This window comes from Polypterus senegalus, chromosome 13 (assembly GCF_016835505.1).
Source record: "Polypterus senegalus isolate Bchr_013 chromosome 13, ASM1683550v1, whole genome shotgun sequence".
In the NCBI taxonomy this organism is placed as follows: domain Eukaryota; kingdom Metazoa; phylum Chordata; class Cladistia; order Polypteriformes; family Polypteridae; genus Polypterus; species Polypterus senegalus.
This window is the reverse complement of record NC_053166.1, coordinates 53908428-53980516: the sequence shown is the minus strand read 5'-3', so window position 1 is coordinate 53980516 and position 72089 is coordinate 53908428. Positions and strand designations below refer to the sequence as shown.

Genomic DNA, 72089 nt, shown 5'->3' with positions numbered 1-72089 from the left:
GAGATAACATAGTATATCTCCCCAACACTGCAGAACCTCCAAAGCCCGGTACTCCATTATAAACAAATTAAATGCTTTCACCAGGATAGATTTACCTGAATTACATAGTATAATCTCTCAACTGAAACCCTCCACCTGCGTCCTTGACCCAATACCAACCAGGTTTTTCAAAGAAATATCAGACGTGCTAATTGACAATATTCTGGACATAGTTAATTAGTCGTTAGATACGGGGGTCTTTCCAGACTGTCTTAAGACTGCTGTAGTTAAACCCCTGCTCAAGAAAAATAATCTTGACCCTCTGCCTTTGAAAATTTTAGACCCATCTCTAACCTGCCCTTCTTAAGTAAAATTCTAGAGAAGGCAGTCATTTGCAGTTAAATGACCACCTCAATAATAATATGCAATTCTTGATACATTTCAGTCAGGCTTCAGAACAAATCACAGTACAGAAACTGCACTCGTTAAAGTAGTAAATGACTTGCGGGTAAATGCAGACAGAGGCCATTTATCTGTTCTCATCCTCTTAGATCTGAGTGCTGCATTTGACACCATTGATCATAATATTCTTAGAAATCGCCTTAGTCAATGGGTGGGCCTCTCTGGCAGTGTCTTAAATTGGTTTGAATCCTACCTGGCAGGAGAAAATTCTTTGTGAGTTGTGGTAATCAAATCTCAAAGACACATGATATCCGATATGGTGTTCCACAAGGCTCTATCCTGGGTCCGCTGCTCTTCTCAATCTACATGCTTCCGTTAGGTCAGATTATCTCAGGTTACAACGTGAGCTACCACAGCTATGCTGATGACACACAGCTGTACTTATCAATAGCACCTGATGACTCCGACTCTTTCGATACACTAACACAATGTCTTACTGGTATTTCTGAATGGATGAATAGTAATTTTCTCAAACTAAATAAAGAGAAAACTGAAATTTTAGTAATTGGCAATAATGGATTCAATGAGGTTATCAGAAATAAACTTGATGCACTAGGATTAAAAGTTAAGACGGAAGTAAAAATTTAGGGTAACCGTTGACTGTAATCTGAATTTTAAATCGCATATTCATCAGACCACTAGGACAGCATTTTTTCACTTAAGAAACATAGCAAAAGTTAGACCTCTTATATCATTGAAAGATGCTGAGAAATTAATTCACGCTTTTGTTTTCAGTAGACTAGATTACTGTAACGCACTCCTCTCAGGACTACCCACAAAAGACATAAATCATTTGCAACGAGTGCAGAATGCAGCTGCTAGAATCCTAACTGGGAAAAGAAAATCCGAACACATTTCTCCAGTTTTGATGTCACTACACTGGTTACCTGTGTCATTCAGGATTGACTTTAAAATACTGCTTATGGTTTATAAAGCCTTAAATAATCTCGCCCATCTTATATATCGGAATGCCTGACACCTTATATTCCAAATCGTAACCTTAGATCTTCAAATGAGTGTCTCCTTAGAATTCCAAAAGCTAAACTTAAAAGAAGTGGTGAGGCGCCTTCTGCTGTTATGCACCTAAAATCTGGAATAGCCTGCCAATAGGAATTCGCCAGGCAAATACAGTAGAGCACTTTAAAACACTGCTGAAAACACATTACTTTAACATGGCCTTTTTATAACTTCACTTTAACTTAATACTGATACTCTGTATGTTCAATTCTTCATAATAACTATTCATAGTGGCTCTAAAATCCATACTGACCCCAACTCTCTCTTCTGTTTCTTTTTCCGTTTCTTTGTGGTGGCGGCCTGCGCCACCACCACCTACTCAAAGCATCATGATGCACCAACATTGATGGACTGAAAGCCAGAAGTCTACGTGACCATCATCATCAGGTCCTTCCATGAAAACCCTAAATACAAAGAGGACTGTTTGACTTATGTTAGGTAGATTGCCCAGAGGGGACTGGGCGGTCTCTTGGTCTGGAACCCCTACAGATTTTATTTTTTTCTCCAGCCTTTGGAGTTTTTTTGTTTTTCTGTCCACCCTGGCCATCGGACCTTACTTATTCTATGTTAATTAATGTTGACTTATGTTTATTTTTTATTGTGTCTTCTATTTTTCTATTCATTTTGTAAAGCACTTTGAGCTACATTTTTTTGTATGAATATGTGCTATATAAATAAATGTTGATTGATTGATTGATGTGTGTAATTAACAGTGTTCATTATTAAAACGAAATTAACAATTTATCTGTAAAATGTAACATACATACTTTATTGCATTTCATCATGAAAGTGATATCAAGTATAAATCTTAGGATTCTAAATGTGCAGAGAGTTGGAATATCATACATTTAATGTGTTCTATGTGTCGATCTATTGCTGTCAGGTCAGGAGGAAGCCCCAGAAAAAAAAAAAAAAAGACGGCACAGAAGACGGTATGCGAGACTTTTAAAATGTATCGTGTCATTACAATTGGGAATATGCGACGTTTGAATATAAAAGCACCACAAATGCATCTATATGTTGGCATTTTGCTTCACTACATCGAACTATTCATCAAATATCGAAGTGCGCACATCAATCTCGTAGGATTCGCATGTAGATAGTAACCAGAGACTCTGACGTCACACTCCAACTTTTATCACACTGCGCCCCTCAACTTTTTGCTGGTACTGCAACTCGCGTACGCATTGCGTTAATTTGAGGACCTGCTCAAAAGGCACGTCAAATGAACACTGGGAACGCATGGCAGCCATGATGCGTGTGCGTACGCATTCTGAGCGTGAAGTATAAACGAGTGATAAGTCTGCACATGCATGCATAAATTGATCAAATAAAAAAGGGCTCTAAAAAGACAAAAAAGAACTTGCTTGTCTCGAGATGCTCCTAGGGCAAGAACAATTGGGTCTGCAATCTCCAGCATAGATTGTAAAATTGATGCCACAACAATGAAGAGAATGATACTGAGGAGGAAGGCGCGGTGGATAACCTGCAGCTCAATCAGACCTGTCTGAACAGCCAAAACCAGGAGTGTGATGCCTTCAGTCATACCTCTGTGAAAAAAGTGAAGATAGTAATAAAAACAGGAAAAACAAACTCAAATATTATTTCCAAGACTTGTTACATAAAGGGAATAGAAACATAAAATGTCCAGGAAAAACAGTGATAGTTTACTCAGGTCTCAATCTACAAGTCAGATATCGAGTCAAATGCATGACTCTTCAGTAATGAAGTGGGAGGAGAGGCAGATCTTCAATTCAAAAGCTCAATCCCATGTGAACAAACACACTTCCTATTCATGTAATAACTCGGATGTTTGTATTTACAATGTATTATGTGAAAAATGCATGCAAGTACTCCTTACTGTACATCTGATTGCAAACTGTGACTTTGCACATGCCTAACAGAGTAAGTACTATAGAGTATACACTGTAGATGTTCACAGGGTAAATCAGTCCTTACGAGCATCTATTTTTGTTACAGTTTTTATGAATGCATACAAGTGACCTGAGAGCTTCAACAAAAGAAGAATCAGTTTAATGTATCCACATTACTACTTATCAATGGATATTATGGATTTGGTGCAGAGCTGAAGAAAAATCATTTGTTTTAATAGAGTAACTTTGTCCTAAGAGGGGATTTTGGTTTTTTTTTTAAAACAGAGAGACCAAGATATCCCATTAAAACAAACCAAACAGAGATTTGGACGTGAAACATAACTTTGTACAAATAAATAAAATACAACAACATGGAACAGAATACTTACTATATATTGTCAGATAATGCACATTACATATAAAAATTAAATCAACATTAGGACATTATATCAATAATTGACAAGAATGTTAACAGTTTAATAAAAATCCACAGGCTTATCTTAAGTAAAACATATTTAGAAGATTGTCCCAGCTGTTGTTAAAAGAATATTTGGACCAGTTGACCTTTCTCTTTAGCAACTCGAACCTGTGACCTGATGACAATAACTGAATGTACTGGTGGAGTTCTATCTGGGAATACACTCGTCTTTCTACAGCACTGGCTTGTTAAACTGGTCTTTTAAATTTCACTCTTAGAATGTTATTTTACTGATCCGTTTCACCAATTGATTTATGCCATTATTGTTACTAACATTTTCAACCCAAGACAACAGAATGAAAGTTAAAACAGACTCAGTACAAGATTAATTAAAAAAAAAAAAAAAAACAATGTGGAGATTCAAGCTAAAAAGACAGCTTCTGTATTTGAATTAGAAGTCAGTTATCAGTTATAAATATTTTGGGGTCATCTGGTGTTTAAAATGGTTTCTTTGGCACAAATTGTGTTTCTTCACAAACCTAACCTAGTCATCTTTAACATTCCTCTTTCAGAATCACAGAAGCAAAGTGAAGCAGCGTCTTATTTTGTACAAATGTTCAAATTAGCTGGGCCGTTACTGCTCCTCTGTTTTTTGTTGTACAAAATGTCAATACATTTTCTTCATAGAAGAACAAATCTGGGACTGGTGCTATTTTTTCCCCCCAAAAGACAGGTATGCTTTATTTAGCACTTGCTTCTCTCTTTTTGGCAATCCTACAGTCTCACAAGCATTACTCATTACAATTTCTGAGTTGCAAGCTATGCAGAATAATGGACACCAGCTCAATTTTGTGTTTTTCTTCTCATTTACAGCAAAATATATCAGAATTAACTAGTCTTTTACATATTCTATAGTTGAGGTATATTTGTACTTTAGCAGATTAACTTTTTTAGGAAAAGTAAGAAAAAAAATCTGTAGATTTAAACTACATTTTTAATGCAGACAAAGTAATTAAAGCATCTGTCATAATGGAGCATGCTTTCAGATACAATGCTTGTGCCAAGACTGTTATCAGTTGCAAATATTTTGGGGTAATCTGGTGTTTAAAATGATGGTTTCTTTTACACAAATTGTTTCTTCTTAAGTGACTTATTATTTCTTTGGACTTTGTGATGTTAGGTTGTAGACCTTTCAGTTATCCAATATTAAATCCAGCTATTTCTTTAAGGATAGTGAGGGATTTACTTAAAGAACATGCTACAATGGTGTTGGATCAGAAAAGCACTTATTTTCTGACTTACTGTAAATAAACATCTATTTACATAAATACCTATTTTGACAAGTTCAAATCCCAATAAAATGAGCAAGACCCTTCAAAGGTGACCTTTACTCAGCTCTCTTCAACAAACCTGCTGGCTTCATATATCATATTACAAAGCTTCTACCTAATTTTCATATTAGAGATAGTTATTGCAACCAGGAGTGAAAAGTTTAATTTAGGTCCCACAACCCAAAAACAAAGAAGCTAAAGTTTTGCTACAAAGATCAAGACCACTTGCTTACCGGTGCATTGCGTTGTCATTCATGAAGGCTCGATAGCCTTGAAGGTAAAACTTGCAAAGGGTCAGGACTCCAAGGGCCACAAAGGACACTGTAAACACTAGCCCCAGAAGAGAATATGGGGTGCTGCAACACTCTGCAATGCTACAAGCAAAGTATACCCAAACAAATCATCAGGGAAAACTGGTGGTTACAGAGTTATTATTTAAAAAAAAAAAAAAAAAAAAAGCACTACATAGACATCTGGATACTCAAGGGAACTTAAGAAGAGCACAAAGTAGCTGAGCATATGCAAGTGAAAATATGTAAACTCAATCACTATAAAAAAAAAAATAAAAAAATGTGGCACCAACACCTCTGATTGGTTAATATCAAACTTCCTGATGCAAGTAACTACCCTTCCATTTATAATACCCACTTTTTCCTGGTCAGGTCCACAAGAAATCAGCACCTAGCCTAGCACCAAGAATGCCTTCAATACAATTCCATTCCATTGAAGACAATGCTCAAAGAAAATTGTGGGATCATCAAAACTAATTCTATATCTTTGTGCTCAAGAAAAAAAATGGATTGTGAATCTGCAGGCACAGAGAACAGAAGGCAGTGTGGTATCCTGAACCACCACACTCTTCAACCTTTACTCCTAACTCCCTTTAAATTAGCTTTTTGAATGATAAAAGTAACACAAAAAAGGCAGAAACTGCATTTAGACTACATACCTTGTAAGGAAAAGGAAGAGTAGCCTCTCACGGGAAGTGGGCTGGTCTCGAGTGCTGAAGTAAGAGTAAATCTGCAGTGCAAACAGGACTAACCAGAACACCATAAATAAGACAGGAACTACTAGCTGATTCCAGAGAGACATGCCTAGTGCCAGCAGACCATAGACTTCTACTACCTGGTAGAAAAGCAAAAAAATAAAATAAATAAAGACTCTGACAAAAAAAACTACCTTTCAACATGCAAAACACACTAAAATTTCTTTTTAATAAGGCTTACATAAAACTGTATTGTAACATTCAAATCATACATCAACCACTAAGTCTTGCCCAAGATGGTCATGTTAACTGCTTTAAAGATTGTATTGAATTTGAAGAAGGCCTTCAGAGAATAAACCAGTTTGCCACCTTTAACAAAGGAACTTTGTTACGGGCAAACTTTTGGACTGTCAAAGCTCTAACAAGGCATATACCAAAAACATGCTAAAAATTACACAGTAATAATTGTTTTTAATAGCTGCTGTTTTTATTGTTCTTGCGTTGACTGAAAACAGTGTCATTTACAGTATATCACTACAGCTTTGCATTTTACTCTGATTACGTGGTAAGACTATCTCATAAGTAACAGAAAGAAAAATACCAAATTGAAAACCCTGAAAAAACCATTTGCATGCTTGCATTAATGAATCAAAAGTGTTGGTGTTTTGTTCATTAAATTGTCAAAAATTTCAAAATGAAATTTTAAAACATTAATCACCCTTCTTAAAACGTGCCATGCTGCTAACAAAGCCAATTCTTTCCATTCTCTGCTAGTGTCTTTATAAGACACCTCATGAATTGTTGGCTACTTCCGTGCTAAATATTATTCTAGACTGAATTGTGCCACCCTTCTGGTCCTAAAAATATCAAACGTGCCTGAATAAACGGTGCATATACCAAGGCTAATGAATCAACTTACCTGGACCAACTCTCTATAAGCAGTTTTAGCAAGATTATAGGGCACAAGCAGATTGGAAGCAAGGAAGTAGAGTACTTCAAGGCCAGTAAAGATCATCGCAAAACGGTTGATGAAAACAATGGTTTCTAGAGGGACCAGGCAAAGACGTGCCACAAGGGGGAGGAGATGGGCAGAGAACAGCCAAATCTGCTTGGTCTGCATGACACAAGAGCAAAGGGTGCAGACTACCAATTGACCTGAAATAAAATCAGAAACAAAACCAAAGATTTATGAATATTTTATAAAAAGGAACTCAAGTAAATCTCGCAATCATTTCAGTGTTATTTTCAGAGATCAGCTGTGGGAAACTACAAGTAATACATGGCACTGGACAAGGTGTGTGTTTATTTTAAGGTGTGTTTTGTAGGTGTGTACTGATTGCAAATACTGCTATGTACATGTATAAGTTTACCTTTGCAAAGTATTTTTAACTAATGAGCACTTTATATAAATACAAATACATACAATGATTGTTGCCCAAACAATAAAGGAGCTTTTATTTCAGTATTAATGCATTTTGAACTAATTAAGTAGCAAGTAGAGCGTAATAATTACAATTTAACATTGATAACTGTGTCTTAGAAAAATTATACAGTAGAACTTTGGTTTGCGAGCATAATATCAAAGCAATTTTTCCCATAAGAAATAATGGAAACTCAGATGATTTGTTCCACAACCCAAAACTATTCATATAAAAATGGTTAATACAAAATATAAAAGTACAAATACATAAACGAAATGAACCTGCACTTTACCTCTGAAAAGAATCATGGCTGGTGTGAGTGAGTTTCTAAACTCTTGAGATTCCACCCAATGGGACGACAGGCGGAAGAGCGTCCTGAAGCAACCGCAGGCTCCAAACGCTGTAGCAGCTCACCGTAAAAGCGAATCCGAAAAGATTGTGGACATGCTGTAAGCGCCTGCTGTTGATGGGTAATACAGGAACATTATAAATGCGCAGGGCACAGCATTACTTGGCCCCGACCCTGCCTGATTGCTGTGTCTGTGTATAGTTAAGAGGCAGATCCCGCTACAATAAATAACCATGCTGTTCCTGTTTCAAGCTGAATAAAGATGGTGTCACTAAAGTACTGAGACTCAGCTTTGTGTTTTGGGGGGCAAGACCGGGACTCACACGTTACAACACACACACGTGGTCACCATGCTATAGTAAACAGTTTATGCTCATACGGATGCTGACTATATGAGTGAGGCAAGCCGACTGAGACGGAGAATGGGAGACGATTACCCACAATCTCGCATCGAAAGAGAGAAGAACCATCAGCTCAGCTGTGATCACGTGGCGCTTTGCAGACAAAGTGTACAAGTACTACTCGTACTGCAAGACATCGCTCGTTTATCAACTCAAAATTTATTAAAAATTTTAGCTCATCTTGCAAAACACTCACAAACCAAGTTACTCGCAATCCAAGGTTCCACTGTACTTCACAATGTCAAACTAGAAGTTTGAGATATTAACTTATGTATATCTGTAAGACAGACAGACACTAATTAGGCCAGAAAATTCCACAACATGTATCAACTATAATAATCAATCTTTAGTAAAAATGCAACTGTCCATTTTCTGCACTTGATCTTTCCTGGTTAGCATCACAGCTTACTTCGACTATATTAAGCACATTACAAAAAAATTATTTTTTCTCCATTAAGAACAGGGGTGTCCAACGCTGATCCTGGCAGGTCACAATGGCTGCAGGTTTTCATTCAAACCATTTTCTTAAATATAAGCCAGTTTTAGTTACTAATTGCCTTTTTTTTTGCCTTAATTTTAATCAACTTGCCACTTAACACTGCAACCTCTTAACTGCTTTTTTTCCTTGATTAGCAGGCAAACAATAATGAAATGCACAATGAGTCAACACATGGCCAGCTAACCACTGTCCGTCACACACAATCTAAAACTAAATAAATAAAGGTGAAGGCCTCAGTAATGTTTATGTGCCCAGGGGCCTCATGTATAAACAGTGCATATGCCCATTTCGAGATGTGTAAAAACTAAACTTGGCATAAAGCCATATTTTCACGGCAGCTTCACACCATGCACACACATTTTTTCTGTTTGGTTTTGCAAACAGGCAGCACCCAGCGTCAAACTGTTTCTGTGTCGTTTCCCTTCACATTGCGATTGCAATGGCACCAGACAAGTTATAAAGCATTTCCACTTGATTAATGTGCTGTTCCATAGTCCACAGAAAGTGTGTCGCATTGCACAAGCATGAAGTGTAGTGCATAATGTGGCACACAATTGTGGCTTCATCATACCTGAAGAGATGCAGTATGATGAACCTGACATACCAAATGAACAACCATATCGAACAGCATTACAACTTCGTTTGTATGTAATTGGCAGAATGTAACAACAGGTAATCAGATGTAGAGTTTATTTTTTAACTAATTCATTTAATTTGTGGTCAATATCACATAGTACAGTCCTTATACGCCTTAGTTCATTGGCCACATCTCTTACAGCATCCACTGTTGCATTTCATGAATCCAGAACAATCCGTTGGCACACAGCCAGATGGTCACCCAGCAGTTTCTGAGGCAGAAGTGTGTGTGCAGCCAGCATCTGAAGATGTGCTGGGCACAGCAACACCATCACTGCCTGGAGTCATGTCTTCAGCAAGGGGGACAGCTTTTGTAATGTTTTCTGAAACAGAATAAACTGATGGTGGGCTGCGACTCACCTTTTTCCTTGCCTCCACTTTGCATTCGCACATGCTTTTGTCATTGTCTTAGAACAAAACACTGAATGGAAGGGGTTATTTACATTGATCTGTATATGCAAATATGTAAAATTCTGTAAGGAGTCATGATGGGGCTGTAGGTACGTGCCCTTGCATTAAATTTCATGTTGATTGGTATTTATAAAGGAAAAGTGCATGGAACTATGCTTATACACAGTTCTATACATGCATATTTTTTGTGTGTATGTACATTTCCAGTTTTGTCCATATGCCATGTTTTAGTGTGAATTCTACGCACTGCAGATAAAAGAAAATCAACAATATCTGAAATTTCTGTTGTGTCAGAATAAGAGCACCAGAAAACCATGGAGTTAAATCACAGGTTTAATTAAAAAAAAAAAAAAAATCAGCTTCTAATTAAGAAACTGGTTGAAATTGAAGGCCGTGTCTTAGCTGGTCATCTGTCGGCTCACTTAACATCTTATTTTTGTCTGGCCGCCATTTAAGGCAAAAAAGCAGTATAATACCACTATATATAAATACTTGCAAATATGAATTTTTCTGAGGACACTTGCAACTAAGAGTTTCAATGTACTATATACACTATGTAGACAAGATAATAAACTTAAAACTTAATCTAACAAAATACATACCAATTAGTGCTGTAGTAAAACGATTCATTGAAAGAGGTTCCAAGTAGAGGGGTCCATCGTATCCAGACTCTAGTTCACTCCTCACGTAATCTCTAAAAAAAAATCAATCAAACAATAGCTAGTGACACTTGCCACTACATTTCCAAAAGACGGTTTGACATGTAAACATTTAATCAAAAAGGCCCAGTCCTTTTACCAGCACAAATCTACCAAGTCCTCTTTAACATTCCTCTTTCAGAATCACAGAAGCAAAGTGAAGCAGCATCTTATTTTGGACAAATTTTCAAATTAGCATGGCCGTTATTGCTCCTCTGTTTTTTGTTGTACGAAATGTCAATACATTTTCTTCCTAGATCATCATAAATCTGGAACTGGTGCTATTTTTTCCCCCCAAAAGACAGGTATGCTTTATTTAGCACTTGCATATCTCCTTTTGGCAATCCTGCAGTCTGACAAGCATTACTCATTACAATTACTGAGTTGCAAGCTATGCAGAATAATGGACACCTGCTCAATTTTGTGTTTTTCTTCTCATTCACTGCAAGATATAACAGAATTAACAAATCTTTTACATAATGTATATTTGAGGCATATTTGTACTTTAGCAGACTAACTTTTTTAGGAAAGTGATAAAAAAAATCTGTACTTTTAAACTACATTTTTAATGTACACAAAGTAAGTAAAGTATCGGTTATAATGGAGCAGGCATTCAGATACAACATTTTTGCCAAGACTGTTTGGGATATCAAATGATGCCAACCTCTGCCAGCTCTGCAGCGTTACTAGCAGTTTTGCCTTATAAATTGGCCCACAAAAAAAAAAAAATAAAATAAGAGCAGCAACACTTTTACGTTAAGCGTATGCTGCAGAAAATTCAGTATGCATATTTGTGATAAAAATAGTCTTGACTTACATTAGTGAGCGAACATCTCAGTTTTTGCTAGCCTTTAACATTTTTGTATTTAAATAGGCAAGGCCTTTTTTTTTTATATCTGCACTCCCAAACCCAAATCACAGCATATTACAGACCAAATTCCAGTACTGGTGTGTCAGGGCATGTTTGAATAATGGGATTAATCCATTCTTGTGAAACTGCAGGAACTGCAAGTGACTGTATGTGATATTTGGATTATGCTGCTTTTTCACTGCAACAAGGAAAGCAGTAAATTGTTTTGTTCCCCTAAAAGGTGCTGGAAGCAAAATTTCAAAATGGTCAAATTCTGTTACTGGAATAAGACACCATAAGATACATGCTCCCTACTAATTTTTCAGTAAGTAAAATCTTTTACTCCTTCACTCTTATGTAACAAGACTTTAACAAAGGCTTCTTTTGGTCTTTGTAACACTTACAAAGCATCAGTAGCTAGTTTATTCATCTCTATAAAGTGTGGTATATGGACGTGATGGTAAAATTACTTGTTAATATCACTGATTCACAGGTCTTATAATAAACACGCAATATCAAGAGTAATGTGTCTCAATGTGAAGACAAACGCCATTGTTTTACTACCCTGATTCTACTTCCCTTCATTTCCATTTGCGTCCTTAAGCATGCAGTTCACTGTTTAACAAACAGAGACTTGTTCATCAACTTTTATTAATGCTTTTGAAACGTAGCTTAGATCCACACATACCCTTGTCTTGTCAAGACTAAACAGATTCAGTTCTCTTAGCCTGTATTTGAGCAGGATATCTTTTTTATTTGCCAGTGGTGCACTGCTCTGCACAGTTTCTAGTGCTGCCGTGTCATTTTTGAAAGGGTGCAATGTCCTTTAATTTTAATTGAATAATTTTTCACTCATTTCTTTTTAAATTGCTTTTCTTAAACTGTCCAAAAGATGACGGTGTTATAATTTTCAAAGAAAAATGACATCAATTATCATCGAAGGAAAAAAAAAAAATACACACACAATCCTCAGCTTTTTTTGAACCAAAATACAGGACTAAATTGTGAACGACATCTTATGTACTGCTAAAGGTATTAGTACTATTAGCATTTCATTTTTTTCAGACCATTTTTAAATTTTGCCACAAAGGATTTGTTTTGACTAGTTTCAAATGCAGAAGGCATAAAACAGAATTGACAGATATTGTGCTTTACTCAAATATGTAATAAGAAAAATAAAACTAAAAATAAAACCACAGAAAAATCCTTTATATTTTATAATCCCCTAGTTACAGAATTATTACTTTTCACTTACATTTCTCAAACAAACAATAATATTGGGATGATATCTGCTAAATATTGAAAGGTAAAACTATAATAACGAAAGTGAGTGACCTTGAATCTGAAAAAAAAATCTGTAAAGCTACATGAGATTCCTGAAGCAATCAAACACCAATAAAAGAAAACAGCAATGCATGCCTCCGACACAACTACTTACCTGGAAATCTGGTGTCCGGCATACAGAAGCAAAGCTGTGAGAAAGTACAAGTAAAGCTGAACCAGATGCTGCCTGGGCAAAGTTAGGAGAACGACACTTAATATATAACCTGGAAAACAATGAGAAAAATACATGTAAAATATACACTACAGTGCAGAACACTTGCTTTCATCATTTCTCAAGTATTACAAATGCATCCTGTGGGGTGTCCCCGATATGCAGTGTTGTGTATATACCAAAAGTGGCACAACAAAAGGATGACCAGAGAACTACCCACAGGTTCATGGGAGCCCATGGCTCACTGATGAGTGAGTGGAGTGAAGGCTGACCAATCTGGTCCCAGCCCACAGAAGAGCGACTATAGCACAACTTGCTGAAAAAATGAATGCTTGCCATGGAAGATAGGTGTCAGAATACAGTGAATCACAGCTTGCATTGTACCACGTGGCATAGTTGCACAACGGACAAAGTGCCCATGATGACCCCAGTCCGCCATATAAGTACCAACAACAGACACGTGAGCGTCAGAACGGGAGTATGGAACAATGGCCTGATCTGATGAATCACGATTTCTTACAGATCATGTGGATAACCAAGTGCGTATGTGTTGTTTACCTTGGTAAGAGATGGTAGCCAGATGCACTATAGGATGAAGACAAGCCAGTGAAGGCATTAACCTTGGGTCCTGTCATTTATGTGGCTGTTACTTTGACACATACCACCAACCTAAAGATTGTTGCGGCTCACTACTCAAAACGTAGAGCGTCCAGCCTCAAACCCAGAACCTTTGGGTTATAAGGCAGCAGTGCTTACCTCTGCACCACTCAAGAATACATATCAACTTCCTGTAAATTGACATTTGAGCTTGGGTTTTAAACTCATTGACAGCAACATGAAAATCTTTTTTTTTTCCTTTGGTTATATTCTTGAATAAAAGATGTTTGGATTAAAGTCTTTACACATTATACTCTTCACTTCATTATTAGTAAAACATGGAAAAAGTTTCAGTTTCAGCTACCGTAGATCCCGTTATATAAGCCGAGAATTTTGTCCTAGATTTTTGGCTTGGAGTTTGGGGGTCGGTTTATACGACGAGTATCGTTTCAGATTCAAGATTTCCAGCGCAATGCTGGTTTTGCCGATGAATACGGAAGTAAATAATGACGAAACCACAGAGCCATCTTTCAGATGAAGAAGTAACTTTGCATGCCGGTACTTTAAATTAAATAAAGAATTTATTCAAAAAAGTGTTTTAGTTGTTGATTTTATTAATAAAATTTATAATAAATTATCGGGAAGTTTAAAATGAAAATTTTTGTTTTGATTTACAATCATTATCTTGCGTTACGAAACAGATGCGGTCATGTGTATCCGCTTGCGCGATTGTAAACAAACAACCGAGAGCGTTAGTAGTGTCAGTCGGAGCCTAGATACATGTGTTTGTGGATGTAATTTCCGTCATTGCAGTGATTTACCTATATATATATATATATATATATAAATTTTATATAAATAAAATTCATTATGACCATGCAAGCAAGACACATAATTGCTAAGGAAGGAAGAGAAGGTAAAAGTAAGCGATCGCAATCGAAACGAAGATGGACATTGTGTGGAAATATCTCCTCCCTTCCTGCAGCCCAAAGATGTCAAATTAAATGGTGAGTACAGTATGAAATTGTTTCTAGAATAGAATGCCTTTTATTGTCACTATACGCATCTACAATGAGATTAAAAGCAGCTCCTTCAGTGCAGAAAAAAGTTCTGTATAGGGCTTGTATGGTTGTTTTTTAGCTTTAGCATAACGCCGGATCTGCGGCCCCACTTCTGCTTTCTTTCCCTCCTCCGTCTGTGTCGTCTCCTAAACCTGACAACAATCCACGGAGAGCCCGCTGGTCTCGCTATGTTGTCTGGGATGTTGTGCGTGTGATGAAAAACACTCGAAACAGATGTCTGGCTCTGGACACCGATGTCTATAAGGTTCTGAATGGTGTAGCTGATGTTCGCCAAACCGATCGTGCACAAACAAGGACAAAAAAAAAAGTACAAAAACAACAAAAAAGTGCACTGAAAAGGAGAGTCCTGAGCCGCTGCGACCATGCGTGGCGCCATGCTCCTAGCTTAATCGAAGTAAGCTAGGCACTTTTTATAACTTTTTGGTTAGTACATTAGAAAAATTCTTGGTGTTTTGGTAAATTATGCACATTATATTATATATCAAAAATGCCGGCAGTCTCAAATTCTCGCCGATAAACATTATAAATATACCAAGAGACACTTTTAAGGAAATTTAGAAAATTTTGCTTGGAGAAGGGGGTCGGCTTAAATACCGGTCATCGGCAAATACATGTAATTTAGTAGGTAGAGAAGGGGTTCGGCTAATATACCGGGTCGGCCTGTATTTCGGGATCTACGGTATGTGTTCAGCAGTTCCAGTCATCCTACACTTACACAGATCGTTGTAGACACGGAACACACAAGAAATGTATGTATTCCAAATAATGATACATTATTTACCCTATACAGTACAACTCCAGGCAACCCACTCAGCTCCGTCAGTGTGGGGAATGGGATAGCAGGCTGCTTGCGTTGATTGACACATTCGCAAAACAAAAGATGCTGACGGAGAGGTGCAAAGGAATTTAAGGTGGCGCAGAATTACGAGTTTTTTCGTGGACTTCAGGTATTCTAGTGTTAAAATACTTTCATTCTTACATCATGATTATACATTTTGACACAATAATAGTATATTACATATCTCATGAAATGATTGCAAGGCCTTGCGTCAATGTTGGTTTATTCTTTAAAGCAAAAGCAGTGCACTGGGGGTGGATGCTTGCTCCACTGTAAATTTGTTAAAAAGAAGATGCATGCATTAATGAACATAAATCGGCATGTAGTATTGTATGGATCTTTCAGTCTCTCTGTACTGAAAACTCTCAAAGGAGAAAGGAGTGTGACAAGTCTTATTTTTTTTATTTAACTCAGCAATATTCCAATTAAAAACATGACTAATGTTACCTGAAACAGAAATATATATTTATAAATATATATTTATTTGCTTTTTAAGCACCATTCATAAGTTAAATTATTTCAACCATGCAAGTTCAAATGTGATAAAAAAAAAAAAAGAAAGAAATAAAAAGGCAAAACGGAAAATATTAGCTGTAGACTACGCTGCATACAAATTAAACGGATACTCTTAAAAACGCACATGTTTGTCAACTGTAACCCAGTAACCTGGGCCTACAAACCTGAGTTGATAAGTCAGAAGAAACTCCTAAGGTCAACATGATTTATTGTGCCGACCTATTTAATTTGCTGACAAACTTATATGAATTACTGTTTAAACTAGTAGCATTTCCATCAGGTCCAGACATTTGCTCCTGACATTATTTCATTGTGTTACATTAATACAAAAGTTCAGGGGATAGATCAATTCATTTTTAACCACCTTTATTCATTAAGTTGAGTGACAGGCCAGAGCCTGTCCATCTCCCAGACTGATTTCAAGGTAACAGCTATTTCTGAAAAGGATACCAGCCCATCACAAGGCACATATTACATCAATTTAGTGTCTGCATTTAAGTCTTTAGACATGGAAAAAACAGCAGAGTACCCGGAAAAAGGCAAGCAGACAAAGAGACACTTTGTGCCAACTCCAGGGGTCTCACTTATAAAACCTTGCATGGAATGGAGTATGAAAATAGGCTTACATAAAAAAAAAAATCCCTTTATAAACCAAAATCACCTTAATAAAAGTGTGTATGTGAATGCATCTCAAACCCCACCCAGATGCCATCGTGAAACAACTATACATGAACTATCCTATGAATTATTGTTAGAACAGTGGTGAACAATGCTGCACATTCTTTCTGTGACATGCTAACACTGAAGACTTTCAGCCAACAAATTATTCAGCAGAACTATATCCAGAAATGCGACTGGGGCTCTTTAATACCAACAGCAATACACCTGCATAATGCCTTGCTGTGATTGTGTCTTCCAAGTGTGAAGTTTTCTTTCTTTTTACTCATTCTGGTGTATGTTTAGCCTATAGTGTGTGTAAAGATTTTGTAAAAAGCCAAATGTCCCAAGAGGACAAATACACTTCTGTCTATTTTATCTATCAACCGTGTAAATGTGTAATTATTAAATAGCAGGTTTTGATTGGCTGATAGGGCAGCATCCCACCCGAAACATCACGCTATGCTCAGCAACGGAGTACCTCAAAAGCATGCACAGCATTGTAGCACCTCTCATCTGCAGTCTGGTGCTTAAGGAAAGCATAAGTCACCAGTGTCTGAGGAGGAACCCACTACCACATGTAATGACAAAACTGCTGTTATTGTGCAGGCCATATAAAAATAACTGAGGGTTCAACAAGATATTTCGCCAAAATGCCAGTCATCCTGTATAGTACCATGACATCTGACAAAGTTACTTTGCCTCAAAATGAAAAAAATCATGGGGTGACCCATGAAACCAAATTAGTCTCAACCTGGCATCACAGATTACTTCTGCGTGAATGGAATGTCACTACTTACAGTTAGCAAAAGCAGTTTCATTCTTGCTAGGCACCCTTATTGTAATATGAGTGCAGTAAAGTGCTCTGACTATGTTAGGAAAACCGGACAATGCTGGAAATTATCTTTACACAGTATTAAATATTTTAATAGAAATCACTGGACATGTTTAGTACACATAACAAAGGTGGTTACGATGAGTGCTGACTATATACTGCATGTGTACTTTCCCCAGACAGTTTCTTTCCATACCAAAATGAATGCTCTTTTAAGCACAAATATCTGTGGCTCATCATTTAACTGTTCCTAGAGAAGTAGCTTTTCTTTCAGTCTTGGGATGAGCCAAGAAAGCCACCACACACCCTAAAGGCAGCAAAATTTCAGTTCAACCATTTTTTTTTCTCTCAATTTTAAGAAATATTTCCAAACAGTAACTGAAAGACTTGGCTACTCATGTACACTGCTATATTACATGATCAAATGCCAGTGAATGAAATAGCTTAAAAGATATTTTCAAACTCCCATCTAAAAACAATCTTATAGAACAAAAATGAACTATTTAAAAAACAAAGTTACAAAAAAAAAAAAAAGCTATATCAATATACATCAAATGAAAAAGGCATCTTTCTCAGACTTTAAAGTTGTCTGTGTTTGATTTTAAAATTTGCAAAGACTCTGAATATTCTGCATAATCAAAATCAATATTTTTACATTCATGTTTGTCCATCTGTACATGCAATATCCAATAAACTAATTTCAATTGCTCTTTTTTGTTGGGTAGATGAACTATTATTGCACACACTTAGAATTTTATTTGCTTTACATTTAAAAAGATAAATATTTCACGAATGGCAGAATTTACAACTATAAAGTCAAGCCTTGGCTGTGACTCTATCCATGAACACTGACACACCAAGATGGCATTGTGTTTCAATTGACAGTTTTTATAAGCTCGCTTCTGATTTTTAAACTGACTTGGCTAAACAGAAAGCTGGCAACCTTTTGACTACTATGTACAATATGAAAACAACAAAAGAGCCACGATGTAGAGATAATTACACCAATGCTAGTAATGGTTTTGTACTCCTCCTACTCCACCCACAGATAACATACAAACTAAAGGAAACACCTGTGTGAATATTTGTGTGTTGCAGGGCCAGCAGAAGCTGCTAAAACAGCTTTAACAGGTCTGGTTTACATTTTTCTGATGTCTGCAGCTAATTTAGAGGGGTAAATTTTGATTATCTTGTTAGAAAAAGCTGCCTTGGAATATCTGATCTTCATAACACAGAGAACATCCAAGAATACAACCCTCCAAAGTAGTAGTACAGTAGTTATTTAACCTCTGTGCCAGTGTAAGCTAATAGGATTCTCGAAAACAATCAAATTTCTGCACTTCTGACTACTTTATTATACCAAGCTTGCGTAATGGTACAATGGATGCTGTGTGTTTTAGGAAAAACAGCACCAATAATTGAGGGAAGAGTGAATATCTCTTCTGCAAAACCACTTTGTGTAGCTCTTTTGAAATCTTAAATTTTAATAAAATGCACAGTATACTGTAAATTAACTCCCATATACATTCAGCAACTACAGCAAACTACAACTATAATCAAATGCTAAAAATACACTTTAGGCTATGGCACAGGGAAACAGGAAATTTTGGAACTAGGTGCTGGCGACTCTGGGGAGTCAGCAGTTGTTTGGAACCAATACGTCCTTTTTAGAACCCCTTTCCATTAGTTATAATGGAGCAATGCAGTGGTGCCCAATGAGCATTCGCTGTGAAAGCCTTTTATAAGAATGGTGATGGTGTGACTGCTACGCAAAGGGAAATTAGGCATCACTACCAGTTAGGATGTCATAATCATGTCTCGTCTGCTCATGCGATTACAACATTGATGCGTTATTTCGAAGAAATTGGTTCAGCCTTAAAAAAGAAGTCCCCAGCCACTTCTCATACTGCCTGACAATTGATGGCAGCTATTCAACGATTGTTTGGAAGGAGTGTCATTTCACGCAACGGTGACATTCCATGGCCTCTGAGATCCCCAGATCTCACTGTTTGTGATTTTTTTCTGTGGTGATATCTTAAAAGCCAAGTGTACCGCGCATGTCCTGCAACCATAGCTGAACTGAAAAGAAGGATTGATGAGGAAATCGCTGGCATTCTTCTTGACATGTGACATCGAGTAATGCAGAATTTCCACAACAGGCTGTCAGAATATGTACGAAGAAATGGACAACACCTTCATGATGTTTTCTTCAAAACATAAAATGAATATTGAATGAATATTGATTACCATCATTAATTGCATATCCTGTACAATTAATTTCATCATTAAATGCATTTTATAATGTGTTTATTCATACATTGAATGTCAATTGAAAATTTCCCGTTTCCCTGCACCATCCCTGTATATCGGAGACAGTTTCCTTGTAATTTAGGATACATTCATTAAATTCCCACAGATATAAAAACACATTTCTAAATATTCTACAGTCATATGAAAAAGTCTGGGAACCCCTCTCGGCCTGCATAATACTTTACTTTCAAAAAAAAAAAAGATAACAGTGGTATGTCTTTCATTTCCTAGGAGCATCTGAGTACCAGGGTGTTTGCCGAACAAAGACTTTTAGTAAAGCAGTATTTAGTTGTATGAAAATAAATCAAATGTGAAAAACTGGCTGTGCAAAAATTTGGGTCCCCTTGTAATTTTGCTGATTTGAATGCATGTAACTGCTCAATACTGATTACTTGCAACACCAAATTGGTTGGATTAGCTTGTTAAGCCTTGAACGTCAGAGACAGGTGTGTCCAATCATGAGAAAAGGTATTTGAGGTGGTCAATTGCAAGTTGTGCTTCCCTTTCCCTTGGGATCCTCAAAGCAACTCTCAAAAGATCTGAAAACAAAGATTGTTCAATTTCATGGTTTAGGGGAAGGCTACAAAAAGCTATCTCAGAGGTTTAAACTGTCAGTTTCAACTGTAAGGAATGTAATCAGGAAATGGAAGGCCACAGACACAGTTGCTGTTAAACCAAGCAGGTCTAGCAGGCCAAGAAAAATAAAGGAGCGGCATATGTGCAGGATTGTGAGAATGGTTACAGACAACCCACAGATCACCTCCAAAGACCTGCAAGATACATCGTTCTACAACTAAACACAATTTGCACAAAGAACATCTGTATGGCAGGGTGATGAGAAGGAAGCCCTTTCCACACTCACGCCACAAACAGAGTTGCTTGTCGTATGCAAATGCTCATTTAGACAAGCCAGATTCATTTTCGAACAGAGTGCTTTGGACTGAGGAGTCAAAAATTTAGTTATTTGGCCATAATAAAAAGTGCTTTGCATGGCAGAAGAACAACACCGCATTCCGAGAAAAACACCTGCTACCTTCTGTCAAATTTGGTGAAGGTTCCATCATGCTGTGGGGCCCTTGTTAAAGTTGAGGGTCAGATGAATTCAACCCAGTATCAATAAATTCTTCAGGATAATGTTCAAGCAACAGTCACAAAGTTGAAGTTACGCAGGGGTTGGATATTCCAACAAGACCCAAAACACAGTTCGAAATCTACAAAGGCATTCATGCGGAGGGAGAAGTACAATGTTCTGGAATGACCGTCACAGTCCCCTGACTTGAATATCATCAAAAATCTATGGGATGATTTAAAGCAGGCTGTCAATGCTCGGCAGCCATCAAATTGAACTGAAGAGATTTTGTATGAAAGAATAGTCAAAAATACCTCAATCCAGAATCCAGTGACTCATCAAATGACTGTATATAAACATCAATGTGACTAGATAGATAGATAGATAGATAGATACAATGGGAAATTCACATAATCCAGCAGCAGTATACTGATACGAAGAAACAATATTAAATTAAATGGTAATAAAAATGAAAAATGAAATATAAACCACAGTGATGCAATTACAAGAAACTGACAAAAGACATAAACCATATACAAAAGAAATGCAATATTTTAATGGCTATGCCCAAAAAAAAAAAAGGATTGCATCAGGTACAACATTAAAGATACTCCGAAAATATCTACAGTAGTTGACTCATAATGGTAAAGGTTGTGGACTATAGACTTCAAACCCTGAGGTCAGTTTAACCTGCCTGTGCGCCAACTGGAAAAACAAAACAAATGTAACCAATTGTATCTCAAAAGGTTACTTTGGATGAAGGTGTCAGTCAAATAATAAACAAAAAATACAATGTAAATGGAGGAAATAACACATTCAGGCATTGCTGCAATCTGTTTAATTCATGCAGAAAAAGCCGCAATCAAAAGACTGGCCTGTATATTACAGAAACAATAAGCAAGTAAAAGCTGTGATCAAAATTTGAGGCCAAAACTTTACAAACAACACAAATCCATTGCCTTGGCGGATATGAGAATAAAAGACAAAAAAGTACAAACTCATGCACGTGCAGGAGCATTCTTAAATAAGACACACCAAGTTTAATGCAAGTGAACAGACCAAAAGATATTCAAGTAATGGCTTTCGTAAGAGTGTTTTTCAAGGTTAGTGGTACAAAGTCTGAAAACTGGATGAACTCTAAAACAAATGATCTACCCTTCGTCAAAGCAAGGGAAAAATTGTGTTCACCTTTCCACAATAGTTAAAGATATAGTAGGACATGACAAAATTATAAACATGCTGAATATTTGTGGTAATAATTACCAGAAAAAATGCACCAAAAAAAAAAAATCTGTATACTAAACCACAAAGCATCTCCACTTACCCACATAGTGCATATTAAGGGCCAAATACTTGTATTGGAACAGGGGGTTGTTATTGAGGCTGCTTCTCTGGATCTGCTGGAAGAAGGAGCTAACATCCCACCGATACAAAACATCCAGTAACATGATGCTTGGCACTCGCAGACCCACATTTAAAACTGCTTCCAACTTTTCCTTTACTGCCATTTTCCGTTCTCACAATTCTTACAGCACACTAGGAAGGGAAAAAAAAAAACAAATTATACAGACCCATCATTAAAGTCTGTAAGGCACAGCTTTCTTTCCTTAAAATAACTAAAAATACAGTCGCTGAAGCTTCTGCTCAGTAAACTCACCGTATCTTGCAGACTTCATCATTTTCTCTTTGAAGAAAACATTTACTTCTCAAGTAAAGTACGAACCCAAACAATTCCACATACAGATAACACAGGTTGACAACAGTCTGAAACTCCACACTCCTTACAGAAAACTGAAAACCTACTGCAAGAAAAATGCACATTTGGAAGAGTAGCAACCTAAATGAAGAGTCTTGTGCATGTGTACATGCAACTGCCCCCATTCTGACTTTCCTACATCTCACCTTATAAAGATGGGGGAACTTTGTAACAGAGGTTAGCTACATACTTAAAACTGTCCAGTACCAGCATTTTACTGTCCTAATTTGGTTTATACATTATGTAATGCAAAGGCTGCTATAGATATTTAATCTGTTTCTTCAAGTGGTGTATAAATGTTGCTCAGAATAAATACTTCAATACAATTTCTTTTTATTTTCAGCATTTAAACAGACTAAATGAACCCACTCTCTCGTTAATCACTGATCCAAAGATAAATGCATTTCATTGAAGTAGTATAAGTGCAGAGCTATCAGGTTGTAGTAAGAAGTCTTGCACAGTAGCCGCCGCTACAACAATTTGATAAAAATCAGAATGCATACACATGTATGAATAAGCAAAGGTTCACTTTCAAAAGCAGGTTTAATTTAACGCAGAAATATGTGTACAATCAAATCCTTTTGTTACTGGATTAACACTAGGACCCTAAACTGAGAACCCTTGCTATAAATTAAGCCCAAAAGTCATATCTGCAAAATGTTCTATCAGTTCCAAGTTATTATTTGGGGGAGAGAGAGCAGATAGAATTTGGGGACTGTAGTGAAGGATCGATCACTTATTTAAGACAATGTTTTATCTCAACAACTTGGGTGGACAGAAATGGTTACTGAGAGGATATGGATATTAGATCATCCTGAGATTACATCTTTGGTATCTTTTCACTTTAAAGAGAAAAACTAAAAAGTATTAATTTGCAACTGGCAAACTACAATAAAGTTACTCACACATTATGTCAAACTACAACAAATGTATTGTTACATTATTACTTTAAATTAAGATAAAGAGAAAAGGTGGACAGTACATAACTTTTCTTTTAAATTATGTTCCGGCATGTATTTGTTTACTACTTACTACTATTGTATTTGCAGTTTGTTTATTTTTTTAAGCGGTTATAAAATCAACAGCCGCCTCTTTATGTGAAATATTTATATTTATACAAAAATTCAAAAGCATGACACGTTTTGCTATACATTGAAGTACACATGGGAAGTTCCAAGAAAGACTATGGTAAGACATTGTGAACATTTCGCCAGCATCTATTCCGGCAGACAGAAAACTAGCAGCAATGTGTCTCAAAATCTTCAAAATACAAACAGGACCGGCCACCAGCATAGTGCGACATGATCAATCTTCAGAGATCGCCCTGGAGACAACGCATAATAAATGCCTGCTATCATTTCAGTTCCGTTAGATGGGAGCGATGACTTTATTAACACTGTCAATCACAAATTCAAACAGCTGCCAGGAAAAAAAATTAAAAAGGCGCATAAAGTGAGACCTCAGTCAGCAGCTGCCCACATAAAATGCGTAAAAAAAGTTCAAATTACATAAATAACTCTGTTATCTCTGTAGATATTTAGAAGAAGAAATCAGAGGAAAAGGATGCAAAATTCGCTCCCAGCTAGGACTGGGCTTTTCAAAACAATTCACCACTAAGAATGTATACAAGATCATAATTGTATTTTCTCTGTATTTATTAAGATGCCTGCATAAGTGGCACTTCGCCCTCGGTCCCCTTATGATGAGAGAATTTCTAAAACTCAACCTAAAACAAGCAAGACCAGATATTTCCTGACAAGTCAAAAGAGAGCTGTTTTAATAATGAATGGTCTGCACCTGGAAACAGAGAACTGGAGACCAAGACCAACTTGAAACTGGTTGGAATGAAAGACAGCAACCAGTTCTCAATCCCCATCGCCTCAGCTTGTGTGCTCGTCTCCCCTACCTTCCGCATATTTCCGTGAAATGAGACAGCCTTCCTGTGAACTATAATAACCCCGGAGTCGGCGCGGGGAGGGTACAGCAACTCTTCCACCATCACAATACCAGGGCTGCAGAGAAGCGGGCTAACTGTAAAAACTCCCACAGTCTTTGCACCGGGACGTGATACAAGCTGTACGAGCGGCCTATACCCAATATCCAACCCCAAATCCCACAGCCAAATCCCAGCAAACGGGCTCACAGTCGCATCTTCCTTTTCCGTAAAACGTTTCAAAACGAAGACACCTACGGGATAACTTCACTTCACTTCGTTTTCTAGAGATTCACAGAGCTTCCCCATTTGGACATCCTCCATGTTATCAACAGTCTATCCGTCTCCAACAACTGTACGTTCTTTCCGGCTCAACGAGGGGACGACGTTCCCAGTCCACATCAGATCGCAGCCATTACAGAGAGCGCCTTAGCATCCCGTATGTATGCGCTTGCGTGCAAGCTTGGCCGTAATATCTCATCAAAATGCGCAGGTAAAAGCAAGCTGGCGCACTGCACCAGAGGATAGCGGTATCCCAATACTGCTTACAATCGTTACATCTGTATGGAATACATTAATAAATCTGGCCACAGAAACATTTTGCAGAATTTTTAAAGTGTCTCAGAATCGCATAAGTGAGAGAAACTAGTGAAGCACGATATGAAATATAACGAGATAAATCGTGAAAGGTATCCGGTAGCACGGTACTCACACTCAGACGAGATTCAAAGTTGGTTAAAACTTTAGGAAAATGTCAGAGAATCAAACATAATAAACCGCAGGAAGTGTAAAAAGTTTGAAAAACATAGTAAGTGTCGGGAACGGTTAAATAATTGTCAAAAGATTTTTTTAAATATTAGACGAATTGGCTTCTAGCATTTCCCCTTGGCGGAGGGGATGATTTGATATTTAATATTACAATATTTCTCGTCCATGCCTTTTAAAAAGCGTTTAGAATAAGAAGAATCCTTGCTTTATTAGTGTGCTTTATTTGAATGTATACACAATGCCACATCAACTGACCCCCAGGGGTTCACCCTCTTATGAGATATGAGGGTCGTTACGTTATTCCTTTTTCACAGGACTTTGTGAAAATGAGAATCGGTATATAGGCACGTGGAGTGTCGTTTGATGTTATTTCGGGGTTGCTGATTACGAATATGATAAAAATTGTAATATATGATTCCTTTACCGGTGATCCTAGCTCTCTCTAAGAGCCACTACCAGAAGGTTAAAAATGGTACATTTCAAATATAAGTATGTGGGGTATCGTTTAATGTCAGATTACGAATATTATGTTCTTTTTGATTTTTGATCCTTACCTAGGGATCTAGCCCATTATGGACTTATATCAGAGGATCTAAAAATGAAACATTTCTATTAAAATCGTGAATGTTTATTTTTAAACATTTAAACTGATTCATATAATTTAATTTTTTTTTTCCTGTTGGGAAGCCGATGCTAACCAAGAGAACTCATTCTGAAGAATGCACGCTGGTCTGGAGGTAATCGTTGGTCTCCGTCAGTGCTTCTTATTAGTCAAGCAATTGGGGTTCAGGAAGAGGGGTGGAGAAACATTTCAGTAATTGCTTGTAATATGCCAAAAAACACTATGCAAAATTGCGAAAGTAATATGACACACAGTAAGCAGTCAAACTCCTGGCACCCAGCATCAGGCAGAATTGGCACAGATGGAAAAGTGTATTAAAGTTTTCAATGAGCTGTGGGATTCTCCAGCTTAGTCCCAGTCATCTGTGGGGAATTTACATTTAAATTAAATTGGTTGAGGCAAAATGCCTTGGGATACTGGAGTACATTAATGCTTTCTAGGAAAAGTGTCTTCCTTTCCTATCAATGATTTTACTGCTTTTCATTTTCTAACTTTCTCACTAGAACTGGAAGGACACTGGCACAGCTTGGAAGACACCAGTGCGTACAACACATTTCTGGGTAGATAAGCCATGTGGTCCTGGCTCTCAGCTACAGTAGATAAATAGCTTTAAGGAGCTCAGGCCCACACAGAGGCTATGCCAGATGGCCAGTTTGGGTCTTTCTGTCTGTTGGCATGAGGTCCAGCCCACTATATACGTCTTTCATTATGCATAGTATAATATGATGGTTCCTACCTTGCACTCATTGCTGCTGGAATGGATCTTAACTGTAACCCTGAGTGAGTTTAGTAGGTAAGCAAATACAGTAAATGAATGGATACCTTAATTATACTACAGCTTAAGTATTGTATCGTCATACTCTTAATGTAACACCCACTCTGCAGAGTATTTCATTACAGCAGTGCGTTTGGCTACGTAAGGAAACAAGTAAAAGAAAACAATACTTGTTTCCCCAATTAGCCTCATTCTCCTGACAATCAATTTACCAGTCCACAATAAACATTTAAATTCTTATTTCATTGTGTGCACAGTTAAGAAAATGTCAAACAACCGATTTTGATCTCATGTTTTAATATTAATAGAATGATATGTGGCTAAGCAAGTTATGATGGTGTATTCAGTAAATGCTGCTATAAAAATAAAGATATATTTATTACTATTCATGTACCACAGTGGGAAGTTTTCTGTTTGCCCTTGATGTTGTAGGGACAGGCTTGGCTCTTTACAACCACGAAAAAGCAGCCTCAGAAAATTCATAGGTGAAACATTGTTAATCACATCCTATTATGGAATGGCATCCCTTCTAAAGTTAGTTCCTGTCTTGCAGCACTAAGCCCATGCTATCAGCAAGTCTCTAATAGAGAAAGTGGTTTCAGAAAAGGGGTGGACAAAAAACTGTTAACTGCACACTCTGTGATGGAATGATAAAGCATCCAGGGTCAAGCACTTGCCACTCACTCTGTGCTGCCAGAAGAAGTCCCTGCAATCAGCACCTGTGTTTGAAAAAGCTGGTTCTGATGATTGATGGGCTTAAAATTGTTAATCCCACCTTGTGATGAACTGGCATCCCAAGAGGTCTTTCCCCATCACTGTACTCCTAGGGTAAACTCCCACTATCCTCAACACTGCAACTGAAAAAAGATGCAGAAAATAGACTGCAGAATGACTGTTACATTATTCTCTAACAAAGCAATGCCCTGAAATAAATTGCCTGCAAGAGTCTGTATAAGCAATGGATATCAAGCCATTTCAAAAAAGTGTAACATGAAGAGAATGTGTTTAGATTGCGTTTGGTGGGTGAGCAAAGGGAGCTGTACTGTACTTATGCATTCTTACTACCTGATAAGGTTAACTCCCTCCTGCCACTAACTATACTGAAGCTCTTCTCAGGGTTTTTTTTCCACAAAGTGGTATGGAAATAGAAGTGAGGCGTACATCAGGAAAAAATATTTGTGTTTTTTTGTTAAAGTGAAGTTGTGCATTTTAATACAGTTATTATAATTGTGATACCAGACAGTGATGATTTGCTGCGTTTTGGTTGTACAGTTAGGATGGCACGGTGGCGCAGTGGGTAGCGCTGCTGCCTCACAGTTAGGAGAACTAGGTTCACTTCCCGGGTCCTCCCTGCATGGAGTTTGCATGTTCTCCCCGTGTCTGTGTGGGTTTCCTCCCACAGTCCAAAGACATGCAGGTTAGGTGCTTTGGTGATTCTAAATTGTCCCTATTTTGTGCTTGGTGTGTGCGTGCCCTGAGGTGGGCTGGCACCCTGCCCGGGGTTTGTTTCCTGCCTTGTGCCCTGTGTTAGCTGGGATTGGCTCCAGCAGACCCCCGTGACGCTGTAGTTAGGATATATCGGGTTGGATAATGGTTGGACAGTTAAGTATGAATTTTATGACAAAACATGTAACAATACTACTACCATCTTCATTCACATCTAAAAAGACAAAACAGTGATTTGGATGGCAGAATTTACTATCAGTCTTCAATAAGCTTTATGGATATAAAGGAAACAGAGTTCATATTATAATTCAGAGTCAAAACTAATGCATCACAATAAACTGGCCAACCATGTAAAACAGCTCCGCTCGTACTTTTGAATTGAAGACAGGACGTCTAGCCAATGAATTAGGAGGAGAGATGGATCTTCAGTTCAAAAGTTCAATTCCTGTACATGTACCACTCTGATTTTTCTAAAATATTTTAACAATATTTTATCAAAAATACATGAGTTTTGCACATTTTGTGCATATGACTGGATGACTTCACATGTGGATTATTTGACACGAGTAACACTGAAATTTTATCATGAATGTTTTTATTTTGTTTGCTGTTGTCAATTGTTGGTCTCCATTTTATCAGAAACTGTTATCCATGAAAATACAACATTACATTGTATCTACTATCACTACAAACAACATGATTTTAAGTACCATCCATAAAAAATATTTTTGGGTGAAGTATTTCTTTAACCAGTTCTGAATGATATGATTTTTTATGCCATGAAACTTTGAATACAGTATATAAAGGATAGATGGAAGTTTGTTTAGTTTTACAGCTGGTGCAAAATCATATTAGATAGATAGATAGATAGATAGATAGATAGATAGATAGATAGATAGATAGATAGATAGATAGATAGTGTCACACATGTGTGCCTGATGATCACCCTCTAGGCTCAAACAAGGTATGCAATACCCCTCTGGGGCAAAAGGGGGTGCAAGTGCAAACAATACCATCTCGCCCCTAAGCCACACCCACTCTCAGGTAATCTCCGCCTCTTCTGCTGCAGGTTTGAAGGAGCCTCAGTACCCTTTGCTGAGACATTTCTTTTTAATAATTCATTGGCTAAATTTTCTCCCTGATAGTGTGTCAAAAAGAGGATGCACAGCATTGTCTTCATAAGGGCCATCAGTTTGTCTTCATTCTCAAAACAAATCCTTCCAGAAGATGCCCACTGATGTGTTAAAGGGAGTTATCTGGATCAAGAAACGTCAAGAACAACTTTACTTGAGTATACTCATTTGTCTTTGCCATGTTGCTCTTTGAACTTGTCAGTGGTCATCCTCGACCCATATAGGATGATAATCTCTATACCTTGTGCTATGCATCATAAGAAAATGCACGATTCCTACTAGCACTTAACTGGTTTTCCCAAACGTTTAGGTGTCCTTATTGAAGAAAGGATTCAGCTACATGCAGATTCCAGTTACAGTAAGTCTCAGTTAGTGATTCCACCCCGAACTGCCTGCTTATGACTGGGAGAGTATGTGCTGTAATTTGACAGGCCAGCAGGACTCTGATCATGTCTGACTTTGCCTTCTGACTTTGAACTGTGGACCCCCTGGAGGTTTCTTTTCTCTAGAGATGCTGTAGACTGGAGGTTTCATTTTACCTTTCCTCTGTTGTCAACTGGTCATATCTCAATAATAATATTAATGGACATACTGTATATTGTGTTGTCAGTAAAAACTTGGGATGATTACAGGATGGATAGTTGGGGCACCAGCTGGGTTATCCACATTTAAACAGCAATATAGATAACTTATTAAGTAAACAGAAAAATGTGCCAACAGCAACTACCAGCAAAGCTGCCTGGAAAGGCTTGTCTACTAATTGAATTAAGGAGATCCATCTCTGCTTTTGGTTCAGATCCAACTGATCACCCACTTCCAATTGGAGTGTCAGAATATATAGCTCTGGCCCTGGCAGCAGCAGGGACATCATGGCTAAAACTTCTTGCTTCAGTGTTGTATAGTCTTTGGCAGTTACAAATAACGCCATGATCAGGGCCCCACAAATCATGAGGCCATCTGTGGTGAGTGGCAATTCTCTGAAAAATCAAGAGAAATGCCTCAATATCATCTTGGCGTCTTAATGGGGTCAGTAGTTGAGAGGGATCTTATGCTCATTCAGCATGAAGAACTTCTGTGGAAATGTGATGCACTTCCGCATTGGTCAATCGTCCTTTGTGTCACCAATTGCAGCTGCCTAATCTGATCAGCTAGTCACTTCATGACCATTTTAAGTTCCACCTGGTCTGCCATACTGATGTAATCCTGCTGACTATACTAACATGTCAGCTTTACTAATTTGGGATAATCACAGGAGGGATAGTTGGGGCACCACCCGGGTGATTGTGACTTAATCAGCAACGTAAATAACTTATAATCCATCCATCCATCCATTTTCCAACCCGTTGAATCCAAAAACAGGGAGTCTACTGGAGCCAATCCCAGGAACCAATCCCGGGCAGGGCGCCAACCCACACACTAGGGACAATTTTAGAATCGCCAATCCACCTAACCTGCATGTCTTTGGACCGTGGGAGGAAACCGGAGTACCTGGAGGAAACCCACAAAGACCCGGGGAGAACATGCAAACTCCACACAGGGAGGACCCAGGAAGCGAACCCAGGTCTCCTGACTGTGAGGCAGCAGTGCTACCACTGCGCCACCGTGCCGCCATAACTTATAATGTAAATAGTAAAACGTGCCAACAGTAACTGCAGGAAAAGCTGCCTGGCCAGCATGTCTATGAATAGAATACAGGAGCACTGTCTCTGTTCTTGGTTCAGATCCAACTGATCACCCACCTCTGGCGGAGCATCAGAATATATAGAGGGGCTGGACATCATGGGAAGAGCAGAGGCATGGTGTTCTGGTGTAAAAAATCTTCACATTTTCAACTGCAAACTAAATTTTAATAATTTTGCTCAAACAAAACAAGATGAACTGATTTTACAGGATGTGCAGGCATTGCAAGCATCCTTTTGTGTTGAAGTAGTAATTCATGCATTTGTTCAGCACATTCCACAGAACCTGTTATAATTCATTTATAACCTGTGAATGGATGGATGCTGTAGGACTAGCAATTAAAAAATAAGTTTACAGCTTGGGAAAGAAAGGAACAAACACTATGTTCAGAGTCATTCATCATCAGGACAGGATGACCAATCAAATGTGTGCAATGTCACAAGTCCCAAAACCCCATGGCTCATCTGATGGACCAAGGAGAAGGACAAGAAGTAAGTCAGATCAAGAGACATGAAATCATCTGATCTGGGTGTCAGAAAATGTAACTATGAACAACACTGATCATGAAACGAAAAGCTGCCCAGAACATTCACTCCTTGACATTTCTGATTTTTAGTAAGCTTTTCTAAGACTGTTTAAATTGAGACTTTGCTATCTATTTTATTTTATATTATATTTCTTCTATTTGGTATTGTTATACATTAATAAATGCCATGTTGCTTTTATATTTTCTATACTTTCTCTTTTGTCTATAGTGATTGAAATAATAAATTGGTACCAAGTGTGAATATCATGCTACTCCTTTTCACAGGGTTTATTAAGGCTATTGAGGTTGTTCCTCAATAACTAGAACAACTACAGCAAAGGCAAAGCATAGTTTGGTTAGTAAGTAGCATATAACTAAAAGAGTTGTGCTTTTCTGTATGTTGCGATGACACCTGCATTTTGTTAAAGCTGGTGATAGTGAATCCCTATATTAAGAATTGTATGCAGAACACTGCAGAGTGACTGGCCTTTGGCACCACTTGATACTTTGTCTGGATAGGTTTGCTAAGTGTATGTGTGTATACATCTGTGTGTGTATTAATCTTCAAGGGCGAGAGTAGAGGAACCCAATATAGGTTCCTGGTAAGTCTCACAAATTTCACGATAATACATATGGTCATTCCTCAGTGGGGCACTGTGGAAAAAGGAGAAGAGATTGTTAGGTACCATCGCCCCCTCTCTGTCTTTTTATACAAATCTGTACCTTTACTCATTTAAATTATGTAATTCTGTTAAAATTTGTAAATAAATTTAAACTATGAACTTATTATAATGCTCTGAGCCTGCACTCAATGAATAATGCTATACCAAAAATAAACTGAATTGATAGAACTATTATGAAATTGGAGAGAGAGCTGCACACCCCATTTTTAGGAAGGTGTAGATTTTCCTCATTTAACCACAGTTCGCTTTCAAGTTCAGGTCCAATCCTGCCACTTTGAAACTCTTAATTTCCCCTTTAGGTCCGCTTACTGTTATTCAGTTTAAAAAGGATGTCATTCAGCATCTGCAAGCTTGGCAGTGTCTGCAAAGATGTCACTCTGTCTTGATTAACACAATTTTAACTTCAACTTTAATTGGATGAAATTCAGAAAACATGCTGAATATTGGCCCACAGATTTCAACTGATGGTGGACCTTAGTTCAGCTCAACAGCTCGGTCCATTTTGTACATTCTTCCCCCTTGTGGAATACAGAAACAAGAGAGGAATTGAGGTGGGAAATGGGGGGGATTGGTGGTTGCAGATGGATTTCTACTTCAGCAGGTCTCATACACATCTCATGTCTAGCATTTTAGTGGAGAAGCTCTTGTGTGTGTCATTGAAGGATGAGACCTGCATGTTGGGTGCCAGTCCATGGCAGTGCCTCTTAATGCCAATTTAGAGTCACCAGTTAAGCTACCCTGCACATCCTTGGGATGTAGGAGGAAAAACTAGAAAAAGTGCATGGGCAAAGGGCAAACAAGCAAGCTCAAGTCAGACAGGACCAGGTAAATAAAACATTAGTTTATTCATTTAGAAAATTTTCAGAATGCAAATTGATGGAATATCAGATGTTTGCCACCATCAATCAGATGCATAGGATGTGACAAATCATTTTTAATTTTCAACCAACATATTTATTGTAGCTTTCTTACAGTAAGTCGCAAAAACTTTGGAATGAATCATTTCCAGGAGTACTAGGATGAAGCTCTATGGCGAGTCTTCCTCATATGGATTTATTAGATAATTTGATTAACTGTTTATGACTATATTCTGCAAATCTCCGTAGAATATCCTCTAAAAGAAACCAGAGAAGCAAAATCTACAGGATTACTACAGTTTATGTATTTTAATGTTTTACTTCGTGCTGTGTATTTGGGGATGAATTGCTTAGAAAAGCCAGCATTGAGGGACAGTGTGTGTGTGTGTGTGTGGAGGGGGGGGTGCAGGGGGGTCAAATGGATTTCCACTTCAGCAGGTTCTGCTGACATGTGGATCAAACATATTGGGTTCAAATCCATCACTTGATCAGTGTTTATGTTAAATTTGCATGTTATTTCTGTGTTCATAATGTTCTTTGTATTCTGAGGTTCTTCACACATGTGACTTGGCATGTGTGAGCTTGAGCATTTAAGGGAATGTGTCTTGTAATTAACCACCATTTAGTATAGGCTCCCACCACTTTAAATTAAACGATGTGGATTCGGTAAATGAATGGATGGAATGCTTTACCAAGAAAAATGTAACCTTTACACCTACCCGCTAGGTGGCAGAAGTTTAAACAGCCAGTCTCTTTTCTCTCTAGCAGCCTTCTTTATCATCGTCGCTTCTTCTGTGACGTCGATGACGGGGTGGCCTCACTGTTAAGTGTCCTAAAGGCGATAGTGTTTGTTTTTCTTTACGTTCCTCACAAAAGCTAAGGATTTGGAAATAAATGTATGTCTATTGAAAGTGATGCTTATAACATTCCTAATAAATCCACTGTAGAAAATCTGGGAATACAAACTACCAAAGACAGTGAGTTATTTGAAAGTTAAATATTTGCAGTACTGTATACTTCATAAATGTAAAATTTGGCTTAATAAAGTATAAGACTGCAGAGGGACATACTGTATATTAGAACGAATGCATTTAATACCATGGAAAACATCCCAATATGTTATCTCTTCAACTTACTCAGTACTTAGTTCACAAAAAAATAAATGAATAAAGAAATTAAAATAAAAGATGAATCCAGTTTCTTTATTTTGAGGAATAAGGCGCATTATACTTTGCATAACATATTGCTTGGCGTCCACAAGCTATAGACTTGTTTATACGGTAAGATAAATGGTTGAACTTGTAATATTTGTTGTCATCACGGTTGGTTGCAAAACCTCACACTTTTCAGTGTGGTGCTGAGGTGTCACCCGCTGCACTCGAATCTCAATCCGGGTGGTTCGTCGTGTGGTGGGTGCGGCGCATGCTCCCCACCTCATAGTATTACAGAAATATTTACCAAAACTGGTGGCATTCAGTTTCTTTTGTCTTGTGACTTTAATATTCATTTTCTTCTTCTTTCGGCTTCTCCCGTTAGGGGTTGCCACAGCGGATCATATTCTTCCATCTCTTTCTATCCTCTGCATCTTGTTCTGTTACACCCATCCCCTGCATGTCCTCTCTCACCACATCCATAAACCTTCGCTTAGGCCTTCCCTGGCAGCTCTATCCTTATCATCCTTCTCCCAGTATACTCAGCATCTCTCCTCTGCACATGCACAAACCAATGCAATCTCGCCTCTCTGACTTTGTCTCCCAACCGTCCAACTTGAGCTGACCCTCTACTCATTTCTAATTCTATTCATCCTCATCACACCCAGTGCAAATCTTAGCATCTTTAACCTCCAGCTCTGTCTCCTGCTTTCTGGTCAGTGCCACCGTCTCCAACCCATATAATAACATAGCTGGTCTCACTACCGTCCTGTAGACCTTCCCTTTCACTCTTGCTGATATCCGTCTGTCTCAAATTACTCCTGACACTCTTCTCCACCCACTCCACCCTGCCTGCACTCTCTTTTTCACCTCTCTTCCACATTCCCTGTTACTCTGTACTGTTGATTCCAAGTATTTAAACTCATCCACCTTCGCCAACTCTACTCCCTGCATCCTCACCATTCCACTGACCTCCCTCTCATTTACACACATGTATTCTGTCTTGTTCCTGCTGACCTTCATTCCTCTCCTCTCTAGAGCATATCTCCACCTCTCCAGGGTCTCCTCGACCTGCTCCCTACTATCGCTACAGATCACAATGTTATCAGTAAACATCATAGTCCACTTTAATATTCATAATACCTCTTGGTCTTCTTACTGGAAACTCTTGTATGTTTACAATTTTACACCACAGAATTCTCCAGTTTGGAATAATAAATATACAGTATATTTAACTCTGAAACATGGATAATTAAGGAAAGCCTTGTGCTTTTTGAAGATTTCTGTTTAGAATATAATTTTAATCAAAAAGAGTATTATTTGTCCTTTGAAGGCTACCCTGTCTACAGTTGTAAGAATGATACTATAGATCACTTTTTTAAAAATTCTACTGCTGTAATTCCCCATCTTTATTAATTATACAGTTCATTCAAGGATTTGATTTTAACAATAGTGTACTTTTAGATAGATAGATAGATAGATAGATAGATAGATAGATAGATACTGTAGATACTTTATCCCAAAGGAAATTCAAAACAAACAAAATAATATGTAGTTCTGTTAACAACCTGCTACTGTATATACAAGTTATTGAAATAATAATAGTTGTCAAAAGAACACAATTTACAATTTATAAACTACATAAAACTTACTGCTTTCAACTTTTAAATGATAACCTTGTGAAGAATGTTTAAGACAAAGATTTGGTTTTTATTACAATAACTGTAGATTTTGTACTAATATTGAAACAACTACTTTCAGAATTACTTTTATTCGCCAGTACTTAATGTACAGAAATTTGACTTGGTAGATTTGGAGCTGCTTATAACGGAACATAACATCACATACAAATAGCATAAATTGCATAAGTTAAAAAGACAAACTTAATACAAGTTTGCAGAATAGTACACTTATATATGTGCAAGTGAAAGTGTGAGTGTACGTAGTGGGTGTGCACATGCACACACACGTACATGAACATACACTACTGTGCACATATGCACACCTTCATACCTTATATGCCAGAATGCATGAATATACAAAGAAGACTGGCGAAGTTACTGGTTTGAGAGTGCTATGTCTCTGGGAAAGAAACTATTGAGGTGTCTTTTTGTTTTAGTTGTAATTGACCTGAAGTGTCTACCCAGTGGTGAGTTCTTGAAACAAGTGATGAGCTGAGTGAGATGAGTCTGCGGTGATCCTTATGACACAGCTAGTGACAGAAGATGCCTAATGGTCTGCCACAGATGGACGAGCATAGCAGACCTCACAACACACTAAGTTATTTTTGGAGTGTGCCACTGCTGAACCAAACCAGACAACATTGGAGAATGTGATTACACTTTCAGTTGTGGCTTTTTAAAATTAAACTATGGTGTGCTCTAAAATATTTATTTCCTTTAGTTGGCGTAAGACGTACAATCGCTGCTGTGCCCCTTTTGTGACAGTAGTGGTGTTAAGGTCTCGAGAATGTTTGTGATAGTAGTACCCCAACATTTGACTGCAGAATCGCTAATTTCTAGTGGGAGTGGTTGTAGTCAATCACCATTTCCATTGTCTTGGTGGTATTGAGGACCATGCAGGTTATTGGTAGCAGACCAACACACAAGATGAGACACTTATAGAAGCTCTGCAGTACCAGAGTGATGCCTCAGCATGGTGGAGCAAACCCCCATATCTTGGCCAATGTTCGAAAATATCTGTATAATATACAACTGACAACCCAAGAAGGGCAGACTATCAGCTATTAAACAGACAGGAACAGACTGCCAGCTCAATAGCTGCCGAAAGCGAGCATTTCTAGTAATTCCATTAATAGTTATAGGAAAAGTTCTTACCTCATTTTCCAAGATATTAGGATTTATTTTAGAAGATAGAATGACTTTTCAGTTATTGTAGGTCAGTAATTTTATTCATACGTAAAGGCTTCTTAAACATGCTCCTTCTTCCTTAATTTGTCTAATGACTTTAAGTATTTTTAAAAGTTAACTGCTGAACGACTGGTAAATTTAATCATCTAATACGACATAACCAATATTTAGATCTTCATTCACCACAAGATATTTTATAACTTGCAATTCTTTTTTATTTGTATTTAATTTATTTTTCCTCACTTTAACTCTTGTAATCTATATCTTTCTCTTTATAATTATTATTAACATGGATATGAGAAAAATGCTTCATTGGTCATATGCTGGTAAAGATTAAAAAAAGAATTGTTCATTTTCGAAATCATGGGAAACTTCAAGTGTTAATTCTGCGTTCGCTTACTTTGGGTTGGGGCAGACAGGAAATACAAGTTTCCCTTGCGAAATTTCACGTGAACGCTTACTGACCTTTCACTCGTCATTCCACAGTATAATTGAAAAAAGGTCAGCCTGAAACAGAACTTTTGAGTTTGCATTGTATTTAGAGCGCTGCGCTACACGCCCAGTGCGTTTAATTGGCTTTTTATAGTAACGAAAAAAATTGAGTTAATCCTGTTGATTGCGTTACTTGTTTGTATCAAAAAGGAAATTTACATGAACGTAAAGAAGCGGGAAGGTGTGACGTCACAAGTGGTAATAACGAAAATTCCTAAAGCACGTGATCATCACACAGTCCAATTCAGCAAGCTGTCAAAAGATTTCAGTAAACCATCCAGCTGGAGAAGGAGCACAGTGACAACGTGTCAGGGTCGATTTAGAAGATTGTGGTCCACCTAGATCACGTTTTAAGTATACAACGTTCCCTTTAGAAAGCTTTACTCGATAATGAGATATGGAATTAGATACAGTGTTGTTGGTTATAGAAAAGATGTACTGTAAAGGCAGGGAACCTTTATTAATTAAACTTGAGAATTCAAAAGCAGGTGGGCACATGTGTAAATGGATAGCAGATTTCTTAATTTAGTTTTAAACGGAGGTAATAGTATAGGAGGCAGTACTTCAGGAAATCATTCATCCATTTTGATAACTTGCTTATCCACACCAGGCAGCTGGAGCCTATTACAGTAATCATCAGGTACAAGGCAGGAACAGATCCTGGACAGGGCACCAGCCTATCACAGGCTGAATACACACACACACACACACACACACCAGAGCCAATTTAACAATGTCATTTCATCCAACTGGTATGACTGGATTGTGAGGGAGAGCCTACGGGGAGAACATGCAAATACTGTGCAGGGGGCAGCAATTGTGAGGCTGCTGCACTAATACGGCAACATTGTGCCACCTTTCAGGAAAACATACAGTGGAAAATGGAACTCTATTAAAAGAGTGTAGTAAGTTGAACGGTATCATCATATGATATATATGAGTCAGTCAAATAAAGTGGAAGGTTAAGGCATGATGATGCTAGTTTAGTGTGAAAAAGGGAAAGACATGTTACATTTGTATTCACAAAGGTTCAAGAGATAGTAATTTAGATTGAAATGGGTAGGAAAGTAGGGTTTAAACTGTCAAATGTTAAATCAAAAACTGTTTTTCATTTCAGCAAAAATGATTATTAAAAATTAGTTTCCAGCATATTAATGATATCTTTCTGGAAAGAGTTACATTTGTTAATTTTGAGCAGTATAGTTTGGTAATACACTAACATGGAATATTCTTGTTAATAGTATTATAAATAAATGTTAAAAATTCTAAACCTAATAAGAGGAAAAATTAACTTGGGAGGTGAATAAGGTGAGAGTGCACTAAAGAATGTATAGGGCATTGATGACCTGGACTTCAGGGATACTGATTAGCCTCAGATTCATGATTAAGGAAATGAGATGTGATAAAGTGTGTATGGCATTGTGATTGTGCACAGGAGCATTTCCTGCAGCGCCTGCTTCAGTGTTGCTGCTGGAAAGTAGAGATGTATCTTTAAGGTTTAGGACATCTGCCACTTGAAATTTCAAAGGGACAGAGCAGCGTGAAGGGTTACAGGATTTGAAGGTACAGATGGAAAGATGTTTGCATAATTAAAAAACATGAAGAAGCAGTTTTACAGTAGAGTTTGTCAATTTAAAGTGCCTCCGGGATTTTACATTAAACTGCAAGTTGATTTCTCTCTGAAGGGAACTGATGACAGAGGTGATGGTTGCAGAAGAAGCTTTGAATAGCATGTTTTAGTGGTATGATCATTCATAAGTATATATAGATAACTTTAAATTTCCAGAATTGGGAAAGATGGAATCTTCAGCTTCAGTACCAGAAGACATGTACTAATTATTTGTCTGTACATTTTATAATTTTACCACAAGTATTAGGGGAGAAAATAACTTTTAGAATAGTAGTGTGAAATGAGTGGCAACCTTACTTTCAGTACAAAATGTGGAGAGTAAGATAAGACAAGAGTTGATCTTGGAGTACCCACATTTACACTGCATTATGCCATCAGGGTTTTACAGTAGGATTTTTGTGGACTGCAGCTCTATGTAGTTGCAAATGAAATGTCAAATACAATTTCTAAAATTTCCACAGTTCAAATAAATATCGATATGAAATTGTCACTGAGTCCGTGGGAAGCAAAGAGTTTATGTATAAAAAAGGAATCAGGAAATCGTTGCAGGAAAAGTAAGAATCAAGATAAACAGGTAAACATTTGTTTCAAACTCAAAACTCAGTTCATATTAATCTGGTTTAAGGAGAAATATCATAATAAATGAACCCGGAATGGGTCACGGTGAATAAAATAATTATTTAAAATGGACTGGTACAGTGATAGTCGGGACCCCAACGGGTTGTGAAGCCTCAGAATATACTTTGCGTACTATTTTGCAGTGTAAAAATAGTGAATTAAAAGGAGAATAGTTGAAAAAAATATTTTACGATAGCTGCCATTTATGAATTTTCTTTAAAATGTATTTTAGGATGGTGCAATCCAAATAAGGAAATATCCGACATGTTATTTATGGTTCTTAAAATGATGGCACTGCGAATATTATTGGAATTTAAATGCGGTAAAGAGTTGACTCCTCCAGTACTGAAGATGGCAGTAATACACTGCAGGGGGAGAATCTGCCAAGAACGCTAAGAGAGAAGCAGAAGTTGCTCTTGAAGGGCGAATAGCAGCGCAGCAGTCCGTCGCCTAGAGACAGAGTGGAAGAAAATAAGCGGCGCTTTGTGAGAGTGAGTACAGTCCGTGACCTGGAGCGGGGGTTTGAGAAAGTGTGCCTGTAGGGTGAAAATCGTGTGGCCGGGGGGTGCGCGAAAAACAAAATAAAGCCGTGTGTTGTGCGGTTTGAGTAAGTGTGTGACTCATGGCTGGGAGGGAGAAGACGTAGACGCTGGCTTTTTGATAATCCCCTGGTGTCTTTTGCTATTGAGAACCGAAAAACAGGGCATCCATAATAAGCAGGTGGTAACTGTGAGGCCTGGTTTTGTACTGGCTCTCCACCTTAGAGAGTTTAACGCTGCAGAAAATGCCGACTGAATAGCAGGTGTGTGTGTGGCGACTCGACTCGGAGCCAATCCCAACATCACGTAATAAGTCGACTTTTATTTGTGAGCTAAATTCGCTGAGATTCTTTCATATTTTACCTCGTTTCTTGCCTCGCTACTCCGATATTGTTGTTTCAGAGAGGTCTAACTGCATTTCATTAAGCACTCTAAACCACGTTATACCAACAGATGTCAGAGATGCATGGTTTCCTGATTAATCTTTTGTTATTTTTAGTTTTAAGATAATATCCACAGAAATCATTGAAGGCACTGCATGTTACTCCACTCACAACCGTTCATTTCAGCCCTGTTTACCCAAACCCCTTAATATTCAGCCACTAACCAGCACGCCTGGGCAGCGCTGTGCTTTACCAGTCCCAACCATTACGAGCGAAATGTGGTCCAGGAATTGAAGAAATCGTAACAACCTCAAAACGGTTATAGTTGTGTAAAAGTAATATTAAAGCCGATACTGCAAGTAGACACAGAGGTTAACAGTATTCATGGACATAACATCCTGGTTACAGCCGATGTAGTCTCCTTGTGGGCTTTTCTCCAGGGTTCCTCAGTATTTAGGTTTCTTGACAATTCAAAATTTGCCTAGTGTTAGACAGTGGGCACTGGGATGGACCACTCCATCTAGAGAATAAGTGGCTTTATTCAAAACCCCTGTTGAATTTTGGAAGTATTCACCCAGACCAGCAGCGTTAGGATCTTCCCTACCTGGGCACTGCCCATACTTAGCTAATGTTACTATGAATAGGGATTTACTTGTTAACTGAAAAAATGTGTCCATTAATTCCACATCGAATTAATGACCATGCATGTTCGTTCAATTGGCATTGTTAAATTGACCCAAGTGTGTGCTCATCCTGTGATGGGCTTTGCCTTGCCGTGGGATTGTTTGTCTTTTGCCCAATTCCTGCTGGGATAGGCTCCAGCTTCAACGTGACCATTAACTGGATAAGTTAAGATGGATGGATGGATGGATTTGATACAGTGCTTTCATGTTAGCTGTACTAAACCAAGTGTAGCATAACACACATTTAAAAATCGGAAGTAGTCTCCCCTAGACTTTCTCGTATACTCATATATGGGGATGAATATTTTAAGAGTAAACTGCAAGACAATAATTATATTTTTATATTGTGTACATTAAAGAACCATCAACAATAAATCAGATTAATAATATATTGAACAATTATTTAAAAAGTAAAGTTAAATCAATCGGACTCTGCAGCTGCGTAAATAAAAAAAGTACCACTTCGGTTAACAGAAATAGCTCAAAATTTGATAGAAATCTACATTTTGTACCTAATACTTGTATGCAAAATTTGGTTGACCTAAGTGAAAAAAGGGTACTCAAGTTATTGTTTTACAGACTCAGGAGGTCTGAAAAGAGGTTGAATGTTTGAACAATTACAATTCTTTTCCTATACGTCATATACGAGAAAGTAAAAAGTCCTCCTTATTCTCCATTAGCCCAATTTAGAATTGTGAGGGGGGCAGCCGGACAGTCATATGGCACTAGACCATCACAGGGTCCATACACACTTAAAATTTGAAATTGAAAATCAACCTAAAACTTGTCTGTATTCAGTAGATTAAAATAATTTTGGCCACAGAATCTTTGGTTTGGAGGCCACTTTGGAATTTATGGCCAAATTGCTTTGGAATTGCTTAACAAACACAGATATGTGGGTACACATTAAAAATAAAAAATGTCAGGCATAGAGCGAAGGTGAAAACTTCTTTCAGACAATGACTGGGTGTAGAAATCAACCTTGGACTGTAGATCTGTAGTGCTGCTCTCACTTCGGTGGTCTGAATGAACTGCCTGAATTGTGCAAACTCTTCTGAAGGGAGCTTCTTGCTTTCTTTCAGGCAAGTATCATAACAGTCAGGTGTGATTTTTCATATTGAATTTCTACAAAATACTATGAGAAAAGCTAGTGTCATAATTCAGGGTGTATGCCTCAATGTTCAATAGTTTATCATTGAGAAATGTCATTATTCTGAAGTGCACTAATGAAAAATGAGAAGGTGAATCTGTGACATGCAGTGCAATGCTGTGAGTATCCATCTTCTTCACCTTACGTGTAGATTACATGTTTCACTTTATATTTTCAAGGTTACTTGTTGCACTGGAGCAGCATGTCTGTGTCTGTCATAGTAAAATGGGGTGGACAGGAGTACTCGATAACAACGTTGTCTGAAGAGGATACAGTACTCGACCTTAAGCAATCAATAAAGTCTTTGACCGGAGTGCTTCCGGAAAGACAGAAGCTCTTGGGTTTGAAAGTAAAAGGTAAGAAAGGAAAACCTTTACTTGGACATTTCTAACCATTTTGTTCCCCAGACACATCCCATACAGTGTTATGCTAATTGGTATCTCTGTACCGGCCATATGTGACTGATTTCAGGGATGTCCCCTGAATGCACCGGCAATCAAAGGCTGGTTTTTTGCCTTGTGCCTGTGAGGCACTCGCTCCTTACAAACATCAATTAAGTTAAGTGGGTTTTTAAAAAATAAATAATAAGATGGATGGAGGTTATTAAGAAAGATATTATCCGATATATTGTTATAATTTTTTATGCCTAACCTTATTAGTTGGGGAAAAAAAAGCATAATTTTGTAAAGGAGACTGGTTAGAGGGTAGTGTTCCTGCATCACAACAATAAATGTAGTTTAGTTCTAAGCTTGGAAGCCTTAGCATTTTCCCTCCTTTTTCATTTGTGAGTTTCCATCAGTGGTTCAGGTTACCTCCCGTTTTTCAAAGATATGCTGTTAGGACAGTTGGCATCTTTAAATCCCCCCCAGTTTAAGAATCCATGTGCAATGAGAAGGGTGTTCCCATCCAAGACTGGTTCTTATTTTGCTCTGTTTCTGTTTGAGTGGGGTCTGGCGCTGACTCCTGTGTTCTTCGGTGGGTATAGGTGGCTAAGAAATAGGTGGATGAATTGTCATGCCACAAAAGGACATTTCATTAGTTTGTGTGTGTAGTTTGAATTTTTGAGATTGCATGGCAACAATGCCTGAAAAAGAACAGTGAAATAGCAGAAAAACCTGACTTAGCACCTAATTGCAATTTTTGGCCTAATTATTGATTTTTCTGAGAATTTTTCCATGTATCATTTTCATTGCTTTAAACTATACAACAGTGCTGCACTGCAGCAGAATAAAAGGTGACTTTCTCAGTGGTTGGAATGCTACTCATTTTACATATTTTGCAAAATCTATTGTTGAAAATGTTTGAAATTGCTTTTATTACTCGCATTCAGTTTCATAAATGATAATGTTTTTAATAAAATTTATCTGAAATGCCCTATACATTTATTTCTGTTTTTGATACTTTGTCTAAAGCCTTTATTTTAGTTTAAAGTTAGTGAGAATTTATTTATGTTAATAAAGTTAATTTAATCATGAAAAAGTTTGGTATCGCAAAACTTTAAATTCATAATTCAATTTTTATTTCTGCATCTTTAAACTTGTTATGCATGACAGTTTTGTAAATACTGATACAACACTTAAACACTGTATTTGCAAAGAAGTCTGGAGTTCAGCGGTCTTACTTACCTAAAGACAGTTTGGAAGGACAATACAGCATACACACATTATGAATCTAACGGAGCAGTTAGTGAATGATTTTAATAATGTTCCATATTGCACTTTTTTTTAGAACAAGGTAACACTTTTGCCCATGATCTGATGTTTAATCTGCTTTATTGTTAATGTCTAATGTAATAAAAAGCTGAAGTTAAGTATAGATGTATTACATTGGTTGTTTCTGCACCAATGGGAAATGATGATTATTCTTGACGTCCTTTTGAAAATTGTATTGATGTTTATGTATATACTTCACCAAATCAAGTTTGATGCAGTTAATGTCTTTATGATTATACTTACTTTATTAGTTTTAACAAGAAGTGCCCTGGGAAGATTGTACCTCTGCTGCATGCTTTAAATGACCTGTAGGCAAGTGCAGCACATTCTCTGTTGAACTCGGTCACAAATGAGTTTGAAAACAGAAGGGATCATGCTAAAGAGAAATTTACACCAAATAAAACCTTTTCAATATGGCATATCCATATATAATGCTAAAAATAACGAAAGGTTTCAAATCTGTAATGTCTAATCTGGAATTTTGTCATCTTTCTGATAGCATTGTTTGGTAGTTATTTTTCAGGGCAGCATTCTCTCATGATTTTTACTCATTTTACTTTTTTTTTTTTTTTTAAATGCAGCCTGACAATGCCTTTTTAAATTCTGTGTAAGTTGCTGTGTCACATGTATATACTTAATTTTTAAAGAACACTCCTACGTTTCCAATGTAATTCTCTTTAAATTGAAGCACCTTTTATGTAATAGCTTTTAAGTAAATCATTGGATTGCTTCACATTTTCTGGTTTGTTTTAGTTGTTGACAGGAATTTATCAGTATAAGAGATGATTTATGTGTTTGTCTTGTAGGAAAAATGGCAGAGAATGAAACTAAACTTGGTCTGTTGAAACTGAAGCCCAACACAAAAATTATGATGATGGGAAGCAGAGAGGAGAGCCTGGTAATTGTAGCTTTTTAATTCTTATATAGAGTGTGCACATTTGAAAGAGTAAGAAAACTGTATACCTAAAATATAAAGATGTATGCACTAATAATGTGTTTTAATTAAAAAGTCAAAATAAACCTAAATAATCACATTCACAGTTAGAAATTAAAAGACTTTGTAGTTTTGTAAAGACTCCAATGTGGAGTTACTTAGTTTGCCATTTGCTGTCAGGGTAATTGTGTATGAAGGTGACTTTTGTTGATGTGTTTGTTTTTTTTGTTTTTTTGTTTTTTTTCCCTTCACTGAATTCTGTTTTCCTTCATAATCTTTTCAACAATTGGTAACTTTGTAATATTTTCACACCTGAAGATTTTATGTTTAGGTATCTTGCCCGCCAGTTAAAAAAAATACTGTACTTTAAATATTTTTTTCTTCTTAGACTCTCATTAATGCACCACTGCAAGCCATAAAAATATCTGACTAGAGTCACTATGAAAAAATAGTCAATAATGCAGATAATCAGAAAAGAAGGAAACGACTGTACATTTCATGGCAGTATTTTTCTTTTTTATTAGCAGTTAATTGTTCTTAAAGCTTTTGTTGTGTGTGAATCAATACACAACAATACACATAGTTTCATGGGCACTTTACTTTTTTTTTGACATTAAATACATTGTCACCTCCATATTATTCTTATACTAGGTATATTGCTTTAAACTTGTTCTTATCTTGATCTCAAACTTCAAAAACTTCTTAAACTCAAAGGAAATATACATATTTATTGCCACACTGTAATCAGTTTTAATGTTACAACAGCCTTATATAACATTCCCCCTCATCTATTTTTACTATACACCTATTCAAGTATGAATTTTGTGTGGGCAACTCACAGGCCCAGACTTTCTCAATATTTTATCCACCACCCCAAGCAAGTAGCCGTAACATGAAAGCAAGTAGCAGAATCTTGTTTGTTTTCCCTTTTTTATTTTAGAGGTTCTTGCCTTAACATGAATAGTTTCATGTACTCAGATTCACAACCTTTTAATAATTAATAGAAGCAGAGTATGTATTTATGTTTGTCTTAGTTTATATGTGTCTTCTTATTGTTTAATTTCATCTCTTCATATAGGAAGATGTATTGGGTCCACCTCCAGACAATGATGAGGTTATCAATGACTTTGACATTGAAGAGGAGGTCATAGAAGTGGAGAACAGGTTACATAACTGTTTTATATTTATGTTCCTTTGGAGGTATATCAAGCCAATTTACCAAAACATAATATTTTTACTTGTTACGGTTATAATAGGACTTTCAACAGCAACAGTGAGAATTAAAGGGTGACCGTCTTCAGCCAGTGGGAGTCAAATACAGAGATTGAAGGCAAATGTACTTATAGTATTACAAGTAGCAAATATCCATGCATAGCAGGCCATGATTTTTAATACATTTGCAGAATACTGCTTATGTGACATGCTTAAAGAAAGACATAGAAAAGAGAGAGTTATAGTTGCTGCTGAAAGCAACATGAAATGAATGAATGCCTATTATTTTAGGGGCAAAAAAATAAAAGCGTCGCTCCATGTATACATTTCAAGATAATGAAGAGCCAGTGCATGTTGTGACAGAATTTGGCAGAAGGGGGTACCATCCTACTATGGTTCAATAGCCCATTATATGGAAACAAAAAAGCAAAAATAATACAAATAATTTACACAATTAGTTTACAGAAGTAAGATGTCAATGTTTCTTTTCGGTATGGACACTGTTACCGTGAAGCTTTCTCCTTAGACCAAAACACTGTTAACAATGGCCCATTAAAAATCTGCCCTTGTGATACACCTACAAATCAAATGTAATGCTGACTAATGAATAGTTTTGGCACTGTCTGACTGTGTATCTGAGCATGTTGCTTTTTTGTCTCATAAACATAATTTCCTATTTTATAGGTAAGCACCCTCCCTGACTAAGGTTTAATAGTATGCTGTGCCAGAAATTCCCACTGAAATCTTTCATCTATCTTGGCAGCTATTCATAACTTGTGTTAAACATAAGAATGGTTTGAACACACCTTATGAATTCTTATTTAGTGCTACAGTCAAACAATATAAGTAGAACCAGCATATTAGGCTTATAGTAATGAGTATAGTTTGTTTGGCTTCAGTGAAATTTGCTTTGCTTTGTTTACTTTTGCAGTGATGTTTTTATGAATATTGGAAAGAATAATAGTGAAATATTTTAATATGTGACTTCTACATTACATTTACAACAGAGGAAAGTTAAAAGCAAAAGTAATCTGTAACATTAGTAATTTGAGCTTGGTATTTTTCTCTGCTGTCGGTGTGAAACTGTTCAATATAACATTTATTGAAATCCTTACCAATAATATTTGTTTTTTTCTACCAGTTTGATTTAGTATGAAGTAATTGGAATTGCAATCCTGGTTTTCAGAAAAAAAACAAGATTATTGATGCGAAAATGCGTAGTTAATGTTCCATTGATCACCTGGATGCACACACAAAGTCTGTTTACAATTAATATCACTCTTGGTCCTTGAACTATATTGACTAGAAAAACTTCAAAGTACATCTAAAAAGTCAGAATGGTTGGGCATAGCATGCATTTCATAACATTCTTTCACCAGCTAATCCAGTTTAATAGTGCTGAGGCCTAGCCAGAGCCTGACATAATTGGGTACAAGACAGGAATCAGTTGTGGACAGTATGCCAACACATTGAATGGCCTATTTGTACCTACTCACAACCGACCAGTTTGGGGATTTTGGTGTTTTCAAATAACCTGCATGCTTTTTGGGGCTGGTGATGGAATCTTCAGTAATAATGGGGAAAATGTGTAAATTCCTTTCTAACAACATCTGTGTGTGGGTTTCAAACCAAGGATACTGAATTAATGAGGCAGCAGTGCAAGCCGCTGCATTACTGTGCTTATGTTTAAAGCCATGTTGGAACACAGCAGACTGAGGTGTGTGCTCTGCATACAGAAAGCAGCAAACAAATAACCTCTGAAATAATCAAAGGGTTGCAAAGAATAGCAACAACAGAGAAAGATAGTCTGTAATACTGTTTTTAGTAACATAAGATTTGGGTTTCATTCAGCTTTGAAGGTAGATAAAAAAAAAATCTGTTACAGTAAACAGATTCTGGTAAATTTACCAATATTAATTATACATATGCAGTATTTATGTCTTAAGAAAATTAAATTACTTTTCTTAAGGCAAACCATTTCTTTAAGGAAGCCTGTTTGGTTAGGCAGTTTAACGTCACTGTTGCCAAATAAGATTATTTGTTGCAATGTTCTTCAGAATATATAATCAACATACATGGTCAACTACAAAAGAACCTCCACTCCATCTTTTTACTGAGCCACTTCACCAGTCACAGAAAAAAATCAATTAAGTGGCCATATGCTGTTGGTGCGCTTGAAAGTAAACATTGTGCAGCCATCTCCTCCAATATCAAATATGTGCACATGCTGTATATAAATACAGTAAATATGTCTCAAAAAGGGGAGAATGGTTATAATATGGTGTGTTATACAGTATTTTTTTTTTGTAAGTTACCGTGGACATTGTGCTGTCCGATTATTTATTAATAAAGATTGCTGTCTTTCTATCCTCCCTGGTTGATTTATCTGCCAACCCACCAAGGCATTTTTTTTTCTTGTGCTAACACTGACTAACAATAAAGTATTAATGTAAATTTATAACTAAGTTCCTAGTAACTTTGTCGTTATAGTAATATGATGGGCAAAAATCTTTCATTCTTAAAATATGAGTTACTTTAGTATTTTGATTATAGATTTATACAAACTATATTAACTCATCCCATGTTTTTTTAACAGCATCGTTCATTTTATTTGCATATTAATAACTGCAGAACGTATGACCAACCTTGTTTTTTCCAGATTTTTAACAATGTTAAATAATTGTAGGCTTAGAAGCTGTAAAATTGCTTGAAACTGCCTAGTTAACATGAATGGACTGAGCCTTTAGACATTACTGGGTAGTCCTGCATGTTGACTTCAAGTAGCTTTGCATCTAGCCTTGTTTATTTTTTTCTTAGAGAGGAAAACCTGGCCAAAATAGCACGAAGAGTAAAAGAATATAAAATAGAAATTCTGAACCCACCTCGGCAGGGCAAAAGGCTACTTGTATTGGATGTGGACTATACACTGTTTGGTGAGTATTGTATATGTATGTTTTGAGTAATTTTTTTTTAAAAGAACCCTGCATGCCTTTAAGAGCTCTGTGGGCTGTTCTGCCTCAGTGTGAGCCCACATCCTGTGAACAAGCCTGCCTCTTCTAAGCAAGCTAATTCATTAGTTAAGTTGGGTAATTTCAAAAACATTTACTGTTTATGTATTGTAGGGGGAAAAACGTTTTGTAGTTTATTCTTTTAATTAGCTGTGGTTATGCTACTATCTTTCAGATCACAAATCATGTGCAGAGACTGGGACAGAGTTAATGAGACCTTATCTTCATGAATTCCTCACTTCTGCTTATGAAGATTATGACATCGTTATCTGGTGTAAGTTGTCATTTTGATTAGCCCGGTTTCTCTTGCAATTTTAAGCCTAGTAAATGATTATCTTTTTGATTAACACTCAATTTCTTCTTACTCAAACAAGCCATTTTAAAATGTGTTTCATAGTCATTGTATTGTCATAGTATTTTCCTGTAGATTGGTACATTCTTATGTACCTTTTTTTTCAGTATCTGTGAAAGTTGTTAAGTTTACTTTTTTGTTGCCTGGTTTCTTACTAGTTGGATTTTTTACACCACATTGGTAAAGTATCTAGTTTTCTACTGATGTGCACACACCCAACACATTGAAGTAAGCTACTTGCTTAAAAAAGGGTCAGTTCTGTATATTTCTTTAAGCCATTGAGTCTGTTTAGGACCCTTCTAAAAACTTGGGTTTTTTTTGAGAAATAATGCAAGGTAAACCTTTTTATGTTGTTGTCACCTTTTTGTTATCTATTTTATTTTTCTGTTGTTCTCATATTTGCTGTATGCTCGCCATGATCCTATGTTTAGCCCTTTTTGTACTATTTTAACAGTTTAGATTATCCTATTCGTGCCATGGCAGGTACAAAGTAAAGAGAAAGTGGCTTCTTGAAGAGTGCCTTAGAAAATAAGTTATTGGTGAATGTAATTTAAATTAATTTCCCATAGTTACTGTAGAATATTAAAGCAGTATATCTAAATCCTCAAGGAATGCAGATGAGACATTACAATTACTGGAAAACAAAATTGCCTGTTTATTTATTATGCCTCTGCATTTAATTTATTAAAAAGCAATGCTGCAGACGGAGGGCTGGAATGTCTTAGCAGCAGAGCAGCATGTGAGTGAGAAAGCATTATGCAGTTGCAAAGCAGATTAAAGCCATGAGTCGTATCAAATAATGAGAATCTCTAGAGAAACTACAAGTGGTTCGATTGAACCGTGAAAGCAAAATCTGGACAAGCAAAAAAAGGGACCAAACAAAACTCTCGAGTAAGTGAGGGAAATGGCTTGAACGCATCAACACGTGGACAAAAAAAAGGCAGATCATTAATTTTTTAAGTACATGCCATGTTTGTTAAATACTGGGACATAATCAGAAGGAAATCGCACAGTTGATTCATAAAGGTTGTTAGCATAGCGTAATCAAATACTGTATCTTAGGTAAATGTTTATTAGAAAATAAAATAATTACAGGGATGGCCAATGTAAAATGCAAAAAAGAAAATATACTCTCTAGCATAATCTGTACAAACAGTTTCTCAATAAGATCCTTTTGATTATGCAAAAAAAACACTCCAAAAATGGAAAGCCATATTTGAAATTAAGTCAGAAATGTAGCTACAGTAGGACTCGCCAAATTAAAACAAACTTTGCAATGATTAGAGTTACAGGTGTGGAACTTGTGGCTCATTGTTTAATAGTTAAGGTCATCTTGCAACAAATATTTTATTGGGGGAAGTAATTTGGTTTTTATACACATAGTGAGTAAACATGCCCTGGTCAAATAAATCAAGAAATAAGCACTGCTTGAAACTCCATTACAATTTATTTCAAGTGTTGCCGTCCATCTTTACGCCCCTTATAAATCTGTGTATTTTCTGGATTTGCCTTTTCAGTGGTTAGTATTAGAGTTTATTTTAGCAGAAACAAGCTAACAGAAAGATACCAGTCTTGGATGACACCCTAGTCCAGGGGTCCTCAATCCCAGTCCTGGAGAGCCGCAGTGGCTGCAGGTTTTTGTTCTGACCTGGTTGCTTAATTAGAAAGCAATTCTTGCCAATAAAGCACTAACAAGCTATGAAATTAAATTAACTCTGCTATGTCAGGTCATTCTCATATCCTAGATTTTCTTTCCCTTTCGATCATGCAAATGATTTGAAGGCTAAAATGGACGATTAATTCTCAGTCCTTCACTTTTTTCTCTTCATTTTTCTTCCAAGTATTTAATTAAACCCAATAGTGCAGATAAATACACACAGGTGTAAATGTAAATAAGCTAAATGGAGAAATGCTGCTCTCTCTTGTCATTTGCATGTTATTGATAAGAAGGAGCAATTAAAATATCTGTTTAAGACAAAATTAAGCAATAAGGGCTCCAAATCACTAAAGTGAAGCAGAAGTGTTACTTTAGCAATAAGTGCTTTTTATTAAGCAACTGGGTTGGAGCAAAAACCTGCAGCCACTGCGGCTCTCCAGGACCGTGATTGAGGACCCCTGCCCTAGTCCATTGTAGTGCACATTCTCACACACTTGATTGTATTTGTTACATTGAGCCAATTAATCGATTGAGAAGTCATCATAAAAAAACAAATCTTTTGGCAAGAAAATACAGCAAAATTCTCAAAAGAAAGACCACAAACACTCCCTGCAGCAGCATTTTGCCACCAACTACAGGCTCCCATTTAAACAAAAAGGAAGGCATCTATTACTTCCTTAAATCAGCAGTTAAGGAATTGGTTAGTAGTGCATTCATGGAACTGTTTAGAAGCCAGTTTCTGGTGACACTTTTGCTTCTCTCTCAGCTGTAATAATTTGTTTTTATGGTAGCATATTTAAAAATGTTTATTCAAACTAAATGTAATTAGTATTTAATAAAAATAGTCATAACAATCTTGAGCATATTGTGTCATTATGTACAATTTAATTATGCAACAGCTTGATGGCAAGTGGCACTGATTAGAAATAAAGCACTGCAAATTGCTTTAAGTTCTGGAAGCACACACATACTAGAAACCGTAGCAAGAGAGCAAGCAGTTGGGTATGCCTTTGTGAGTTCTCTATTAATTGCACTTAAACGCCCTTTGTATCAGTATAAATGATGTCATACAGTAGTTTATACCAAATGTGCACTTTTGTAAATACGCTAAAGACACTTTAAAAAAAGTTATAGTTTTTGTATTTTATATATGTGTAGTAAATGTGTATAGTTTGTGGTGATCACCATGCAGCTTGCCCCAAGATTAGTAGTTTTCAGAGGGAAGTAGGCTTACTGTATGTGGTTAAATGTAGTAGTATGCGTCTTTGTTTACTCTCTGGTAAATATAGTGGCATGGATTTTAAGATTATGAATTGGTATCTTTTTACCTTGTTTCTATAAAAAATAGACATCTATAAACGAAAGGCCTGTTTGTGTGTGTGCGTGTACCGAGCAATCCACTCTGCTCACGCTCAACCACAGCCACTAGATGGTGCTTGCATGCACTTTTAAATTTTTCCAGTGCTTGCCGGCTGGTCACCACTAAAGACTTGTGTGCAGCAAACCCTGCCACGGAACAATGATGCCATGCTAATAACACATATGAAGAGACGCACCATCGAAAGGAAGCACAGTTCAACAACATGCAAGTGAAACCTCTCAGCAACAGAGAGCAAGGCTTAAAGTTTTCACGAAAAACATTGTCTATCTGAAGGCATGTTCTCAAGACAAAGATTAATAGGACTCATTTGCCAGCGATACAGCTAAGATATGTTATCGCCAGTGTCTTCTTATGAAAGACATTGGTGCAGCAAGCACAGGTGGGTCTATGTTCTCTGCCCAGGGTAATTCTTAAGAGTTAGCTGATACCTCTCCATATTTACGAATATAGTAAAACTTCTAGGGAGACGTCATATTTTTTTCGTTAGTACTTAATAATTTAGGGCTGGGAAAAAATGTTCCTTGGAGTTCGCCCAACAGTTTAACTTACCTCAAGAAATTCAAGTGCGTGTTTTAAAATAATTATGTTCTGTGCTCCCAGGGTGGTATTTCTTATGTACTGCTTTCTTGGTATCTGTCCTCTGGGTGTTATGAGGAGGATGGAGATGTTTAGAGTTAGTTATCACCAACAAAAACATTTAGATAGTATTTTATATTGTTTTAAATTGCATTTATTTTCTCTTTGAATATTATTTTGTAAGTTCTGTTATGAACTATTTTTGTCAAAATACAATTATAATCCAGAGCAAAATACTTTATCATATATTGGGATTGCTTAAGTAACCTGCAGCATAAAATATCATTGATTGCCTTCTGAACAGGAATATACTAATCGGTAGTGATCCCTGAGGGTCTTAATATATTTTACACTATTCTGCTGTTATACCTACTGGTTTCTCAAGGTGACTTACAGCTGTGGTCAAGCATTGAAAAAGTATTTGATATATACCTGGGTCCAAAGAACGTAGAGAAATAACATACTATAATCTATAATGTAAAAAATGTCCTGGTAAAAGAAGGTTGTTAACCATTGAATGCTAGCACCTCTGCACAGCCTCAGCTACCTATGATTGTATCCCATGTAGTACAGTAGATATTATTATCACAAAATTCAGGAGAGGCACTGATAGCTAAATCACAGAGCATTTGTCACTACAGTTTATTGTTTACATGTGGCTTTGGGATGCTATGTCCCCATGAGGCATCCAGGATAACTGAATTCCATAAAAATACAACTTTCTTTTTATGAAGCCTTAGTATAAGTTTCAGCACACAATTATAGTAAAGTGAATATGCTGATGTTATCATTTTAGTCTAAAAATTTCTTTTATTTCTTTTGTGCTAAAAGTCTGTTTTTCATTTTATTCAAAGAACAGAATGGGGAAATAATTTCTTGAAGTCTCTGCTGTCATAATGCGCGCCTTGCACACATTAAAAATCTTTATGCAGTGGTATGGAATAGTATAATTGTAGTGAACTGTATTGTACTGTCTGTGATATTTTAGAAACATTCAACAATCTCTATAAAGCTGCAGTGAACACACAGTTTTCTTTCAAGTAAGGCACAGCTCTCATTTCTCATAGTATTGTCAATTTTTTTTTTCTTTTTTTTTTTTTTTTTGGAATTGTTACTTTATTACTTGAAGTCCCTGGATAGTGGTGCATCTAAACCAGTCCTTTAACTGAGCGAAACAATGAGACTTTCCAACAACCTAACGTGTAGTGAACAATGTGTGTGTGAAAGGGATGGTATATAGCAAAATAGTACTTTGACAAAATGAAATACTAGAAGAGCAAATCTAAAGAGATAAGTTGCTTATTAAGAACATAGGTGAAAGGTGACTGTTTTAACCCCTTGACCTAGCAGGTAGAATTACACAAAACAAGAGTAATAAAACTATCCATCCATCCATCCACTTTCCAACCCGCTATATCCTATCTACAGGGTCACGGGGGGTCTGCTGGAGCCAATCCTAGCCAACACAGGAAACAAACCCTGGGCAGGGCGCCTGCCCACTGCAGGGCACGCGCACACACACACACACACACACACACACCAAGCACACAGCAGGGACAATTTAGAATCGCCAATGCACCTAACCTGCATGTCTTTGGTTTGTGGGAGGAAACTGGAGTAGTAATAAAACTAAATGAATATATTCTTTGAGTTACATACTAAGGCTTTGTGATCTAAGATGTATGGAGAAAAGGCATCACTGTAACAACAGTGCTAACTGTAAAATATTAGAAATATCAAGAGAAAATATTGTAAGATGGTCACATTCTTCGATGGACAATTAATTTTGAAAGCTTTAAGTATTCCTGTATTATTGAATTGAAAACTACAATCTTGTTCTGTGTAAAATCCCTAAACATGAGGTTTATGCAGCATGTTACTTTATATTCATAGACTGTGATTTTATACATTCTGTCAATGATTTTTCTGAGCAACTTTTCATCTAGGAAAGGGTTACAGTACTGTATTCTCTTTACTGGGTTCACCTCCACCCTTTCGTTTCACAACAAGATTCTAGGACTTCTGTGGTCCATCTGCCTCAGTACGTGACATGTACTACTCTTTTATAAACATATATGTCAGGTTGGGAATTTTTTGACGCATGTGGGTTTGTAAGTGATTCAGTACTTTATTATGCTCCAGAAAAAGAAAACAACAAACTGATTAAGTTACACTTCTCTTGAGTCTTTTACTTAAATAGTTTTATTCAACCTCCTACAATAGTATGCCTAAACATTTTAACTTGCTAACATACAAGCCCTTTGTTAATCCCAGTAGTAACCCACTTCATGTTTAAGAAATGTTTGCAAGATGCTTGGTAATCATAGTCAACCTGCTTATTTTATAGTCCAGTTTTTGTAATTGTAAAGTAAAAAAAAAATACTTCACTTTAGTAACTTGGAGACATAAGCAACATGGCTTCTTGAACCCAATAACTGGTTTATGCCACCTTAACTACCTGCAATCCCAGGTTCCTCCATTGTTCTGCAGAGTAATTTTGACCAACTTCTTCCTGCAGAGCATCGTCAACTATTTAACATTTTCATACTTTTAGAGCATGTATTGCTTAATGAATTTTCTTCCACAACACTTCAATAGGCTTTAGATAATGCAGTTTGACTAGGTTATTGTTTTTACTACATGGTCCTGCAATGTTTCAATTTACAGGCCAATATTTAAATGTTTATTCTGAATTCTGCTTATACCATTTTATAGGTATGGAGGAATATTTCGGACAAAATTAAATAAATAAATAAATAAATGTGCAAATAAATAAAAGTACTGTGAAATTTGAACATAAATAAATGTGTCATGAAATGAGAGCCTAAATAAATAAATATGTCATGAGAGTATAAATAAATAAATGTGTCACGAAATATGTTTTTTGTTGCTTATTTATTGATTTAATTTTGTTCATAACATTCCTGCAAACCTTCATGAAATACAACTTGAAATAAAACTGTCACTTTCACTCTTCAAAGTTGAGAGGGTGGGCTCTAACACGCCCTCTAGGTACTGATTGGTGAATCGATAGCACAAGAATTAATTAGAAAAATGCTTACTACTGCCGATGAAATGGATTCTGCCAAGATATTACGATTTCAGAGAGAGAACTGAAGATTTATCAGAAGAAATTACAATGTTGACGCCCTTTTAGACTCGATATAGATGAAACTGTTTTTGAAATTATCGAAGAACAGGTGGAATGGACTCCCTACACTCCAGTTCAGGTGACACAGTTCCCTGCTCTGGACATCCATCCTTTGACATTCCAGCTGAGTCAATAGAACACCTTCTGTTATGCGGTTTAAAAGTACGACAGATTGCAGATCTATATGGTGTATCGGAGAAGACGATCACAAGGCGAATGAGCCAGTTTGATATACGGTAAGCTGCAACGGCTGTATTAGTGCAGGTACTTTGACATGGAATACCCAAAGCAGCTCCAACTAATATTTTGAACTGAGTATTTGACCCTTGTTTTACGAGTATAAAGTCAGGTGCATATTCACAGCTGCTTTTTCAAACAACTCTACAGCTCTGATCAGTGACAAAGTTGTTGTAGTCAAGTCCTTTCCACCTGTTCTTCGATAATTTAAAAAATAGTTTCATCTATATCGGAGTCTAAAAGGGCCGCCAACATTGTAATTTCTTCTGATAAATCTTAAATTCTCTCTCTGAAATACGTAATATCTTCGGCAGAATCCATTTCATCTGCAGTAATAAGCATTTTTCTAATTAATTCTTGTGCTATCGATTTCACCAATCAGTTACTAGAGGGCGTGTTAGAGCCCACCCTCTCAACTTTGAAGAGTGAAAGTGACAGTTTTATTTCAAGTCGTATTTCTTGACGGTTTGCAGGAATGTTATAGACAAAATGAAATAAATAAATAAGCAACGAAAAACATATTTCTTGACACATTGATTTATTTATGCTCACATTTCACAGTACTTTTATATATTTATGCATTTATTTATTTATTTAATTTTGTATGAAATATTCCTCCATATATAGGAAGATACATTATCAGAAATTTTGGGTTTTCAAAAAGTAAAAGTTTTGGCATCTGAACATTTGTAGTGTCTTTTTGGAAAACTAACTCATTCAACAAGTCTAACTCCTTCAAATTTAGGTTCAAGAGTTTAATTTTTTTTTTAATTGTTTACAATTTATTTAAAGAAAGCAACATTTCACTTATGTCACACTTGACAAACCATACTTCAACCCGAGAAAGAGAGGAGAGACTACAACCAAAAAAAAAAGTTTTGAACATGTCCTCTTAAATGAGAATTTTTTTTTCCAATTTCAAATAGTATAGAATATCAGTTACCCTGACTTATATTTGTTGCGTTGGGATTCATACAGTGGAGCAAGATGTCTATGTGCTAATAGAGTGGTATAAGCAATCAGAATCAGTTTGTTCTTCTCCACTTTAAGCCCATCCAGGAATACCCAAAATATGGCTGTTAATGGGTTAGGAGTGATTGTGACCCCAGGCTGTCTGATAGGCATTTCGAAGAGTTTTGTCCAGAATTGTGTTAATTTGGTGCAGGTCCAGTGAGGCTGAAGCTCAATTACAATATTCGTTCACATTTTAATCTTGGCCTGGATACATTTTGGACAATGTTAAATGAGATAAACGAGCCCGATAAAAGATTTTAAGTTGGATGATTGAATGCTTTGCACATAAGGGCCGGGAGTTTATTCTGTGCATAGCTGCCTTCCACTCCTTTTCAGAGGTTCAAGAGTTTAATATGTAATAGTTTGAAAAATAAGGAAACAAAAGTGACATTTAAAAAGTCAGTCTCAAAGCTTTATCATATTTAACATACATCACACCACAATATAAAATGTGCAGGAAAGACCTGTACAACTAGTTGGGTTGAGTTATGTAGATTTTGGCATCCCATTTTCCTGTATCCCTAAAAGCATGCAGTGCTAACTGTTTTTGTGAAGCAATTCTCATGTCACTAATATCATTCTACAGTTTTTTGGAGTTTTATTATCTCACAATTTTTAAATGAAAGTGAATTGGCTAAACTGGCTGAGTTTTTAAATATCATCAAAACATACGATCATGGATTGTATCTATAAGATTCACATTCTAATTAGACCCGACAGACATGCAAGTATGACTTTCACTGTTCATATGACTATAAACTTGAACCTGAAATACAAGCTGATATGTTGAAAGGACACTATAGTTGTAATCATTGACGCTAGTTCTGCCCAAGCTGCACATTTTTCATTATCCTTGAAAACTTTCATCAGCTACTGATTCCGTTAACCACACTAAAAATTTGGAATCATTCCATCTAAGCTTGGGTTTTTTAAGTTAGATTTTTTTGATTTTTCCTTTTGTATCTCCTGGCATTCATTCTGTGTCTTTTCCTTGTGAACTCTTCACAAGTGGGCAGGAAGAATTAGTTCTAAGTTGCCTTCTTTCTCATCATTCACTCCTTAGACACTTCTTTTCCCATGGCATTTTTTACCAACAATATGCACAGTTTTCTTTTCTGGCATCCTTGGTTTCTACATAGGTCTTCGTTTGCCTCTCAGCAATTTCCTTCTGTATTAATTAATGGATATAATTTTAAATGGGCTTTGTCAAGTCTGATCCCTCCTGCATGTCTGTAATTCAACATTGTACATGGTAGCGTACCCCCTCACCACAGATTCCTTGGTGTGTCCTTCCATATGGTCTTATGTCAGTGGCTCCCTTACACCTCCAAAGCCTCATTTCACATTTCCTAACAAATGTGTGTTCACTTTTGTGGTGCCATCTTAGCCAATCTATTGGTATAGTTGGGTTGGAATACATCATTTATTCTTCTTTCAGCTCACAATTAAAGTTCAACTTTTGGTTTCTTTGAGATATATATTTTTTAAAGAATGCAAGAAGTGGACTTTTGGATTGGTGTTGCAGATACTGTACATCTTGGTTATTATGCTTGTAACTTTGGTCTTTCTTCTTACCCAACTTATAAATTAATCTTGAAATCTGTCACTCAGAATTGGACTATACGTATATTAAATAGTAAATCCAGTTTTGCTTTCTGTAGAATGCAGGTGCTAGGACTTATGTATTTTTGACACAAATGCAAATATATAAGAGTAGACATTTAAAAAAATGGGATGAATGGGTTTGGAATATAAAGGTAAATTGTAATAAAGCCTTGCTGCCATTTTGGATCTCCTGTGTCAGGACAGCAGTTAATTGTTTGCCTATACATGATTGTTTTTCCCTTTATGTCCAACTTACAACCATGTAGATGGTTTAAGATAGCTATTTCAGGTCTGTGTTAGATTTATAAAGTATCAAAGCTTCACTCTGTTGTTGTGTCACACTCACAAGTGTTTTCTTTTTATTGTCTAAATCTTGTGCAGTGGCCTTTGCCCTTATTTGTTTCCTTATTTTTTCATTTTTTAAATAACATGATCTCATCTTTTGATCCTTGGGGAGAGTAATCCTTGTCCAGACTACAGTTTTGTGTGTTCTGACCAGTTTATTGTAGGCTAATTCCTGCTTTACTTAAACTCTTTGATTTATTTGACAATTGGCTTTAAATTAGTAATGTCACTGGATTATGTGGGCATTTGGAAGGAAAGGTGGCATACAGGGACACTGGCTGGACAAGCATGTTTTAGTGCATGCCAATATGTTGTTCGTTGGGTTTTTGAGTTTTTGCTCCAGCTCAGTTCTAAACCAGTCACATCGCTAGACTGCACTTCCTTGGGGATTCATACAAAAATGGCCATATTGTTTCACCCTGTGATTTATTTTTTTTTTTACCTACATGCAGAAAGTACTTTTAACTATTAAGAGATGGAAAAAAGTGACTGGTCCCCTTAAAGAATTTATGTACACAGCACTTTGTTTAAGTTACTTGAAAATGCTGCTTCTGTCAAAGCTGTTAGCCAGAATAAGACATTATTTAGACATGTGTCTTTGATACAGATAGCACTATGTTCTGCAAATAAGTATTAGTTAGAAAGCAGACTTACTCCTGGATGTTTAATATCGTTGTAATATTGCACCCTTTGGTGAATTTCATACTGTAGGCTCCTTTTTAAAACCATTGATTCAATAAAGGAGCATTTAAACCACAATTCAAAGCAATTAGTAAGTAAAGAACAGGAGGTGACCTGGAATTATGAAAATATCACTAACAAAAAAGGCAGACTTTACAGCTATTCATATATGATTCCCAAACTTGGCATATCCTAGTGATGTGTAATTATTTCCACCCTTATCCATTTAAATCCCTCTGTGTTGGTCCTTGTGTATTCTAATAACAGTGGTTACAGTTATTTTTCTGTTTAATTTTTAGCTGCCACAAGTATGAAATGGATTGAAGCAAAGATGAAAGTGAGTGTTTGTTTCATTCTGTCAGTAGTTTTTATCCCCTCTTCTTTCTACATAGTTAAATGCACTGTTCATGTTGATTTTATGTTTTCTGAGAGGCTTCTATTAAGAATTTGCTTGTGCACAACTAGGCTGCTAAATATGAAACTATACCAGGGTCCCCAACTCCGGTCCTGGAGGACCACAGTGGCTGCAGGTTTTCATTCTAACCCTTTCCTTAATTAGTGACCCGTTCTTGCTGCTGAACTGTACAATGCTGTGCTTGTTGTTGACACTTGTCTTTAATGTGTATGACAGAATAACAGTGTTTTATTTAAATCTCTTTGAATCAAACTAAATCAGTCCATTGACTTTCTGACATTTGCAGTATGGTTTTATTACTTTCTTCCGTGTAACTGGAAGGTCATGTTCAGCCGTACATTTCTAAATAAGTAGTTTTTCAATATAAGACGTCTTCTTAGTCATTGATACACAAGTGATCTTTAGATGTCTCTTTGATGTTGGTCATAATTGTTAGGACTACTCAGACTTTTTTTCTCTTTTCTTCTCTTTTCTAGGAGCTAGGAGTGACCAATAACTCAAACTACAAGATAACATTTATGCTAGACAGTGCTGCGATGATCACAGTACATACCCCACGGCGTGGAGTTGTAGAGGTGGGTTAGACCTTATTATTGCCCAGCAATGTAAGCTCAGTTGTAGAGGTGGGTTAGACCTTATTATTGCCCAGCAATGTAAGCTCAGTGTTCTGCTTCATTGAATGCCTTGACCGTAGATTTTTCATCTCCAGCTAAATAATAAAATAGCCATCATTTAAAAAAGTCTGCATTTTGTGTTTACTTGTGTTATATTTGACAAATTGTTAAATGTGTTTGATGATCAGAAACATTTTGTGTGACAAACATGCAAAAGAATAAGAAATCAGGAAGGGGGCAAATAGTTTTTTACACCACTGTATGTGCACATGGTTCACATGTCCGTCTAGGAACATAGAAGTATATAAACCAGAAGGCCACTTAGTTTTATTTCATTGAACCTGCCATTTTGAATTGATGTCTTAGACTAGAAATGGATGGTTTGATGATCCATTTTGTGTGACAAACATGACATTTTTTACACCACTGGGAAAGGTTAAACTAGAAGTATATAAACCAGAAGGCCACTTAGTTTTATTTCATTGAACCTGCCATCAGACTGCATTAGAATCTTTATTTTGTACTTATAACACTTTTGTTATCATCCAGTGACTTGGTTTTAAGCCAAGTGCCTAGTATAAACTAAGTGTTAAGAAGTCAGTAGGCAGTCACTAATAAACAGCTGTCCTTTAGCTGTCCGTTTTTATCTTAAGCAGGTTGGAACGGAGTTGTTTATTTCGGTTAATAATTTCTATGGCTGCACTAGTCTTGGCTACAGCTGTGATTTCCTTCAATCAGTAAAACGGCCAATAAAAAAGTATATATTTTGGTAATACTGTACCTAAAAACCTACACAATTTACTGATGATTGAGTTTTTTTGATTGTTGAAAGTTTGTCATGAGTATAGGTTTTTTTGAACTATTAGTCTGTTTTGTTACAGGTCAAGCCCTTGGGTGTGATATGGGGAAAATACTCCGACTTCTACAGTAAAAGCAACACCGTCATGTTTGATGACATTGGACGGAACTTCCTAATGAATCCACAGAATGGATTAAAAGTAAGGTGGAAGTGGGTTGTCTCCCAGGATTTGGGAGAATGGGCTGGGAACCATCTTGGGAAACACTGGCTAATCAGAAGCTGAACATTCTCTGTTGACATTTTATTATCTTTAAATGTAAACCTGCGGCAAAACTGGGCAGATCTGACTATGCCATACTCCCACTTACAGGCCTGTTCTTAGAAGGCAGCATTTCTCTTATTATCCAAGCCACAAGTTTGTATGTGTATTAGAAGGCTGTGGTTTGTTATAATATTTATATATTTCTTGAGCTTCTATAAAGTTTTAATTTTTGGGTACAAGTAATCATTTATCTAATATGGTTTGGAGGTTTTGCTAAAATAAAATATAAGGATTAAAAATAGAGAGGGAATTGAATTCACACCCATGTAAGAGATGTGCAAATTACATTCTGAATGTCCTAAATGTGCTAGTGTGCCTTACATTGAAATAGCTGCACTCTTCAGATTATCTTCTAGAATAGTTTTCTCATCCGTATGCTGCATTCTTACTCCTTTCTTGTGACCATGCACTGAACTGATGTTACAAAAATGAACCACACCTCTCATTATGTTTTTCAGGTTGTAATTAAATATTTAATTATTAAAAGGCTGAGTGTAGAAAACTTTAAAAAAAGCACAAATATTCAAGCAAGGGCCTAGATTTTTGAAATGAAAGTAATCAAAACTGGATATCACCCATTATAAAATTATGTGTAAGCAAGCGGGGATTTTAATAAATGCATACTAACTCAGTGTGCTGACCTCTATAAACTTGTGATGCTCTCGGATTTTATTTTGTACTTTTGTAATGGTGCTATTTATGATAACTGAATCGGGTAGAGAAAACAGAACATCATATACTATTCGAAGTAATAAAAAGTGGAGACGTAAGATCTAAAATAATCAAGAAGTGTTTTCAATTTGTAACTCAATACACTTTTAACTTTATTTTGCAAATGAGTTGTCATTTCTGTTACATTTTGATTTTTAAAATTAAGCCATTTAATAAATCAGCATTTCAGTACCAATCGGTAGTGAGGAGTTAAGCAAAATGATACCTTTCATTGGCTAACTAAAAAGATTACAATATAATATGCAAGATTTCGAGACAACTCAGGCCCCTTCTTGAACCAAAGTGTAAGATGCCTGAGTTACAGTATCTAGAAAGCTTGCATATTATATTGTAATCTTTTTAGTTAGCCAATGAAAGGTGTCATTTGTGATTAACTTCTTACTTCATCCATAATGGCTAGCACTGTACAACACCCTAATACCAATCAGTATAATTAAATTTAACTGGCTGCTATGTTCACCTAATTATTCTGTTGAATACCAGAATGTTATGTTAATGAAGCCGGTTTCTTTACTGGATTCAACTATCTAAATATAAATGGGCAGAAAGCAAGTACAAAATCTCTCCCTGGGATAACGAATGTAAATATTTGTTTAAAAGCAAATATCAAATTTTTAGTTACCATGTATACTTGCGGATAAGTCAGGGCTTGATTTTTACCGTATATATTCCGGTATTTTATAATGTCAAAGTATAAGTCGGAAAATTCATGCTGTTGGTCCAAGAGATTATGATATGCTAATGCCCACCTTAGAGAGTAACCACGGAGCACACTGCCTTTTTTTCTATGTATTGTGCCTATGTGACCATACGGTAAAACCCAAACTATTCCGAAGCAACGTTTGCACTGATTTGAGTTTTTTTTTGTATCTCGCACCCTCATATACCTTTTATCATAAGAGCATCCCTTATCTGAGATGGAATGTTCGATTAGAAGAAAATATGAAGCTGGCTTTAAATTAAATGTCGTTGAAGTAGGGAAAGAAATTGGAAACTGTGCTGTGGCAACAAAATTCGATGCATCTGAAAAACTAAATCGAGATTGGAGGAGGCAAGAACATGTAAAAAAAAAAAATTAAGTGTTGCATTTTTTTGAACGGGTGTATAAGTCGAGGTCTGATTTTTATGATCTCTCTTGATTTTTTGGATTTGTACTTAACTATGTACGGTAAATCTGAAAGGGAGAAAAATAAAGCAGCCTATTGGGAAGTAGAGTTTAAAGAAAAAGAAAAGCAATGCACACTTTAACACGTGTTATAGAGTGGTCTCAAGAAACTGAAAAGTACAGTGCATCCGGAAAGTATTCACACTTTTTCCACATTTTGTTATGTTACAGCCTTATTCCAAAATGGATTAAATTCATTTTTTTCCTCAGAATTCTACACACAACACCCCATAATGACAATGCGAAAAAAGTTTACTTGAGGTTTTTGCAAATTTATTTAAAATAAAAAAACTGAGAAATCACATGTACATAAGTATTCACAGCCTTTGCTCAATACTTTGTCGATGCACCTTTGGCAGCAATTACAGCCTCAAGTCTTTTTGAATATGATGCCACAAGCTTGGCACACCTATCCTTGGCCAGTTTCGCCCATTCCTCTTTGCAGCACCTCTCAAGCTCCATCAGGTTGGATGGGAAGCGTCGGTGCACAGCCATTTTAAGATCTCTCCAGAGATGTTCAATCGCATTCAAGTCTGGGCTCTGGCTGGGCCACTCAAGGACATTCACAGAGTTGTCCTGAAGTCACTTCTTTGATATCTTGGCTGTGTGCTTAGGGTCGTTGTCCTGCTGAAAGATGAACCGTTGCCACAGTCTGAGGTCAAGAGCTCTGGAGCAGGTTTTCATCCAGGATGTCTCTGTACATTGCTGCAGTCATCTTTCCCTTTATCCTGACTAGTCTCCCAGTTCCTGCCACTGAAAAACATCCCCACAGCATGATGCTGCCACCACCATGCTTCACTGTAGGGATGGAATTGGCCTGGTGATGAGCGGTGCCTGGTTTCCTCCAAACGTGACGCCTGGCATTCACACCAAAGAGTTTAATCTTTGTCTCATCAGACCAGAGAATTTTTTTTTCCTCATGGTCTGAGAGTCCTTCAGGTGCCTTTTGGCAAATTCCAGGTGGGCTGCCATGTGCCTTTTACTATGGAGTGGCTTCCGTCTGGCCACGCTACCATATAGGCCTGATTGGTGAATTGCAGCAGAGATTGTTGTCCTTCTGAAAGGTTCTCCTCTCTCCACAGAGGACCTCTGGAGCTCTGACAGAGTGACTATCGGGTTCTTGGTCACCTCCCTGACTAAGGCCCTTCTCCCCCGATCGCTCAGTTTAGATGGCCGGCCAGCTCTAGGAAGAGTCCTGGTGGTTTTGAACTTCTTCCACTTACGGATGATGGAGGCCACTGTGCTCATTGGGACCTTCAAAGCAGCAGACATTTTTCTGTAACCTTCCCCAGATTTGTGCCTCGAGACAATCCTGTCTTGGAGGTCTACAGACAATTCCTTTGACTTCATGCTTGGTTTTTGCTCTGACATGACCTGTCAACTGTGGGACCTTATATAGACAGGTGTGTGCCTTTCCAAATCATGTCCAATCAACTGAATTTACCACAGGTGGACTCCAATTAAGCTGCAGAAACATCTCAAGGATGATCAGGGGAAACAGGATGCACCTGAGCTCAATTTTGAGCATCAATGGCAAAGGCTGTGAATACTTATGTACATGTGCTTTCTCAGTTTTTTTATTTGTAATAAATTTGCAACAATCGTAAGTAAACTTTTTCCACGTTGTCATTATAGGGTGTTGTGTGTAGAATTCTGTGGAAAAAAATGAATTTAATCCATTTTGGAATAAGGCTGTAACATAACAAAATGTGGAAAAAGTGATGCGCTGTGAATACTTTACGGATGCACTGTATCTGTCAGCTATTAAGTATCTACTGGTGTACGAGGTAAGCAATAGTTTAAAAAAACAATGTTCAGTGATTGTTGATCAAGCTGAAATTCAGCATTTAAGTAACACTGTTTCACAATGCCTTGGTGCTTTGTATGTTTGTTTTACGGTGAACAACAATGCATATATAAGTATTATTGGCCTTTTAACAGATTTTTTTCAGGTTGAGTTTTCTCTTTCCTTTGGGTTTTTTGCTTATAGTGGTTTTTTGTGTGGTGCAGTTGTGAGCTGCTAAATAGTTTTGTCCAAATTGGAATTTTGCTATTTTCTGCCAGTAAAAATGACATGCCCAACCTCAATCCTCAATGGTTACACTGGAGGTTCTATCATTTTGTGCAATTTATGAATTGCTTTGAGTTTCTAATTCATATTTACATTTTATATGACTTCTGTAGTTTTGGTAAATATGTTCCTAAATATTGAATAACTGTTTACATTCAATTAATTTTGTGCCATGTTTTGACCAGATCTGAGTGTGACCCTCTCGTCCACAGCCAACATCCCTGTTTTCCTGGATATTGGAAATTTGACTGTCTTAGTATTCTCTCTCTGTCCAAAAGAAGTGTTTAGATAGATTGCCAATTCTAAATTGTCCTATTGTAATTGAATGTATGGGTATATGTGACTGTGATCCGTAAAGGGCTGATGTCCTACATAAGGTTGTCTGAAACGCTAATGACATGATCTAAAAATCCCTAAAACTGTCTATTACAGACTGTAGGAATTCCTTGGATGGTGTGGATGGCTTTTAAGAACCTACAGAAACACATCTTCCTGATGTGCATTTAAATATTTTTTTTTCTTAAAATTATGAGAAGAATATCTTGTTAGTGCTAAATGCATTTATTATATATTAGGTTTTCAATTAGTGTGAGATTTCATAGTGCTTAACTTGTCTCAAAAGAACAATCACTAGTCTAGAAAACTTCAGAGATGTTAAAGAAGTGTGTGTGGGCCTTTGAATCAAAAATGAGGAGAGCCTTAAAGAAATGACAGAACAGAATGCCTGCACATCATTTGGTATTTTTGATAGTCTCTGAGCAGTTTAGTTTGTCACTTTCTTTTAAATCTGTTATCAAATATACTTCATATTGTATCAAAAAGTGAAGCACTACATAAAGTTCTGAAAATTTAAAATGATATATATTTAATTGTAATTTATAGTTATGAGTGCCATGCAAGCAGTTTGACAAAAGCTGATAAGATTGTGCCAATAATGATGCCCTCTTATTTTAGTTAAATAAGCTGTTGTAAGTAGTTATTGTTTCTATATATCAAAATAAGAAAACAACAATACAACGTTGTACTAAGTTTGTGAGGCCTAGCCTTTAACTTACAATGTGTGAAGATTCAATCTGTAAAGTGTTGTGGGGGATACATGACATCCGGTTCAGTGGCTGACATACTGGCAGAATTACTGGTTAGCTGTTATAAAAAGAGTGTGTCAGTGGCCAACAGAAACCAAATACAGAATGTTTAGGATCTCCCTTCTCTCCAACAATATATACGTTACATGTTAACATTAACAAAAAGGACAAAGTTCAACAATGACTTTAATCATTCATCTGATATGTTGTAAATACCTGTGTGCTCTTCATACTCATTTGTGCTTTCCTTTTTTTCCGTACAGATTCGACCATTCATGAAGGCTCATTTAAATCGCGACAAAGACCAAGAGCTTCTGAAACTGTCCCAGTATCTGAAAGAAATTGCCAAGTTGGACGACTTCTCAAATCTTAACCACAAGCACTGGGAAAGGTAAAGAGAAACAAAGTAACACCTTGCTTCACACTAGTCAACTCATGGAAGTTTAAAGTTTGTTTTTTTTTTTAATGTAAAAAGTAGAATTTAATTGATCAGAAGAAAAGGTCCAAGGTAGTATTCCAAAGATGTATTTTGACTTTTCTCTTTCCTTTTGTAGTGCATGCAAAGACTTGACCTTTCTAATGTTCTTGCAGGTACCTATCCAAGAAGCAGGGCCAGTAGGTCTTCTAGCTGTCAGACTTTGGGACCCCTTCTCAGGAATATCACTAGAAACTGAAGTCGGCACCAAACCTGCTTCTGACTGGTGAAAAACACAGCTTGTCTTCCTCTGAATTTCATATGCTTTTAGATGGGAGCTAAACGTTTCATTGATCTGAAGGATGGCGGCCTGGCTGCAGGACCTTGCTTGCTTGGCAGCTCAACCGCACACAGCTTGGCTACGTGATCATTACTGGCAATAGTTAAAACGCATCTTAATAAAACTTCCACAGAAGCATTCAAACTTGGAAGGCGGATTGAGAAGCGGTCTGAGCACTGATGGGTCCAGAGCTCATTCTGCTGCACTTTTTTTTTTCTCAATTTTGTAGGCAATGTTTACGTAACACGTTTTGTTCTTTATGTATTTATTTTTTATAATTAAGGATTTTTTTTTAATAGACTACAAATATGAGTTGGCTCTACTGCTAAATATTTTGGAAGGCAGAACATGACTGACTTATTTGTGTTTTGTTTTTTTTGTAAATAAATGTGTGAGACCCCATGTGGCAGGCCTTATTGTGGTGGGCAGTGTTGGTCAAACTCACAAAAGCTGCTTGTGCAGTAGCTTTTTAAGGCTCTGGTGGAAGATAAATTCTCTTACCTGATTTCCATTAAAGTGACATTTTCAGGAAGTCATGAGTGGTTGTTGCCTCTGGCTTGTTGGTCCCTCAGTCGTTGTGTTTGTTGCGTGCATCATCAAGCTGAAGACCGTAGGCCAAGTCTTTTACACCCCCTAAAGCAGGGGTGCACACACTTGCGGCTTGCGAGCTACTTTTAAAATGACCACATCAAAATGATCTACCTACATTTAAAATTTTATTTATATATATGTATATATATATATATATATATTTATATATATGAGTATACTTTATACATAAAATGTATGTTGTCATACCTTGCATAACTGAATAACCTTTATTACACAATAACAATTCAATACATTTATGGTCACTACAGTATTTGGATTTAATTATCTTCATGTGAGAAAAGGCTGACTCGCATAAATAAGTAGAGCTGAATAATGCAGTCAAGGAGCTTTTGAATTCAGCCGAGTGAAAAATGAGGGCTGTCCGATTAACTGCGATTTTAGTTCCCTCTCCTTTCTCTTTCTCAGATCGCTTTTCAGAAGGACGTCAGTTTCGTAGTTTTTATGAACAGTTCGAAAGTGCCTTTCCACATTTTCCTTCTTTGGAATAGCAACGATAGATTGACAGATCAGACAAATGCACTTTGATTGTGACATTGTGAGAAAAAACATCCTCTTCCAGTTCCACATCCACCCCATACCCTCCCCAAATATTTTTTTTTCTTTAAATCCCTTCTTTATTCGATATAAATTGAAAGGCTAACTAGATCACAGCTGGAGTTTTGCAGTAGGTCGTGTGTTTTATCGTGCGTGCGGGATGACCAGTGTGTTAGAAGACAAGAGATCTCAGACTGGCCTGTATGTCAATCAAGTGGAAAATGCCATAGGGAGGATGTATGATAGACTAAAGTTTTAAAAAAAAAATTTTTTAATGCAACGCAATCTACTGGTCGATTGTGATTGACGCATTGGGCACCCCTGCCCTAATGGGATTTTCTTAATTAATTAATGAATTAGGCATCTCCTAGGAGGTGACCCTTTTAGAATAAGCAGCCTATGGCTGTGAATGTTAGGCTTTTTTTCATCTTGATCTACATATTCCTGCCTCTTTACACTGGTTTCCTGCTTCCTGCATAGTGAGTGCCACCTGTGGATAGCTTACGGTACATTTGCATGCCCAAACTCTCTCTCGCTGTGGCCAGTTAAGTGCTGCTAGTTCGCATACCCACACATCTTTGATGATTTGGAAGGAGAACCCATAGGGAGAATGTGCAGACAGTAACTGTGGAATGGTTTTGAACCCAAGATACTGGAGTAGTGCTAATCACTGCACCGCCATGCTCCTGCCCTTGATATGTCAGGGAGAGTTATAGCACAATATTTAGAGAAAAAATGCTAATTATTAAAATCCAAGTAACGCTTTAAAATGCTTTATGGCACTAACACACCTCGATAAGTGCTGGAATGCTCCCTTGTGTCAAGGAGGATGCACTTTCTTATTGTACATGAAAGGAGAAGTCAAGCAAAATGACACCTTTTATTGGCTAACTAAAAAGATTACAATATGCAAGCTTTCGAGGCCACTCGGGCCCCTTCTTAAGGCCATGTTGTAATCAGACATCCATAATGGCTAACACGGTACAACACACTACTATTAGTATACATTACAAGGCAACTCACTAATTTAAATATCTCTATATTTATAAAAATGCACCACTTCCTAGGTCACGCTGTCCATCCAAGTTTAATACTCTACCTGAAAACATTCTACAATTCATCTTCACACAGGAGAGAATATGATTGTGCACTACTTTCCTTGATACTGCTCTTACATTTTGTGTCACCTTTTAAGGTTTGTGCTACGTATTCAGTACAGATTGTTTTATTGTTGAATGATAACTGAATTAGTTTTGCTGCTGTAAACTCTTGAGAACTGCTTGCACTGAGTATAAATTAATGATAACACAGTCCTCCCCGTATCTCCACATGATATTGAGCCAGCTCTTTACAGTGTCTTCACTAAAGGACCTCAAGAGGGAGCTGTTGGACCGACTGCTGCCCTCTCTGGTACTAGCTTTATATCCGTAGAGGCATTTCCATCCATCTGCTGGAACGTAAACTCATTCCTCTGTTCACTTATGTTATCTGTGAAAAGTGCTATATAAATGCAAAGCATTATTATTATTATTATCAGTGTGCTTTTTATCTGGCAACACTCTGCTGTATTTACACAGCATCTAGGATGGAAGAGCAATGTGCAACATTGTTAAAAATATGAGCAGCATATGAATTTCAGTAACTCCAACGACCTATTGATAACCTGTGTAACCTGAGCATGGATCCTTGCTTTTGGCAAAGGTGGATGGCATTATTGGTTAAAGAATTGTGCAAAACTGTGTACTTAAACACACCTACCTGCATTTCAAACAATGCCTTTTGACTTTAGATATCTTTTGAAGTACAACTGTATACATTTATATGCAGTGTGAAAGTAAGCCAGCCTGGACAATGTCAGGAAGCGTCCTGCAGAAGTCATCATTGAGAGAAAGAGTTTCTCACTTGCAGTTTGAACGTGTTTTTAAAGCTAGTCTGGAAAGTCAGGTGTCACTAGGGGACAGTAGAGCCTCTCATTTGTGGGTCAGTGAATAAAGGGAGAGCAAGCGAGAAAAACATCAGGAAGAGTAAAAGTGTTTTTTTTTTTTTTTTTTAATAAATGCCATTCCATTGGCATAGTACTGGGTTTGAAGAAATGCCATTATGCACTTCCCATTTTACAATGATAAATGTTGATGGTATATTAATTTTCTAAATCTTCAGTTACAGGTTAACTGATATTTTTTTTAGTTGTACAGAGATTTATATGCAGTGATAGAACTGGGAGGCTCGCTATTTAAAGTCCAAAACCTTAGCCTTCGTGCTACACTGTTAAAAGAAAGGAAAAGGTATGACCCCTATTTTGCTGTACGCAGCCATTTTCCCCAGTGCTGGTTTTGTTCTTTGAACCATTCTGTGTTCCTCCCTATTAGGCCTTGCAGCCCCATATGCCTAATTCTGTCACTGTCTTCTAGAATACCTAACTTTGTATAATCAGCAGAACAGCTCAGGGCGCTAATGCAGACTGGCACTTTGTTCTGCACTCACCAAATAAGCAATTTCCATTTGCAAGGGAAGCTTTCAAAGCAAAATATCAAGCAGCTGTTTAACTCCTCTGTTACTACATGCCAGTGTTTGAATGGTGCCAGACTTATTCAGATACTCAGTTTCTCCTCAGATAGCTCTAGAAAACAATAGAATGCAAACCAACCAACAGTATGTGAGTCATGAAAATGTGGATGGAAGTGACTTTAAAACA

General features: G+C 36.9%; 2 protein-coding genes across 3 annotated transcripts in view; one reads left to right on the top strand and one right to left on the bottom strand.

Moving 5' to 3' along the window:
• Positions 1-24846, bottom strand: part of rnf145a (ring finger protein 145a) — a 40931-nt gene extending 16085 nt beyond the window's left edge. The window contains exons 1-8 of one of the 2 annotated variants that reach the window (XM_039774625.1): positions 24678-24846; positions 22055-22266; positions 12770-12878; positions 10386-10477; positions 6986-7221; positions 6031-6206; positions 5315-5455; positions 2826-3008 (exon numbers count right to left, since the gene is read on the bottom strand). In XM_039774625.1, the coding sequence (XP_039630559.1) occupies positions 2826-3008; positions 5315-5455; positions 6031-6206; positions 6986-7221; positions 10386-10477; positions 12770-12878; positions 22055-22238 (1121 nt within the window). In that variant the 5' untranslated portion in view covers positions 22239-22266; positions 24678-24846. The remainder of the gene's footprint in view (positions 1-2825; positions 3009-5314; positions 5456-6030; positions 6207-6985; positions 7222-10385; positions 10478-12769; positions 12879-22054; positions 22267-24677) is intronic. The other variant, XM_039774626.1, reaches the window with a different exon arrangement.
• Positions 24847-40031: 15185 nt separating this feature from the next.
• Positions 40032-68780, top strand: ublcp1 (ubiquitin-like domain containing CTD phosphatase 1). The gene is made up of 11 exons (XM_039775010.1): positions 40032-40161; positions 42605-42781; positions 44944-45035; positions 46150-46235; positions 49101-49216; positions 49467-49565; positions 60590-60627; positions 61182-61280; positions 62201-62317; positions 67757-67884; positions 68085-68780. Exons 2-11 carry the CDS (start codon positions 42628-42630, stop codon positions 68110-68112), a joined length of 957 nt encoding a protein of 318 aa, XP_039630944.1. The 5' UTR covers positions 40032-40161; positions 42605-42627; the 3' UTR covers positions 68113-68780.
• The last annotated feature ends 3309 nt before the right edge of the window (positions 68781-72089 follow it).

Coding starts and splice junctions, on each gene's coding strand:
- ublcp1 (XM_039775010.1), top strand. CDS start 42,628: ATGTCTGTGTCTGTCATAGTAAAATGGGGTGGACAGGAGTACTCGATA. Junction 42,782..44,943: donor CTTGGGTTTGAAAGTAAAAG/GTAAGAAAGGAA, acceptor TTTGTCTTGTAG/GAAAAATGGCAGAGAATGAA. Junction 67,885..68,084: donor AACCACAAGCACTGGGAAAG/GTAAAGAGAAAC, acceptor ATGTTCTTGCAG/GTACCTATCCAAGAAGCAGG.